General features: G+C 38.1%; 4 protein-coding genes across 4 annotated transcripts in view; 3 read left to right on the top strand and 1 right to left on the bottom strand.

The window, feature by feature from the left end:
- The first annotated feature begins 31,144 nt into the window (after window positions 1-31,144).
- On the top strand, window positions 31,145-33,694 carry LOC145156227 (glucan endo-1,3-beta-glucosidase 8-like). Its single transcript, XM_079075690.1, has 2 exons — window positions 31,145-31,893; window positions 32,464-33,694. Exons 1-2 carry the CDS (start codon window positions 31,559-31,561, stop codon window positions 33,566-33,568), a joined length of 1,440 nt encoding a protein of 479 aa, XP_078931816.1. The 5' UTR covers window positions 31,145-31,558; the 3' UTR covers window positions 33,569-33,694.
- Window positions 33,695-33,856: 162 nt separating this feature from the next.
- Window positions 33,857-36,089, top strand: LOC145156216 (glucan endo-1,3-beta-glucosidase 8-like). The gene is made up of 2 exons (XM_079075683.1): window positions 33,857-34,438; window positions 34,740-36,089. Exons 1-2 carry the CDS (start codon window positions 34,095-34,097, stop codon window positions 35,896-35,898), a joined length of 1,503 nt encoding a protein of 500 aa, XP_078931809.1. The 5' UTR covers window positions 33,857-34,094; the 3' UTR covers window positions 35,899-36,089.
- Window positions 36,090-50,314: 14,225 nt separating this feature from the next.
- Window positions 50,315-52,442, top strand: ING2 (PHD finger protein-like protein). The gene is made up of 7 exons (XM_079075694.1): window positions 50,315-50,462; window positions 50,557-50,628; window positions 50,962-51,152; window positions 51,243-51,306; window positions 51,391-51,662; window positions 51,807-51,845; window positions 52,206-52,442. The coding sequence occupies exons 1-7, from the start codon at window positions 50,417-50,419 to the stop codon at window positions 52,308-52,310; spliced, it is 789 nt and encodes a 262-aa protein (XP_078931820.1). The 5' UTR covers window positions 50,315-50,416; the 3' UTR covers window positions 52,311-52,442.
- Window positions 52,443-71,589: 19,147 nt separating this feature from the next.
- LOC145156256 (tolB protein-like protein) overlaps window positions 71,590-72,089 on the bottom strand; it is a 2,286-nt gene continuing 1,786 nt past the window's right edge. Inside the window, exon 1 of the mRNA XM_079075697.1 lies at window positions 71,590-72,089. This exon is cut by the window's right edge and continues 1,786 nt beyond it. Coding sequence (XP_078931823.1) covers window positions 71,823-72,089 — 267 coding nt within the window. The 3' untranslated portion in view covers window positions 71,590-71,822.

The raw sequence follows: 72,089 nt of genomic DNA on the forward strand, positions 1-72,089 counted from the left end.
CGAAACCACAAACCAAGGTGAGTTCATACCCCCTTGTTTTTGGTTTTTACTTGTTTTTGGGGGAGAACACAAGTACCATGTGTTGATCTATGTGTGTATGTTGTTATATGTGATTTCTTTGGTTTATGTTGTGAAAATATGATGTTATTTGCTAAATCTTGAAATCTATGGCTAAAGTGTGAAGCATACATAAAAAAGTACATAATAAACAATTTACTTCAAAGATCTAAGGATCTTTAGGCTTAAGAAGTGAAAACAAAGTCAAAGTCCTTTTAAGTGTCATTTTTGCAAAAATAATCAAAGTTTGGGTAAAATATGTAATTTTCGGTTTTATAAAGACAAAATGGTATTTATTACATAGAAATCTAACTTTTATGAAAATAACACTTTTCTAGGGGTCAAAAACATAAATTTTAGCTTATTGGGCTTTAATTTGGGCTCACGAATTTTTGGGCCCAAAGTTGCGAAAAAATTAAATGTTGAGGGGATGAATTGGAAAACTTATCAAACTATGAGTCTAAAACATGAATAAACTATTTTTAGGGGCTGAAAATGACTTTGATGCAAAAATTGGACTAAAAATGCAAAGTTTTTGATTTTGGGGTCAAAATTGTAAAACTTACTGAATTTGAGCCAAAAGTGTAAACTTTTTACAAAAAAGGGCTGGAAATGACAAATACAATATTTTTGGGCTGAAATTATTATTTAAATAAAGTTTGGGTCTAAAATGTCAAGAAAAACAGTTTAAGGACCAAAAATGTCAATTTTCATAAAAGGGGACTAAAAGTGTCATTTTTATAGATTAAGGAGTTGAATTGGTCAAACTAAATGTTTTTGTGCCAAGTAGACAAATATTAAATTATTGGGCTAAAAATATTAAGTTTATAACGCATGGTTTTAATATATATATATATATATATATATATATATATATATATATATATATATATATATATATATATATATATATATATATATATATATATATATATATATATATATATATATAACCAAGCTTCGTTATAAATCAAACGTCAAAACATTTTAACACTTCGAATGAACATCTCACTTACAACAAACAGCTACATTACGAACTTAAGATCAATAAATTATAAATGATTCAATGGTTGGGCGCAAATATCTTCTATTCGTGCTATTGGGCCTTCATGACCCAATATTCTGATTATTTGGCCCAATACAATCACACATGTTTATTGGGCTTCCGGTGACCCAATTACATACCGAGTGGGCCTTTATTAGCTTTAACATACTATTGGACCTTAATGGTCCACTTGTATTGCTAATAAGACCTTAAACCTTTATAATATGCTTAATGGGCTATAACGTGTCCGTAGAATACTCGACAGCCTGTAATAACATACAAAGTTAGTGGGCCTCCGTAGTCCTCTTCTCTTCGTCTGTTAGGCTTACCTTTATTCAAGTAAACATAAATCGGGTCGTGAAACAATGTTATACAATTTCTTTTGGATTAGTGAGAAATAACGGGCGACACCAATAAGTGACGGTCGTAGTTTGTAGTTATAATCAAAGTCTCCTGGAGGGAGAGCGAGAGTTTGTGTATAGATCTATACGGGGGTGACTCCCCCACACCTAAGTTGTTCGCTACAGTTAGACTCGGCCAGTCTAGGGTGACAAAATCTTAATTCAATACCGGCATTCACTAGAATGCCAAGACAGGCGAATTAGTCATTATTATGCATGGTTATAACGACTCACATAGAGATCCATTACCATCTAAGTAATCATTGGGAAATCATGTTCATGTGCTATGACGATACAATAATACAAAACTATTATACTATTTATATCGGAAAACATCGGGTTTTCCGGGGGAACAACATTATTCACTTTTACTACAACAACTATAATACAAGAAACTATTACAAAAAACATTTCACCTTTGCATGTTTCGAAATCATTTACACGTATACTTATGGATCATCACACCTTTTTCGTAAACAATTTCTGTTTCAGAAAATATCGGATTTTCTGGGTTTTACAAGCAATACAAAACATTTTCATATCAAAACCTGCTTATGAACTCACCAACATTATATATGTTGACCGTTTTCAAAATAACTTGTGTTCTCAGGTAACCGTTAGAATGAAGAATTATCAAGCATGTGTCTGAATGTCTTTTGTGTGATGTCATTTGATAAACAAATTATTTTTGGGATTATGTAATGTAAACAATGTACTGGATGTGAACAATGACGGTTGTAATGTATTAATGCATGGTGATGTTTATGTTATGTTTCATGTATATTCATTGTGATGATATTTCAATTTAAGTCACACGAGCCCTCGGACGTTTCCGACGTCTGGTTCGGGGGTGTGACAGCTATGAAGAATCTAGGAGAGGCTGCCTATATTCTCAAGATAATAATATTGAGAGATAGAAAGAAAAGACTAACTGGACTTAGTCAAAGTACATACTTGGACAAGATACTAAAACGGTTTTGTAACGACCCAATTCTCACGCCCAAAAATTTCATTTAAAATAAGTGGTTTGCGAAACATTTGTAGTAAAACATCATCCGATCATATCATTTCATAAAAACATATCTCGTGTCTGAAAACCAAATCATAAAAATAGTAATAATGTCAGAGTACAATCCCAGAACATCTCATAATGCGGAAAAACCAATGCGTGTGTGTATGATGTGTCGCTACCGCGCCAGCTCCGTCCCCTTCGCTGAAGAGGTACCTGAAACAAAACTGTAAACTGTAAGCACAAAGCTTAGTGAGTTCCCCCCATCGTCCACGTACCATACAATCATATAGCATACATACTGCCAGACATTTCTGGGGTGCCCGACCTACCCGGTACGACCATTCTGGGGTGCCGACCTGCCCGTACGGCCATTCTGGGGTGCCGACCTACCCGTGCGGCTATTCTGGGGTGTCGTCCTACCCGTGTCAAGCCATTCTGGGGTGCTGACCTACCCATGTCGAGCCATTCTGAGGTTCTGACTACCCTTCGGTCCTACAACCGAACCTCGGGGACTATTTCACCCCCTACTACTACTGTCACATATATCATAGCAATATCTACTGTCAGACATATCTGGGGTGCCGACCTACCCTTCGGTCCTAACAACCGAATCTCGGGGACCATTCCCCCCTCTACTACCTCTATCTCGTATAACATATCATGCTAGCAGCTAAACATATCATAACATACTGTTAGGCATATCTGGGGTGCCTAACCTACCCTTCGGTCCTAACAACCGAATCTCTATCACTATCACATATCATATCACGCTAGCATATAACATATCAGGTAGTAGCAACACATATGAATATCACAAAGACAAACATCTAACATACGATCCCTACTGGTGGGCCGGCATTGTGGCCGTAGACCCACCGCTACTGGAAGGTAACTCACCTCGTAGTAGCTGCTGATCTGTGCGGGAACTCTCTATCTGATGCTGCTGCTCCGGAAATCCTCCGGCTATAAATCCCACAAAACACACAATCAGAGTCTGATATCTACTCTTTGGGTAAAATGACCATTTTACCCCTGATCAAGTCAAGTCAAAGTCAAAGTCAACTTCCAGTTGACCTGACTCGCCGAGTTGGCTAGCCAACTCGCCGAGTCCCTAACCTTCCATTTGTCCTTATCCACGACTCTACTCGTCGAGTTGGGCCGTCAACTCGACGAGCTCTTCTCTCATATGAACGTCACATGAAAACTCATCCGACTCGCCGAGTTGATGAACAACTCGTCGAGTCCACCTTCATCTGATGAACAAGATCTGTCCTCGACTCGCCGAGTTGATGAACAACTCGTCGAGTTCTAAGAAGATTGCCTTGGACTCGCTGAGTCCAAGAACGGACTCGCCGAGTCCAGTCTTGACCAATTCCATACAGTTGATTTAAATGGGATCTAGCATACCAAAACCATAGATCTGGCCTCCTAATGTCCACTTTATACGTAAAGTTCCAAACTTGATGCACATGCATGGGGTTTTTAGCTCAAAAATCCACATAAAGTGTCCTACAATGTGCATGGGGCTCTCATGGCCCTAAAGTTGGCACCTTTATGCCATGAAACCCCTCTTAAGGCCCAGATCTGAAGTCAAAACCCACTCCACACTTCCAATACCAAAACATGACTTAGCAATCCAAAGAAATCCCAAGTTAAAGATGAATAACACATAGATGAGTCAAGACAGGGGCATTATACGTTGAAGCTGCTGAAAATGAAGTAAAATCTCTGGATCTACTGTCCCCAACTCAGGTTCCAAGCTCCTTTCTTCCTTCCAAGCTTTACAACCACACAAGAACACCAAAAATGGCCTCAACAATGCACAAACGGCTAGGGTTTCAATGAGAAGTGTTTTGGGAGCATAAGGGACAATATGGCCGTCATATCATTGCTTAAATAGGGTGCAAACCCTCGGATTAGGGTTTTTGGTCCGAACAGCACCTACTCGCCGAGTCCGGGACCCGACTCGCCGAGTTCATCACTTAAGTCTCGCATCCCTTCTCGCTTCTACTCGGCGAGTTGTTCCTTCAACTCGCCGAGTCCAAGGCCAAAATGCAAAATATTTAAGAATTAATAAAAAGAATACGTACCAAGAACCAGGTGCTACAAATCTCCCCCACTTATTTTAGACTTCGTCCTCGAAGTCTGTTGCTCGTTCCTGAAACAGCTCGGGGTAATATTCCATCATCTCGTCCACCGGCTCCCAAGTCCACTCCGACCCCTTCCGGTGCTGCCATTGCACCTTCACGAGTTCCACTCTCTTGTTCCTCAAATCCTTCGACTTCCGGTCGAGAATCGCCACAGGCCGCTCAATGTAGTTCAGGCTGTCATCAACCTGAATATCCTCTAGGGGCACCACTGCTGAGTCGTCCACCAGGCACTTCCGCAGCTGGGAGACGTGGAAAGTGTTATGGATCTGACTGAGTTCGGCTGACAGATCCAGCCTGTACGCCACCTTGCCCACCCGGGCTACAACCCTGAACGGTCCAATGTACCTTGGGCCCAACTTGCCCCGCTTCCTGAATCGGATGGCGCCTTTCCAAGGCGACACCTTCAGGAGAACCATATCCCCGACCTGGAACTCCAGGTCCGAACGACGCTTGTCGGCATAACTTTTCTGCCGACTCTAAGCAGTCTGAAGCTTGCTCCGGACCTGCTAAATCCTCTCCGTCGTCTTGAGCACCACTTCGGTGCTCCCCATGACTCTCTGGCCAACCTCGCCCCAACATATCGGGGTCCTGCACCTCCTCCCATACAACATCTCGAAGGGAGGACGGTCGATGCTCGCGTGGTAACTATTGTTGTAGGAGAACTCTGCCAATGGAAGGTAGGTATCCCAACTACCTCCGAAGTCTAAAACACATGCCCGCAGCATATCCTCCAGAGTCTGGATGGTCCGCTCGCTCTGGCCATCCGTCTGCGGGTGAAAGGCGGTGCTGAAATGGAGACGAGTACCTAACTCGTCGTGGAATTTCTTCCAAAACCTGGAAGTGAACCGCACATCCCTATCCGAAATCACCGAAACTGGCACTCCATGCCGCGCCACCACCTCTCTGATATAGATATCGGCCAATTTCTCGGCCGAGATGCTCTCCTGAATCGGGATAAAGTGGGCGCACTTGGTCAATCGATCGACGATGACCCAAATCGAATCCACTCCCCGCGCGGTCCTGGGAAGCTTGGTGATAAAATCCATCGTAATATCCTCCCATTTCCACAGCGGAATATCCAACGGCTGCATCTTGCCGTGTGGTCTCTGATGCTCGGCCTTGACCTTCCTGCAGGTCAAGCACCGCTCCACATACCATGCCACATCCCGCTTCATGCAGGGCCACCAATAGTCAAGACGAAGATCCCTACACATCTTCGTCGCCCCGGGATGAATGGAGAATCGGGATTTGTGCACCTCTTCCATCAAAACCTGGCGCACGCCTCCGTGGTATGGAACCCACACCCTGCGGTGTAGCGTCAATAATCCCCTGCTGTCATAGTCGAAGGAGGAAACCTGACCCACTATACGCTCACTCTTCCGATGTTCCTCCTTCATAGCCTCCTGTTGGGCCTCTTGGATCTGCTCCAATAACTGGGTCACTACTGTCATCCGCATGTAGATATCTCAGATCGGTGTCGCCTTGCGGCTAAGCGCATCGGCCACCACATTGGCCTTCCCCGGATGGTAAAGGATCTCACAATCGTAATCCTTCACCACGTCCAACCACCGACGCTGCCTCATGTTTAGATTCGGCTGATCCATGAGGTACCTCAAGCTCTTGTGGTCCGTGTAAATCGTACAACGAACCCCATAGAGGTAATGACGCCAAATCTTGAGGGCGAACACAACATCCCCCAGCTCCAAATCATGCGTCGGGTAGTTCGCCTCGTGAGGCTTCAGCTGCCTCGAAGCGTAAGCGATAACATGCCCTCTCTGCATCAATACTGCGCCCAAGCCTGAGATGGACACATCACAGTACACGACGAGATCCTCCATGCCCTCTGGCAGGGCTAAGATTGGCGCCTCGCACAATCTCTGTCTCAGTGTCTCGAATGCAGCCTGCTGCTCAGGCCCCCAACGAAAGACCACGGCCTTCCTCGTTAGCCTGGTCAGGGGTAAGGCTATCTTGGAGAAATCCTGGATGAATCTCCGATAGTAGCCAGCTAATCCCAGGAAACTCTGAATCTCAGATGGAGACTTCGGAACCTCCCATCTCATCACGGCCTCCACCTTGGCCGGATCTACCGAAATCCCGTTCTGGTTGACAAGGTGCCCAAGAAACTGCACCTCGCGCAACCAGAACTCACACTTGGAGAACTTGGCATACAAGTTCTCCCTCCTCAAAGTCTCTAGAACCTCTCGCAGATGCTCCTCGTGCTCCTCCTGTGTCTTGGAGTAAACCAAGATATCATCAATAAACACTATCACAGACCGGTCTAACATCGGTCTACACACGCGGTTCATGAGGTCCATGAACACGGCAGGAGCATTGGTGAGCCCGAAAGGCATCACCACGAACTCATAGTGGCCATAACGCGTCCGAAACGCCGTCTTCTGTACATCCTCCTCTCTGACCCTCATCTGATGATACCCTGAACGCAAATCAATCTTGGAGAACCAAGATGCCCCCTGTAGCTGGTCAAAGAGGTCGTCAATCCTCGGGAGTGGGTAACGGTTCTTCACCGTTACCTTATTCAGCTCCCTATAGTCTATACACATACGATGCGACCCGTCCTTCTTCTTCACAAACAGAATCGGGGCTCCCCAAGGCGAACTACTCGGCCTGATGAATCCCTTGTCTAGCAGCTCCTGCAGCTGCGTAGACAACTCCTGCATCTCGGGAGGAGCCAACCGATATGGTGCCTTGGCTATCGGAGCCGCACCAGGAACTAGGTCGATCCTGAACTCTACCTGTCGCTCCGGAGGTATCCCTGGCAACTCCTCGGGGAATAAATCCGCGAACTCTCGTACTACAGGCACATCGCCCACCGTCGCCCTACCCGCCTCCCGGGTATCCATAACATACGCGACATAACCTGCGCAACCCTGCTGAAGGTAACGCCTAACTCTCGCTGCTGAACACAAAGTTGGTCCTCGCTGTGGCCTTTCGCCCTGAATCACTAACTCTCCCCCACCTGGGGTCCTGACTCGCACTAGCTGCTGTGCGCAATCTATCACCGCCCCGTCTTGCCGCACTTATAGCAGCCCGACGACCCCAATCTACATGCCCCCTCATGTGGCCTGTCATATTTCCTGCAGCGGCCCGGTCCTGACTGGCCTTTCGGCCTACCATCTGATCCCTTGGGCTTCTTTCCCGAAGCCCCTATCGTCTGTCCCTCCTCTGCCTTCCTCTTCCGGATGTGCTCCAGATCTATCTCCCTCTCCCTTGCCCTGGCAATCATAGAATCCAGGGTAGGGCAAGCTGAAAAACTGACATGCTCCCGAATGTCGGCTCGCAACATGTCATGGTAGCGGGTCCTCCTCATATCCTCATCACCCGCATACTGGGGCACCAGTAACGCCCTCTCCCGGAACTTGGTGGTGATCTCCGCCACAGTCTCCGTCGTCTGCCTCATATCCAAAAACTCCCTGGCCAGCTGTTGAAGCTCTACAGCTGGCGCAAACTCTGCTCTGAACCGGGTCACAAAGTCCGGCCATGTCATAGCCTCAACAGCCGAGGCTCCCAATGAGTCACCAACAGACTCCCACCAATCTCTAGCTCTTTCTCTCAAACACCCTGCTGCATATCTCACCTTCGACCCCTCAGGGCAGAAGCTGGTCAGCTGCGCAGACTCAATGTCTGCAATCCATCGTCTGGCCACAATGGGGTCCTTCGCCCCATGGAAGTCCGTCGCACCACTGCTCCTAAAGTCCTTAAAGGACAGTGTGCGGGATCCTGACTAGCCAGATGCCATGTCACTCCTGAACGCCCTGAGGCGGTCCTCCATCAGCTCAACTATCCCTTCCTTGATCGACCCGAAAATGATGGGGGTCGACTCAAGGATGCCTCTGGTGATCTCTGACGCGATGAACTCGCGTATCCTCTCATCCACTGGTTCTGAACCTGAACCCGAACCCGATCCCTCTCCCGAACTGCCAACTGCTGGCCTCGAACGTAGTACCACCATTCTGCAATACATAACGACAACTGTCAGTGGTACTGATACATCTTAGAGGGATCACATCTACTGCAAGGTTCCTGGTCTCGCCTCAGCCTTCCTCAATTCAAGTACGGATCCTCTGCTTCCAGTAGTACGGGCCCATACTACCTTCTACATCTATCCGTACTTTCCTCAAGAACTGCCTTGACTCCACCAAGTCCCTTCTACTACTACTGTTGATCTCATGCTACTCTCATCCTAGGCTTGCCCTAGGTAACCACCAACCCACTCTCCGTCATCAGCTGCATAAGAAGTCCCTGCTTTCTTCCCCTAACTAGCTCACGAATACTATTACATATTACTCAGACTATATAATTCTTCGAATGAGAGATCCTACCCTACAACGGTTGGACTCACACAAGAGCTGCGAAATAGGGCTAGACCCAACCTTCTGGAATTATTTAGTCCTTGCAATATGTAACTTAACGTATTCGTTTACTAGTTAGTGAAAGACAGCTAGAACTCCTAAAATCACAAAGCAAGCAGCATTCAGACAAAGGAAACTACTCAAGCAAATCTATTTTCATAACAAGAAACTGTACTAGCATACAATGTTAAGCTCATACTATCAGGCATAACCTAAACAGGCTATCCTACTGCTGTCTACTCAATACTAGCATGCAATTCTCATAAAACTGAAGCACATAAAGCAGGCACATAAGGCATCATTCCTAGATCCTTAGTCCTATTCTAGCATGCAGTTCTACTGAAACTGGTAAATCATAACATGAACTTGTATGGGTATTCTGGGGAAAACTTACTTGAGCTCGGCCGGTCGCGCACATCACACACCTTGTTCTTTCTCAAAACTCTTTTACTTAGCCTTTAGAAAATCATTTCTTTATAAAAATCTTTTAATCCCTCGATTTGAGTCCAGACACCCCCGAAGGTGTGTCCGAATCCCTCAAACCAGGGCTCTGATACCAACTTGTAACGACCCAATTCTCACGCCCAAAAATTTCATTTAAAATAAGTGTTTTGCGAAACATTTGTAGTAAAACATCATCCGATCATATCATTTCATAAAAACATATCTCGTGTCTGAAAACCAAATCATAAAAATAATAATAATGTCAGAGTACAATCCCAGAACATCTCATAATGCGGAAAAACCAATGCGTGTGTGTATGATGTGCCGCTACCGCGCCAGCTCCTTCCCCTTCGCTGAAGAGGTACCTGAAACAAAACTGTAAATTGTAAGCACAAAGCTTAGTGAGTTCCCCCCATCGTCCACGTACCATACAATCATATAGCATACATACTGCCAGGCATTTCTGGGGTGCCCGACCTACCCGGTACGGCCATTCTGGGGTGCCGACCTGCCCGTACGGCCATTCTGGGGTGCCGACCTACCCGTGCGGCTATTTTGGGGTGCCGTCCTACCCGTGTCAAGCCATTATGGGGTGCTGACCTACCCATGTCGAGCCATTCTGGGGTGCTGACTACCCGTCGGTCCTACAACCGAACCTCGGGGACTATTTCACCCCCTACTACTACTGTCACATATATCATAGCAATATCTACTGTCAGACATATCTGGGGTGCCGACCTACCCTTCGGTCCTAACAACCGAATCTCGGGGACCATTCCCCCCTCTACTACCTCTATCTCGTATAACATATCATGCTAGCAGCTAAACATATCATAACATACTGTTAGGCATATCTGGGGTGCCTAACCTACCCTTCGGTCCTAACAACCGAATCTTTATCACTATCACATATCATATCACGCTAGCATATAACATATCAGGTAGTAGCAACACAGATGAATATCACAAAGACAAACATCTAACATACGATCCCTACTGGTGGGCCGGCATTGTGGCCGTAGACCCACCGCTACTGGAAGGTAACTCACCTCGTAGTAGCTGTTGATCTGTGCGGGAACTCTCTATCTGATGTTGCTGCTCCGGAAATCCTCCGGCTATAAATCCCACAAAACACACAATCAGAGTCTGATATCTACTCTTTGGGTAAAATGACCATTTTACCCCTGATCAAGTCAAGTAAAAGTCAAAGTCAACTTCCAGTTGACCTGACTCGCCGAGTTGGCTAGCCAACTCGCCGAGTCCCTAACCTTCCATTTTTCCTTATCCACGACTCTACTCGTCGAGTTGGGCCTGTTGGATTAGTGTCTAAGTCCATAACTATAATTGGTATGTACTTGACCTGACTCGGCATGGTCCATTTGGGTTGCATGGCATCGGAACATTTGGACATACCGTTTATGAGGAAAAGACATTTTCTGACATATTAATATATTATAAGTTCTAATATATTAATATGAAATCATGTTATTTAATTAGTATTGATCAAGAATTAATTTGGACTTAATTTAGTGATCAAAAAGAGACTAATTAAATATATGGGGATTGATTGTGTAAATCATTCATTCTTATATATGTGGGCTTATGATCCAAGATTCCTTTATGTTGGGTTTAACCCATGTGGTGATCCATGGATACTCCATGGAGGTTAAAACCCATGGAGCATAAGGAATGGGTAAAGTCATGAGTTACATGGTGTAACCCTAATAGCCACACTATATAAGAACCCCTTTAGTTCAAGAAATTGGCACTAGTGATACATATTTTGAGGGCTAGCCGATTTGAACATGTATGTCTTCTTCTCATGGTTATTCCAAGAGTTCATGATGTTGTGTGAACCATTTGAGGTGTCACACTTGGGGCACTAGGCTCTCAAGCTTCATGGAGTCAAGCAACAACAACAAGGTATGTATTCTATCTATTTTATTATCCTAGTATCAATGTTTTGGTATGCTAGTTAGGATAATACCTTGGATAATCATATTTGCATGTATAATAGAGAAAACATAGATCCAAGGTATTTAGAGTTGCATGTACACTTAGGAGTGTTAGAATGCTCAAAACCCAACAGTGGTATCAGAGCCTAGGCTTGTTTTCAATTATACTTGATGCAAATTGCTGAAAAATGCTGAAAAAGTCGAATTTCGGGCATTCTGGGCACTAGACTCGCCGAGTCCACTGATGAACTCGCCGAGTCCATGAAGAAAATCATCCTACTCGGCGAGTAGGTTGATACACTCGACGAGTAGGAGCCCCAGACAGCATATTTTCGAGTTTTTTGGCTAGAAATGGACTAGAAACATTACCCTAAGATGTTTTTGAACTTATAAACTTGTTTTTGATGTGGTAATGTTCATACTAATCCAATTTCAAAGATAATTGTCAATAGATTCATGTTTTGTATTAGTTTAGTGATTAGGCTAATTACATGAAAAAGTTTGATTTGAATTATCTTGTTCTTATGAGTTGCTTAGATTAATAGAAAAGTTAAATGATTATGTGTTTTCAATCCATTTTAATCTAAGATTTGATTCTAAAATGTGTTTTTGTAACTTGTCCTCAAGTTATATGAAAAGTCACATTTAAGTTTCATAAAACTCATAAAAGTTGGCAATGGTTACAAAAATGAAGAGTCTTGTCCTCAAGTTATGGAGGTTCAAGAGTCACTTCATTAAGCAATAAAATATGTAACCTTAATTAATTCCATAAGTTACAAAATAAAGAAAAATTACATTCTTTTATTAGTTTAAAGTCTTCCATAACTTGTCCTCAAGTTATGGAACTTGAAGAGTTTTTTAATTAAAACTAATTTAAACACATAAGTTATGGAATTAATTAGTTTTGAATAATTTCAAAACTTGCCCTCAAGTTTTGGAATTTGAAAAGTTTTCTCTTATGAATACTTTAATTCCAAGTTAAGCCCTTAGAATTTTAAAAGTTAAAATTCAACCCTTATACTTTATAATATTATAAGTTAATAATATATATATGTATAAGAGAAAGTCAGTCTTACCGTTAGTAGGCCTCATTCACGAAGCCGGTCTATAAGGGGGGTATAAGGTTACTGCCTATAAAATGGCAGTTTAATGGGTGTCCACTCTCACCCACCGCTTCCTTGACTGGTGGAGGGTCGTTAGCCGAACGGGTAGGACAAGGACTATAATTCTCCCTTCATTAAAGTATTAATGATAAATACTAAGTAACTAAACACTTATAAATTCTCAATCTTAGTTACTTAGGAAAATGTGAATAAGGTGCTAACCCATGAAATTACACTTTGCACTTTGCTTAAGTCGGTTAGTGGAGCGCGTGTGGTTTACCGGCACACTAGCTTGATTTAACAAGGTAGGCAAAGGGTAACTTAATGTTTATCATAGTATCGATGGAGCGTGTGTGGTTAACCGGCACATCGATTGAGGGGTAAACACTTAAGGGTACCAAGTATATTTGCATGGTTATTCACACCTTGTTTTGTGATCCTCGGCATCCCAGTCACAAAACCTGAAGGGCACACTCGAGATTGAAACATGCCATTGAACAGTTCAATGAATCTCAAAAGATCTAGGAGTTTCAAATCCAATTAAAACTTAATTATATTTCGTTTTTCATGGTGGAAATTGGTAAATCGTCATTTACCTACCTTCAACTATTTTATAACTTGGATTACGGCATCCCTCTTCCAGTTATAAATAGGTTGTTGGGTCCTAGCCTTAATATTTCATATTGGGTGTTATATTAAGGACTTTAAATCAACTCTCTTGAATATCTCCCAAAAGATGATCTTCCCAAATCTCTTGAAACAAACTTTCCCAAATGAAGATGATGTCCCATGGAAATCATACTTCTTTCACCTCCTCCAATTATTCTCCCTAACCCACAAGTTCCTGAAAAGTTTAAGGTCACTCAAGCCCTATTGGCAAGCAAAGGTCTATGTATGATCACATCTTGGAGATGTAGTCACATATTGACAAGCCGGGAGAGTTGGGTGTCAAAGTCTAGAGGAAGCTGATGATCAATCACTTTCTAAGTCACATAGTGAGTTCCTTTGGGACTCCTTTGAAACAGACTATGACAAGACCCTTAATGATCTTATCTATTTGCTAAGATCAACTTCCTAAAACTTTATGGACATTGACAATGATGACATTGGATATCCAGTAAAGCTCTCTCTTCCCAATGGAAAGGGATCGCCCATAGTCAACTCGGTTGACCAAATGGTAAAGAGAGAGGCTAAGTCTGAGATAGTCCCATTATCAAGGGTCCATTGCCAAAGAAAGGGGCATTAGTTGCGAAGCTGCCAAATTTACCTAAGGATGTTAAAGTCAATAAGTTTGACTCTACTTTAGGTAAAGTCCACTATCTAACTCTACTAAGTTTCTATTCTGAGATTCTTGATACATGATGTGACTGGGTCACATGTTGATGTTTTAAGAATCAAAGAAAAAAGTGAAGAAACTTAAAGAAAGATTATGCTGAATCTGATCGCGTAGATGGATTTCTATCGCATAGTTTGAAGATCGGATTCTTAAGCTACATCTTAGGAGTTATGATATATTGCTTAGGAATAGATAACAACAAGTTTTCATATGGATTGTAAGGATGAGTTTTTCCGCAAAGTTTTAAAATAAAAGGTAAATCTTTTGATTTTATTTATTTTAAAATATCCTTACAATGGCATTTGTGAAAAACTGTGTTGCTTATAAGATTCCATTAAGAGCAAGAGTGGAAATATGAATTTGATTCTTTCATTTGTGGTAGTGTCTAAATTTACCAAATAAGGAAATATTCTCATCACCCAAGTTTCAATTGGACCGAAACTTGGAATCATGCAATTTGTAGAGCATGATGAATGAGAACCTTCAAGCATTGGAAAAATTAAGACTAACTACTTGTTCACATGGATGTGTGAGTCAAGTAACGGACTAAGGGATCGAGTACACATTCTTGTGCACTGATTAAGTCCACCACAAAAGATCGATAAGACTATTCGTCATGATTTACTAAAGTTTAGTAAATATGGTTATACTTACAGGCTTAAGTATAATTCTGAAGCATTGGAAAAAATTTCAGTGTATGGCGGAACGAATGAGAAGAATCAAATTAGGCAGAAGGATAAAAGTTTCTCAAATCTGAAAAGATGGTAGAGTACTTGAGTATCATGTTATATAATCATCTTAATGATTAAGAGACCTTATCACAATTCATCCTCTAAGTGCATTCTGGTAGCTAAGAAGAGGAGTTATGAATTGTTGAAGTGGTTAAATCAAAAAGATGAGTCATATTTCATTCCAAAACAATTCTTAGAGTCATACTCCAAGATTGTAACTTGAGTGACATGTCTTAAAGAAGGTTTAAAAACACTTGTCAAATGTAAGAGTAGAAGGTTTCTACTCTTGTACATTTGAAATTGGTAAGTTGTGATGTTTTTGGATAAAACAAAGACCAACTAAGGCCAATTGTGTGAAGTGTTTGTCTTGATTAGAATCCACACTATCTCTTGAATATTTGACAAGAGAGTCTTATATGTCAAGAGGACAGTGGGAGTCTTAAAAGGTCTTGAAAGTCTCAAGAACTAATCAAGAGTAAAACCTAAAGTTCTTCACTAGCACACGACTTGAGGTTTATAACCTATCGTGTTGACTATTTATGTGTCCATTCCAATTATAGTTGGCTTTGCATATGAGTTCTTAGAGTTCTCAATTGGTTGCACAGCTACTTGGAAGCAATGGCAGGCCCTTGAGCTGCCAAATGGCAAGAATTTAAGATTGCACAAGTTTAATCCATATAAGTTTGGATTTGTCAGTAACCTTGTCTTGTGATTATGGTTTTGACAAAATTCATATGGATAGGAACTCATACACCATAAAATCTAAGTGTCATAAGGTTTCTCTCCGATTCATGAAAATGATGGTGAGGAAACACTTTCACTAAGTAGATTTTAGCTAGATAGCAATTGTGATATTTGCATTCTCAAAGTTGTTAGTGGAGCGTGTGTGGTTAACCAGCACACTAACATGGACTTGTGAGAAGTGGTAAAGGTCTAAACAATCGAGGCTATGATTACGGCATCCCTTTTCATAGTTCTTAAAATTGTTTAGACACACCTGTGAGCTATCTAAGATAAGGTGTATGATATTGATAAAGTTTTATCAAAGCAATCTAGTATCAGAAATCTGAACTTTGGTAAGAAAGTCAATAAAGTATTGATTTCTAGAAGTCCATCTGATTTCTGATTACATGTCAAAGCTAGTGGGAGCATAAGTGCTATGCTAATAATCATCATGTTAGTGGGAGGATGATAATTATGATAAAGGTTGCAAGTTAGCAATGTTAATTATAGAAAACAAAAGTTTCAATTCGTGAGGCTGCAGGGGTTGAAAAAGTTGTTTTGCTATAATTAAGGGAGAGGAAATTATACTTCATTTCAATTCTAAAAGCTTAGATTGAGGTTTTAAGTCGTATTTAGTCAAGGATATATATATGAATTTCATGTTGGAATTACTCAACATAAGGAAATTCTATATATGGGTCCATTATTTGCGTTCTAAAATTCGATTATGATTACGGCATCCCTTTTCATAATCTGAATTATGAGAACTTGGCAAATAGAAATGGAAATGTTATAGCAAAAGACTGGTTTAGTCTTTATGTGAGACATCATGACTCGTGTCCCATATGCTTCAGATATAGGATCGATTACATATGCTATATTTATCCTTTCTAAAAATTTTCCAAATGTCTGGGGCATTAAGAAGGGAAAAGGTCTAGAACTGGATATGACTAAAAGGATTAAGCAATTGTCGAGGACAATCTAAGGTTTACCAAAGATTGGTTGCTCAAGGACAGTTGGAAGTATAGTGTTAATTCTGGAAGGACCATATTGACATAATCTATAAGGAGGCAACTCTTGTTCAGAAGTGATAGTCAAAATGGAATATGGAAATGTTTCAAAGTTAGAAATTATTCAATCTGTGTAAGATTAGGAAACTTAATGCAAGAAGGATGTTTCCAAGGAGTTGATCTCCTTGGAATGCTCTGTAATGTTTGTTGTCAAGTCCTTGTGACTCTGTGCATAATCATTATAGGAGGATCAATGCATATAAGTTTAGAATCTAACAGATTTCAGTAAATGGCATGAATTTGGAATTCTTGCATTTGAAGTAAGGATTTGGGACTGTGAAAGATGATCATTGGAGTTATGTTCAATTGATCTAATTCACAAAGTGAAGATCATAGACAAACATAGTATGCATACTTGGTGTATGGCATGACTAGTGTTTAGAAAACATAGTGTACATGCTTGGAGCATGGGACAACTATTGTTTTAAATTCAAGAATAAAGTTGATAGCTGAAACAGTATACAATGAATTGTTGGATTAGGTGTCTAAGCCCATAACTATAATTGGTATGTACTTGAATTGATAGCAGCACAGTCCTTTTAGGTTGCCCTCAACCTAGCAACTGGACAAGGAAATTATGAAAGGAGAGATATTAATTTATAAGATTAATGAATTAATATAAATGATTTATTAATATGTTAAAAGATTAATATATTAATAAGAAATCATTATGTTTAATTAATTGTTAACCAGAAATTAATCAGAATTGATTTTGGGGTTAAAAGAATTAATTATAAGGTGCAGGGACTAGTTTGCAGTTATCTAATAGTTGAGTGGAAGGCTCTAGAACCCCCTTGGAAGAGGGTGGACGAAATCTTTAGGGGAAACCCTAATAATTTCGTCCATAGGGGCTTGGATAAGGCCCTTGGGTTTGCTTAGGCCCTAAGCAAAGGATAACTAGGGTTTCCCTTAAACCCTAAATCCCTCAGCTATATAAGGAGCCTCCTGGTTCATGTTTTTTGGTCACTCTTTCTTTTGAAGAAACCCTAAGGCCGAGATTTTGCATACTCCCTCTCCCCTCTCTCTTCTACTTTCCTTCTTGCTAGTTCTTGGGTGTGATTCCATTAGAGGCATTACATTTGTGGTGCTAAGCTTCCAAGAAGATCAAGATCAAGATCAAGAGGATTATCAATTGTTTGCTATAACAATTGAAAGGTATGTAACTCCTAAACCCTAGTTTGTTAATTTCGAAATTAGCCTCTCTCCTCTAGGGTTCTTGTTTAGCAATTCAAAGTTGTATGTTCAATAGTTAAAACATAGATCCAAAGTAGGTTGCATGTGAACTTAGGAATTGTTTTCTAGTTTATTTGTTATACCTAAAACCCATCAGTGGTATCAGAGACATTATTGTTTTAAATTGAATTGCTACAATTGTTGAATTGCAAATTAGGGTTTATAGCTATTAAACCCTAAAGGCCAAATTTTCGATTTCTAGGGTTTTGGATCAAAGGGTTTTTTCGAAAACCCTAGCCTCCAAAGAACCTTAATCGAAATTAGGGTTAGGGTTTTGAAAACCCTAGCCTCCTCCCTTGTAAATTTCGAAATATGCTAGAGGATAACTAGGGTTTCTTGTTTTGGATAATTGTTACTTAATTAGATTAATTGGATAATTATCCTTACCCTATTTTTCGAAATTTAGAGGGATAAGGATTAGGATTAAATTAATGGATTAATTTAATTAGATAATCCTTACAAGATTTAATAATTTGATTAATAGTTAATTAAAAGATAAATATTAAATCTAGTTAATTGGTTTATTTAAATTTAAATTTAATAGCTTAAATTTCGAAATTTATAAACCCTTGAAGTTTTAAAATGTTTTAAAACACACCTTATATATATATTATAATTAAAAGTTTAATATTATATATGTATAAGAATATGGTCAGTCAAATCGCTAGTATGCCTCATTCACGAAGCTAATCTATAAGGGGGGTATAAGGAAACTGCCTATAAAATGGTAGTTGAATGGGTGTCCACTCTCACCCACCGCTTCCTTGATTAGTGGAGGGTCGTTAGCAGAACGGATTTGATAGGACAACTACTTCTCATTAAAAGTATAATGATATTAAAGAAAGTACTAGAACATTATTTTCAAAATCCCAACTCTAGTTACTTTAGGAAAAATGTGAAAAGTATGCTAATCCATGAAATTGCACATTATGCTTTATTGGTCGTTAGTGGAGCGTGTGTGGTTAACCAGCACACTAAAAGGCACTAATAAAGAGTAGTAATGGGTATCTCATAATTGTCATTTTGATGGAGCGTGTGTGGTTTACCAGCACATCAATAGTTAATGATAAAGACAATGAGGTTACCAAGCACATTTGCATGGTTATTCACATCTTGTTTGTGATCCTCGGCATCCCAGTCACAAATAGAAGAGCATAATCTGAGATTAAAACATGTCATTGAATAGTTTCAATGTATCTCAAAAGAATTAGGAATTTCACTTCGTTTGTTTCGTCTAATGGTGGAATTGGTGAATCGTCATTCACCTACCTTTATGAAATTTGCACTTGGATCTCGGCATCCCATTTCTAAGTTGTGAATCTTCATAGTTGGATCCTAACCTTGATATTATATCTTTGGGTTATTCTATTAAGGTATCTTGAAATCTAACTAAAACTTTCTTTCTTTTCAGATGTCTACTCCTGGAAACACTTCTGCTTCGTCCTCCTCCAACCAAAACTTCTCTTTGCTCAATATATGCTCCAAAGTCGTTATGGATGGCTCAAACTATAACGATTGGATGCGCAACATCAAGATGGCTCTTCGTTTCGAGAACAAAGAATATGTTCTTGAAAAGGAGCTCAAAGAGCTTGATGAGAATGAAGCTACTCCTGAAGATCTTGCTGCCTACAAGAAACATTACGATGATGCTACCAAAGTGGCATGCATCATGGTGGCAACTATGTCCCCAGAACTGCAGAGGTACTATGAGGACTACTGGCCTTTCGAGATGAACAAGGACCTTATGGAAAAGTACCATAAGCGAGCTCGTCAAGAAAAGTTCGAAGTAGTCAAGTCACTCATGGCTTGCAAGATGAAGGATGGGGAGTCGGTAGTGTCACATGTGCAAAGAATGCAACGCTACATAGAGCGTTTGGTCAAGCTCAATATTCACTTTGATGAGGAATTGGCCATTGACATGGTCTTGAACTCACTTCCTGAATGTTATGGTCAGTTTATTCTAACTTACCATTTGAACAATACTGAGCAGACCTTGGCCCAATTGCACAACTTGTTGCAGACAGCTGAGGCAGGGATGAAGGGTAAAAGTATACCCTCCACACCTACGAGTGCCCCTGTTTTGGCTATTGGACAGGGAAAGGGGAAAAAGAGGAAAGGTCCTCCCAAGCAAAACTGGAAGAGCAAGGCTCAAGCTGGGTCATCTAGTAATGGCCCAAAGGCTAAGCCCAATGGTTCCACTCCCCATGTTTCTGATCCAAAAGAGGCAGTTTGCTTTTACTGCAACCAAAAGGGGCATTGGAAGAGATCTTGCCCACAATATCTGCAAGATATCAAGGATGGCAAAGTGAAGCCATCTTCGGCAGGTATTTACACTATTTCTGCTAATAACTCATTATCTTCTCGTTCATGGGTCCTTGATACAGGATGTGGTTTTCATATCTGTTCTGATTTGCAGGGTCTAAAGGAAAGTGAGGAGATAGAGCGAGGAAGGATAAACCTGATCATGGGAAACAGAAAGTCTTCACCAGTAACCAAGATCGGAGTTTATCAGCTTCTGCTTAGTAATGATGTTAGATTAGATTTAATAAATTGTTGCTATTCGTCTGAGATGACGAGAAACATTATTTCATTTCATGCATTGTTCAGACAAGGTTTTACATATTTTTTTAATGATTTGAATGGTTCAATTTCTGTTTATAAGAATGGTGTTTTTATGTTTGAAGCTTTGCCTTGTAATGGTGTGTATGAAACAGTGACTTGTGTTGATAGCCTAGGAAATAGTGTACTTAATATTGACTTGTCTAATAGTGTAGACAAGGCATGCTTGTGGCATTGTCGTCTTGGACACATTAACAAGAAACGCATAGCCCAACTCCAAAAGGATGGAGTGTTGGAATCATTTGACCTAAAGTCAGATGATATGTGTGAATCTTGTCTTTTGGGAAAGATGACAAAATCACCATTCACAGGGTCTTGTGAAAGAGGTGAAGGTCTGTTGGATCTCATACACACGGATGTGTGTGGGCCCTTCAGATCAACTACAAGAGATGCTAATCGATTCTATGTGACTTTCACTGACGATTATAGCAGATATGGATATATCTACTTGATCAAGCATAAGTCAGAAACTTTTGAAAAGTTCAAAGAGTTTAAGCATGAAGTCGAAAATCAATTGGGCAGAAAGATAAAGATACTTAGATCCGATAGAGGCGGGGAGTATCTTAGTATCGAGTTTAACGACTATCTGAAAGAATGTGGGATAGTCTCACAATTGACTCCTCCTAGGACACCACAGTTAAATGGTGTAGCTGAGAGGCGCAATCGAACCTTGTTAGACATGGTTCGTTCTATGATGAGTCGGGCTTCGCTTCCTATTCACTTCTGGGGGTATGCCTTAGAGACAGCCGCCCACATCCTCAATCTTGTCCCTACAAAGAAGGTTGCCAAAACACCTCACGAAATGTGGACGGGGAAAGTTCCCTCGTTGGCACATATTAAAGTTTGGGGTTGTGAAGCTTTCGTAAGACGAGAGACTCACGACAAGCTAGCAGCTAGAAGTGAGAAATGTGTTTTCATTGGTTACCCAAAGCAGTCTTTTGGATATTTGTTCTACAGGCCTAGTGAGAACGTGGTCTTTGTAGCACGAAGAGGAGTCTTTCTTGAAAGAGAGCTCATATTCAAAGTGGACAGTGGGAGCACTATTGACCTTGAAGAAATTCAAGATTCAGCCAATGAAGGAACCTTAGATGACACTAGCACTCAACCAGAGGAAACAGTTCCTATTGAACCAATTGATAACTCATTACCTCTTAGAAGATCCACTAGGGTGAGTGTGCCACCTGAGTTGTATGGTTTTCATATTACTTCAGATGGTGACACATTCATAAGTGACAGAACACTGGTAAACTTAGATGAACCAGTCACTTATAAGGAAGCAATGGCAGGCCCAGAGGCTTCCAAGTGGAAAGAGGCAATGGACAACGAGATTAAGTCCATGTATGACAACCAAGTTTGGAATTTGGTTGATAGTGCACCAGGTCGCAAGACAGTTGGGTGCAAATGGATCTTCAAGAAGAAGACAGACATGGATGGGAATGTGCATACATTCAAGGCTCGACTGGTTGCAAAAGGTTTTACTCAAACCCCAGGGGTTGACTATGATGAGACTTTTTCGCCAGTGGCTAAGATTAAATCTATTAGAATATTGCTCGCCATAGCTGCCTTTCATGATTATGAAATCTGGCAGATGGATGTCAAAACTGCTTTCCTTAATGGGAAGTTGGCTGAAGATGTTTACATGAGTCAGCCAGAGGGTTTTGTTGATGCAAAGTTTCCCAATAGAGTGTGCAAGCTTGAGAAATCCATTTATGGATTGAAACAAGCATCTCGCAGTTGGAATCTTTGCTTCCATGAGAAAGTCAAAGAGTTTGGTTTCTCTAGAAGTGAAGATGAGTTTTGTGTGTATATCAAGGCTAGTGGGAGTATAGTAACTTTTCTGGTGTTATATGTCGATGACATATTACTCATTGGTAACGACGTTCCAACCTTGAAAGAGGTTAAGTCTTGGCTTGGAAAGTGTTTTGCAATGAAAGACCTTGGAGAAGCTGCCTATATTCTTGGGATTAGAATATTGAGAGATAGAAAAAAGAGACTAATTGGACTTAGTCAGAGCACATACTTGGATAAGGTACTAAAGAGGTTTAGTATGGAAAATTCCAAGAAGGGAGAGCTACCTATCCAGAGCAATACCAAATTGAGTAAGACTCAATGCCCGAGTACAGATGTTGAAATAGATGACATGAGTCGTGTACCTTATGCTTCCGCTGTCGGATCGATCATGTACGCTATGACATGTACTCGCCCTGATGTGGCATTTGCTTTGAGCATGGTCAGTCGCTATCAGGGAAACCCAGGTAGAGCTCATTGGATAGCAGTTAAGAATATACTCAAGTATTTGCGAAGGACAAAGGACTGGGTCCTTGTGCTTGGTGGCAGTGATACTTTGAGAGTAGATGGTTACAGTGATGCCAGCTTTCAGACGGATAGAGATAACTTCTGTTCTCAGTCAGGCTGGGTGTTTTTACTGAATGGAGGAGCAATTACTTGGAAGAGTTCCAAGCAAAATACGGTGGCTGATTCTACTTGTGAATCAGAGTACATAGCAGCAAGTGAAGCGTCGAAAGAAGCAGCTTGGTTGAGGAACTTCATCGGGGATCTCGGAGTTGTTCCAACCATCCAGGAGCCTATGGAACTGTTCTGCGATAATGAAGGAGCGGTTGCCTTGACAAAGGAACCGAGAGATCATGGTAAGACCAGACATATCGACAGAAAGTACCATTTCATCAGACATAGAGTTGAAGAAGGCCATCTTATAGTAAAGAGGGTGTCATCTGAAGATAACCCAGCAGATCCCCTCACAAAGGGTCTGAGTAGGGCTAAGCATATTCAGCATGCTCGGAGCATAGGACTGAAAGATGATATTAGTTTTAGTAGTTAGATTAGGTTTTGAAACTTGTAACAAAGTAAATGTAATTGACCTTTGGTGATTAAATAATAAAGTATTATTTATAAGTTTGGCTACTACCTTTTGTCGATTGTTTATTATTGTGTTTCATTTTTGCATGTTTTACTTCCTGAATAATGAGATTATTCAAACTCCACAGTCGCTCGTACTCTTGGAAGTAAGTGGTGAATTAAGACTGTCATGAATTGGATTGCAGATTGTCTAAGGATAGACATGGCAATAGAATTGCTGCAACGTTCATGAGTACTCAGAAATTGAGATTTGAGTATTGGATAAACCCTCGCTCAGAGTATTACTTCATGGAATTCATCACGAGTAATACTGAGACGATAATATCTTATAATCTTGAAACGAAGATATATGAGTTGTAATTTACAAGTCGGTTGTGCATTGGTGATACGAAAACGCATCAGTAACTTGGTGTTATAAAACGTATTGTCATGCATAATTTGATGAGTAAAAGATACAAGCATATGAGTCAACGTTTATTCGTTCCTTTTGCCCTAACAAGAAAAGCGATATCTGTAGGCCCCTCGATGATTTGGTGTTGACTTATGTGCTGGGCCCAGCCAGGACTAAATTGATGTGTTCGATTAGAAGTCCTACATCATCACAAATCAGGAATCGGGAAACATAGATTCTGGACAAACAGATTGATTACATTCCATGTCTTTTGTCTGGGGATATCAAGCAGAACGAAGGGTTATATGATCACTTATCTTAGGACACGTAACTGACTGGGTCAGAGTTCGGCAGCAGCTTTTTGGAAGCTACAATTTGCTGGTCAAATTTAGAAGGCATACTAGCAATTATAGTTACAGACTTATCCAAGTGGGAGACTGTTGGATTAGGTGTCTAAGCCCATAACTATAATTGGTATGTACTTGAATTGATAGCAGCACAGTCCTTTTGGGTTGCCCTCAACCTAGCAACTGGACAAGGAAATTATGAAAGGAGAGATATTAATTTATAAGATTAATGAATTAATATAAATGATTTATTAATATGTTAAAAGATTAATATATTAATAAGAAATCATTATGTTTAATTAATTGTTAACCAGAAATTAATCAGAATTGATTTTGGGGTTAAAAGAATTAATTATAAGGTGCAGGGACTAGTTTGCAATTATCTAATAGTTGAGTGGAAGGCTCTAGAACCCCCTTGGAAGAGGGTGGACGAAATCTTTAAGGGAAACCCTAATAATTTCGTCCATAGGGGCTTGGATAAGGCCCTTGGGTTTGCTTAGGCCCTAAGCAAAGGATAACTAGGGTTTCCCTTAAACCCTAAATCCCTCAGCTATATAAGGAGCCTCCTGGTTCATGTTTTTTGGTCACTCTTTCTTTTGAAGAAACCCTAAGGCCGAGATTTTGCATACTCCCTCTCCCCTCTCTCTTCTACTTTCCTTCTTGCTAGTTCTTGGGTGTGATTCCATTAGAGGCATTACATTTGTGGTGCTAAGCTTCCAAGAAGATCAAGATCAAGATCAAGAGGATTATCAATTGTTTGCTATAACAATTGAAAGGTATGTAACTCCTAAACCCTAGTTTGTTAATTTCGAAATTAGCCTCTCTCCTCTAGGGTTCTTGTTTAGCAATTCAAAGTTGTATGTTCAATAGTTAAAACATAGATCCAAAGTAGGTTGCATGTGAACTTAGGAATTGTTTTCTAGTTTATTTGTTATACCTAAAACCCATCATGAATAATGTGTAATCATATGGTGATAAATAAAAGGTGTTTTATTTATGTTCATAGGTTTTGATACCATATTAGATTCTATTATTATTGTGTTTCATTTTGCATGTTTTGACTTCCAGAATAACTAGGTCGTTCTTCCTGATTGACTAAGTTATTCAAACTATCCACAGTCGGTCATATGTTGGAAGTAGATATGAATCAAGACTGTCATGGGTTGGCTTGTAGAGCTCTAAGATGTTGGACAAGGGGCTACAACACTCATGAGTGCTCATAAGTTCTGAGTATTGGATTCAACCCGCGCTCATTGGAATCACTTCATGGATTTTATCACGAGTGATCATGAGACGATAATATCTTATATTCTTCAAACCTAGAGATATGAGTTGTTACTATGAGTTGGTTGTACATTGATTGCACGAAAACGCATTCGGTAACTTGGTGTTATAAAACGTGCATTTGTGTATGATTCAACAAGTAGTAGAACAAGCCATATGAGTCGAAGTTTATCCATACCTTTTACCTTCGGGATAAAAGCGATATCTGTGGGCCCCTCGATGATTTGGTGATGACAAATGTAAGTGCTCGGCCGGGCCTGGACTGATTTGATTTGTTCAAATTAGTCAATCGTCATAAATCGGAAATCGGGAAACAACAAATGGACAGAGAGAATGATTATAATCCATGTCTCAGTCCATATGATATCTAGAATGGAGGAATATATGATCCCTTATCTAATGGACAAGTCATTGACAAAGGTCAGAGTTCATCTACAAGGTCAAAGTTCGACAGCGGCTTTTGAGAGCTATGATTGCCAGTTGGTTCCTGAAGTCATACGCAATAATAGTTTTAGACTTATCCAAGTGGGAGACTGTTGGATTAGTGTCTAAGTCCATAACTATAATTGGTATGTACTTGACCCGACTCGGCATGGTCCATTTGGGTTGCATGGCATCGGAACATTTAGACAGACCGTTTATGAGGAAAAGACATTTTCTGACATATTAATATATTATAAGTTCTAATATATTAATATGAAATCATGTTATTTAATTAGTATTGATCAAGAATTAATTTGGACTTAATTTAGTGATCAAAAAGAGACTAATTAAATATATGGGGATTGATTGTGTAAATCATTCATTCTTATATATGTGGGCTTATGATCCAAGATTCCTTTATGTCGGGTTTAACCCATGTGGTGATCCATGGATACTCCATGGAGGTTAAAACCCATGGATCATAAGGAATGGGTAAAGTCATGAGTTACATGGTGTAACCCTAATAGCCACACTATATAAGAACCCATTTAGTTCAAGAAATTGGCACTAGTGATACATATTTTGAGGGCTAGCCGATTTGAACATGTATGTCTTCTTCTCATGGTTATTCCAAGAGTTCATGATGTTGTGTGAACCATTTGAGGTGTCACACTTGGGGCACTAGGCTCTCAAGCTTCATGGAGTCAAGCAACAACAACAATGTATGTATTATATCTATTTTATTATCCTAGTATCAATGTTTTGGTATGCTAGTTAGGATAATACCTTGGATAATCATATTTGCATGTATAATAGAGAAAACATAGATCCAAGGTATTTAGAGTTGCATGTACACTTAGGAGTGTTAGAATGCTCAAAACCCAACAGGGCCGTCAACTCGACAAGCTCTTCTCTCATATGAACGTCACATGAAAACTCATCCGACTCGCCGAGTTGATGAACAACTCGTCGAGTCCACCTTCATCTAATGAACAAGATCTGTCCTCGACTCGCCGAGTTGATGAACAACTCGTCGAGTTCTAAGAAGATTGCCTTGGACTCGCCGAGTCCAAGAACGGACTCGTCGAGTCCAGTCTTGACCAATTCCATACAGTTGATTTAAATGGGATCTAGCACACCAAAACCATAGATCTGGCCTCCTAATGTCCACTTTATACGTAAAGTTCCAAACTTGATGCACATGCATGGGGTTTTTAGCTCAAAAATCCACATAAAGTGTCCTACAATGTGCATGGGGCTCTCATGGCCCTAAAGTTGGCACCTTTATGCCATGAAACCCCTCTTAAGGCCCAGATCTGAAGTCAAAACCCACTCCACACTTCCAATACCAAAACATGACTTAGCAATCCAAAGAAATCCCAAGTTAAAGATGAATAACACATAGATGAGTCAAGACAGGGATTTATACCTTGAAGCTGCTGAAAATGAAGTAAAATCTCTGGATCTACTGTCCCCAACTCAGGTTCCAAGCTCCTTTCTTCCTTCCAAGCTTTACAACCACACAAGAACACCAAAAATGGCCTCAACAATGCACAAACGGCTAGGGTTTCAATGAGAAGTGTTTTGGGAGCATAAGGGACAATATGGCCGTCATATCATTGCTTAAATAGGGTGCAAACCCTCGGATTAGGGTTTTTGGTCCGAACAGCACCTACTCGCCGAGTCCGGGACCCGACTCGCCGAGTTCATCACTTAAGTCCCGCGTCCCTTCTCGCTTCTACTCGGCGAGTTGGTCCTTCAACTCGCCGAGTCCAAGGCCAAAATGCAAAATATTTAAGAATTAATAAAAAGAATACGTACCAAGAACCAGGTGCTACAGGTTTAGTATGGAAAATTACAAGAAAGAAGAGCTACCTATTCAGAGCAATTCCAAATTGAGTAAGACTCAAAGCCCCAGTACGGATGAAGAGATAATTGATATAAGTCGATTCCCTTATGCTTCGATTGTAGGTTCGATCATGTATGCTATGACATGTACTCACCCTGATGTGTCATTTGCTTTAAGCATGGTCAGTCGCTATCAGGGAAATCCCGGCAGAGCTCACTAGACAACAGTAAAGAACATTCTCAAGTATCTACGAAGGACAAAGGATATGATTCTAGTCTTTGGATACAGTAATACGGTGAGAGTGACCGGGTATAGTGACGCAAGCTTTCAGACAGATAGAGACAACTTTCGTTCTGAATCTGGCTCGGTGTTAACATTAAATGGTGGAGCAGTTACTTGGAAAGGTTCCAAGAAAGACACAGTGGCTGATTCTACATGTGAATCAGAGTACATAGCGGCAAGTGAAACATCAAAGGAAGCGGCTTGACTGAAAAACTTAATCGGAGATCTTGGAGTAATTCCAACCATTCAGGAGCCTATGAAACTTTTCTGTGATAATGAAGGTGTGGTTGCTTTGACTAAAGAACAGAGAGATTATGGTAAGTTAAGACATATCGACAGAAAGTATCATTATATCAGACATAGAGTAGAAGAAGGTCATCTCGTAGTAAAGAGAATTTCATCGGAAGAGAATCCTGCAGATCCTCTCAAAAAGGCACTGAGTAGGATACACATGCATCTCCACGATCTCTCTTTTTCTTCTTGAATAAACCCCCAGAAAAAATCAAAGTTCGATCCCCCTCTTTTCGACCCTTCTCAACCGCCATTTTTTTCCCTTACAAGTTATATCTTCACTATCTCTATTCAATCGATTCTAGTTTTGTCCCCAAAATAATTATTATAAAAAATATCTAAGTAACTTATTATACAAAAATGCTATAAATCAAATGAACATTAACAAATATATTTTAGATAAAATTTCATAAATGATCCTAATGGTTTTGATTTTGTCCCTAAAATAATCCTTATGAAATCTTTTTTGCATTAATTGTCTCTTTGGATAAAACCTTGTGCTTTGATAGTCCTTATGATGGATGTTCGTTAGATGGATCCATTAAGATGAGGAAATTTTGGATAAGGCCATTTCTGACATTTTGTGAAACTTTGCTTAAAAACCATTTCTAAAACTTTGCCTAAAGACCGTCTGTGAAACTTCACTTGAGGACCATTTTTTCAACTTTTTTATATGTTTAATATTTCAGGTTTTTACCTTTTTTATCTGATTTATTAAATATTACAAATATATTTTATTTAATATAGAAATAATTTTTGTTGTCTAAAATTTATCTAAAATATTTAAACTAAAATACATCATTACATATTTTCATTTTTTTTATATTTAAAAATACTTAAAGTATAAAACACCATTTTATCTACTTTTAATTTTGATGTGATATTGGTTTTGAGATTTATCTTTATTTCAAAATTTGATAAAAAAAAATAACAACATACTATTATTTGTAAAACCACATAAATTTGATAAAAAAATATGATGAGTTATTTCATAAAAAAATATGTTATTATACAAATAATAGTATGCTTTTACTTTGTTTTAAAAATATAAGTATGTGGTTTTTACTTAAAGGTAAAAGTATGTTTACGTTTTGGTTTGATAATATATATATATATATATATATATATATATATATATATATATATATATATATATATATATATATATATATATATATATATATATTGTCTTCAAGTAAATTCAAGTAAAAATAAAGCAGACAATCAATTAATTATTTGGACTTTAAAAGTATTAACTAGAACCAAATAAAAATCAATTTAATTGGTTTAATTTGTTTGGATAAAAGCTAAATATGAATAAAATACGTTAAAATTTATATTAGTTTGATATAAATTTTGATATTCAATTTATTAAAATTATTTAGTTTTATCAAATCTTGAATATATTCTTTAATAAATACATAAACATTTCAAAGAAAAATTAAAAATCATCTATTAATTAATAATAATATGATTAAATCTATATAACCACTTTATTTTTTTTTACCTAAGCCCTATACATATTAAAATAATTAACCATATGAGTAATATGACATTAATTTCATTAAGTTCATTTTCTTTAAAGGAAAATAAAATAGTTTACATGTTTAAAATATTTGTGTTTCAGAAATAATAATGTATCATGTTTTTTATAATAATAAATATATTTAAATAAAAAATAAAGATAAATATTGAAAATAATATTACATAAAAATTAGTAGATAAAATGATTTTCGTATATTAAATATTATTAGATAAAAAATAGAAAACGAAAATATTTAATGATGTATTATAGTTTAAATAAAATTTTGATAACCAAATCTATTTATATAGTAAATAAAGTATATTTGTAATATTTAATAAATAATAAAAAGGTAAAAAAAACTAACATATAAAAAATATAAAAAAAATTAAAAAATCAAATGGTCGTTAGGTGAAGTTTCATACATGGTCTTTAGGTGAAATTTTACAAATGATCTTTAGACGGTTTAATAAATGGTTCTTAAGTGAAGTTTTATAAAATATCTTAAATGACATTTATCCATAATTTCATGCACAAAAAATGTTTCATAAAAACTGTTTTGAGGACAAAATCAAAACAATAAGCATCATTATGAAGTTTTGTGTATATTTTATTACTAGGTTAAAACCTACGGAAATCACAGGTTAGAAAGAAACAACTATTTATAAATTTAAATGTAAATGAAAAATAAAAGATTAAATAAAAATTTAAAAAGTATAGTGATATACGTCTTTGTGTATAAGTCTTTGTGTATAAGTTTGTAATGATTGGTTCAATTGAATATATAAACTTTTGTGGATATCTGATATACGTTTCGTATGTGTAGAGATTTATTAAGCTTATAAATTTATACAATGCATTAAAAAATTTATACAATGCATTAAACATATAATTGCGTATATGTAAAAATATAATCTTTAAGAAACAACCAAACATTCATAAAGAATGGTTCTGACTCATGTTAATTGTCATTATAAAACGTACAACTAATAAAAAATGTCTTGTTTGAAACTAATTTAATTTTGAAACTAATTTAACGTATTTACTAATAGCTATACACAAAACTAATTTTGAAACTAATTTAATATAACGCACTAAACTAATAGCTATACACAAAAAGTTTCTCACCAAAATGTATCTATCATAATCGATCTTAACGTATTTACTTACCAAAAAAAATAAAAAAAAGTTACTTTTATTTTTTCGAATCAATAACCTAACGATCAAAATCTTAGTTTTCAATAAGAACTCCTTTATACTGGGACATGTTCGGTTGTTATTTTATTTTTCTAACCAATAAATTTATAAGCACATAAAAATTGAAAACAAAATATTTTTTTATAAGTCTTTAATTATAAATTTATAACATATATACATAACCATAAGTTTAAAACATATAATATTAATTTTTTCACTAAATCATACTTTGTTGGAGCTTTGTAGATAAGTCACAACAAAGGTGCCCAAATAAAGAAGGAACTTAATTAAATTTAAAACTCTAAAACAACCGTTTTAATTACCTTTTTAAACCAATTAAATACACAAAAATATCTCCAATTTTAATATTTATTTATTTTTTCAAAATTTATGCTGCAGATAATAAAACAAAAATCCAATAACGTTCTTCTAATCGATTTCAAATTCTTTTTCCCTTTTAAATTCTCTACTTTCCTCTCTCCTTCAGGTTGAGAATCACTTGTTCTTCTCTATCACACACACCGACTTCATAGGAGAGATTTGCCGACTTTTATCCATTCAATACATACACACGCATCTCCACGATCTCTCTTTTTCTTCTTGAAGAAACCCCCAGAAAAAATCGCAGTTCGATCCCCCTCTTTTCGCCTCTTCTCAACCGCCATTTTTGCCCCTTACAACTTATATCTTCACTATCTCTATTCAATCGATTCTAGTTATCCCTGAAGAAAAAACCCCACATCTAGATTTATATTCTGAAACAAACAACACCCATAAGATCTGATTTGTGTTCAATCGAGATTGGATACTCCCGGCTGTTTTCTCACTCGCTTTGAAAATCAAATAATGTCAGGGGTGAGAACTGCCGTTTGGGTATTGTTCACGGGCCTGATTTTTATTAGGGCTGAAGTTGAAGGTCTGGGTGTGAACTGGGGGACGATGGCGACGCATAAGATGGATCCGAAAACGGTGGTTCAGATGATGAAAGACAACGGGATTACTAAAGTGAAGCTGTTTGACGCCGAGCAATCGACGATGAGTGCACTCGCCGGCTCCGGCATCGAAGTTATGATTGCTATTCCGAACGATCAGCTCCTCGCCATGAATGATTACAGCCGAGCTAAGAAATTCGTGCAGCGTAACGTCACGCGTTATAACTTCAACGGCGGTGTTAATATCAAGTAAGTTCCGATTCCATTCCATGTTGTACTCTGTGCTTTACTTGTTGTACTGAATGCATTCTATACTGTTCTTTCTTTGAGCATATAAAAACGTAAAATCTTGTTTTCCAATACTAAAATTACTAAATCTAGACCAAGGAAGCTGTTTCAGCTTGTACGTTATGCATATGAAGCTGTACATTGTATCCGTTGTAGAAAAACTCGTGCTTTGGATAGTTGTACTCTGTTTTGGTTTTTGTATAATCCTAAACCGCGTGACCTTTACAGTAGTGAGCGTGTGCTTTTTAGATGCTATACAGTATGCATTATTTGTTGTACTGTATGCATCGGGAGTTGTACGTTGTAGGCCATTGAGATATTTTATGTGTGCAACATGTGGTTGTTTTTTGTTGTCGAAGTAATTTCCAAAAATTATGGATCTTTACTTGTACTATAATTTTATTATTTTCATATATTTAATTTTATTAAAATTTATTTGCAATAATTCAGAAATCATAAATTCAAATTATTTTAATAAGTTTGATAGGGTTTTAGGGTTTGACAAAATGTTTTCTTCATCGTTAATGGCAGATACGTCGCCGTCGGCAACGAGCCGTTTTTGACGGCATACAACGGTTCGAATCTGAAAACAACGTTCCCGGCGTTGCAGAATATCCAAAACGCCCTGAACGAAGCCGGCCATGGCGACACCGTAAAAGCCACCGTACCCTCAAACGCCGATGTCTACGGTTCTCCGACCGACAACCCAGTCCCTTCCGCCGGTAGGTTCCGACCAGACATCAACGACCAAATGGTCCAACTCGTCCAATTTCTCGCCAAAAACAACGCTCCTTTCACCGTCAACATCTACCCTTTCCTCAGCCTCTACGGCAACGACGATTTTCCGGTGGACTACGCGTTCTTCGACGGCGCAAGCAAGCCAATCGTCGACAACGGGATTCAGTACACCAACGTGTTTGACGCAAACTACGACACCTTAGTTTCCGCTTTAAAAGCTGCAGGCTTTGGTGACATGCCGATCATCGTCGGAGAAGTAGGGTGGCCCACCGACGGCGACAAAAACGCGAACATAAACATGGCGTATCGTTTCTACAACGGTCTTCTCCCCCGTCTCGCCTCCAACAAAGGTACTCCACTCCGTCCCGGCGGAATAGAAGTTTACCTTTTTGGGCTCATCGACGAGGACGCTAAAAGCATAGCTCCGGGAAGCTTCGAACGACACTGGGGGATTTTCCGGTACGACGGTCAACCGAAGTTCGCCATGGACATCTCCGGCAGAGGTCAGAACTCGTTTCTAGTTCCGGCGCAAAACGTGAGGTATCAAGAGAAGCGATGGTGTCAATTCAACCCAGATGCTAAGGATTTGAGCAAATTGGGGGAGAATATCAATTACGCTTGTACTTTTGCTGATTGTACTCCACTTGGGTATGGATCATCGTGTAATGGGTTGGATGCAAATGCGAATGCTTCGTATGCATTTAATGCGTATTTTCAGGTGCAAAATCAAGATGAAATGGCGTGTAATTTTCAAGGTTTGGCTATGGTGACGACGCTTAATATATCCACAGAGACTTGCAGGTTTAATATTCAGATAGTGGGGACTTATTCTGATGCTTCTCGATCTTCAGTTTATCTTTTTGTTTACTCGATTGTTTTTGTGTTATTGTTGTTGTAGTTTTGATTTTTGATGTAGATACATAAATTATTGTCATTTTGAGAGTGATTTTACGAATTGATGATACATTTATGGATTCTTATAGTTTTTAGTTTTTACATCTATTAATAGTGTTTGATTGTGTCATCATGTTGTATTTGATGATTCAAGTAATAATATGTTACGAAGAGACGTGTGGAAACTTTTCAAATATTGATTTTGACATCGTCTTCTCTTTGAGAGCAAACTTTCCTAAAATAGGTTTTTATGGGGCTATTTTTGAAGGCATAATTTGTGGATCTTTGTCCCAAATTTTGAGGGCAAGTGTTGGTGACGAAGGGAAGTAGAAGTTTTTATATGAAGAGTCACTTGACAAGTTACATACATAACTCGAGGACACTTTTTGGCCCTTCATTCAATGACCTATTTTGCTAATTTCTATTGTTATTGTTGATTTGTTTCAATCCCAAATTCTAGATACGTAAGTTTCTTATATTCTTATAGAGTCTTGCTAGCTAAAAAGATTGTTTTGTGTGGAGAGGAAGGAATGGAAAGATTTTGGAATATGGTGAATGTTTTGTTCGTAGGTGCGATTGTGTTGAGCCTTTTTGGTTCACATGTTGAAGGGTGGTTGGGTGTGAATTGGGGTACAAAAGCTTACCACCAATTACCACCAGAAAAAGTGGTTCAAATGTTGAAAGATAATGAAATTGAGAAGGTGAAGTTGTTCGATGCTGATGAAAACGTACTAAACGCCTTCGCAGAAACAAATATCGAGGTCATGGTGGCCGTCAAGAATTCCGAACTCGAGGAATTGACCAATAAGACCAAAGCCAAGCATTGGGTCAAGGACAATGTTGTCAAACATATCGATCATAATGTCAAAATAACGTATGCTTTTATTTCTTAAACATGTTTACTATTCGGTATATGAAAATATATTATCTTGAATCCGTGTTTATAAGATCAAATCCTAGGTTTTTATGTTCCAGCGATAGAGGATCGCAAGATATATGTGGGTTCTTGTATGAGCCCTTATGGAGAATTATAGACTCCAACATACATAGACATTTATAGAATCGTACCACATCGATGTTGGATACACTAACAAGGACAAGAGTTTTGTCCCTCGAATGAATATCTGGATTTCAAGCATTGTAAAAATAATAATTTCTTATTTATAATAATGTAGGATGGTAGCGGTTGGTAACGAGCCATTTCGAGAGGACTATGAGAATATGTATATCAACTCAACACTTTTGGCCCTAGAGAATATTCAAAGAGCCCTTGATAAGTTGAGCTTAGGAGACAGGATCAAGGCCTCAGTTCCATTCAATGAGGATATTTATATGACCCCACCATGGAAGCCATTTCCATCTGCAGGGATTTTCCGTCCTGATATTTCCGACCAAGTTGAAGATATAGCCGATTTCCTAGCTAAGCATAATGCTCCATTTATTGTCAATATTTACCCGTTTATGAGCGTTGCCTTGACAGATGACAGTTTTCCAAGCGATTTTGCTTTTTTTGACGGTAACGTTGGTATCACAGATGATAACATCGACTACACTAATGTGTTCGATGCGAGTTATGACACTTGTGTGTCAGCTCTAAAACAAGCCGGTCATGAGAACATGACTATTATAGTTGGGGAGATAGGTTGGCCCACAGATGGAAACATATTGGCCAACAAAACCCTAGCTTCAAGATTTTATAAAGGGCTTTTACCACGATTAGCAGCCAAAGAAGGGACGCCTTTGCGTCCTGGGCACATTGAAGTGTACCTTTTCGAACTGCTTGATGAAGATGCAAAAAGCATACTTCCCGGGAACTTCGAGCGACATTGGGGTATCTTTGACTATGCAGGTCAACCGAAGTTCAATATGAGCTTAAATGGAAAAGATGAAAACAACACGTTGGTAGGAGTCAAAGACGTCGAATATCAATCTAAGAAGTGGTGTGTTTTGAAGGCACAAAAGTCTTTGGACAAACACAAACTCCATGAGAGCTTGTTGTATGCTTGTGACAATGCTGATTGTAGTGCCTTTGCTGAAGGTGGATCTTGTAGTGGTCTTAGTAGTCCTGATAAAACATCTTACGCCTTGAATGCTTATTTTCAAGCATCAAACCAAACAAAAGATAGTTGTGATTTTGGAGGGTTGGCTACTGAAGTTGAGACTGATCCCTCTAAGGGTTATTGCAAGTTCAATATTCAGATTGTGCCTTATGATCCTAAAGATTCATGGACAAGATTCAAATCATGGTTCTCATCGTCACACATCACCCGTGCACCACCGGTTGCTTTCACAAGTTTGGCCCTTTTGGCCATGGTTTCCTTGTTTTTCTTTTAGAGTTTGAAACGATTTACTTATTGATTTATTACACGAGCAAAATAAACAAGATAATAATTGTAATGTTTTCCGGCTTGATTAATCTTTAGGTCCTTATATTTATTATTTCATAAAATAATGTAGACAAGTTTAATCGATGTCTATGTAATTTTGTTTCTTTTGCATAAAATAATGTAGACAAGTTTAATCAATGTCTATGTAATTTTGTTTCTTTAGGGATGATTTTATTATAGTGTGATTTATTTTCGAGAGATTGTGTGCACATGTCTATATTTTTTTTTCATATTTGTTTGCGTCATAAATCATATTAGTTAATATTAAATCGGCTACAAGTTAAATTAAAACACAGCTCCTCCTTAAACACTAGACCTGTCTCTATTCATTCTATATGGTGGCGTTTGGATTGTTGGGTTATTTTTGTAGGATTTGGAAATTATCAATAAAATTGGAAATTGAAAGATTTAAAATATCTAATGTGCTTAACATAACACATCTTCTCCTAATAAAAGAGTAAAATTTTGTCCACGTGTAAATTTCTCATAATTTATAATTATTTTTCACAAACATTCTAAAAATTACACGTGTGCTCCTATTCTCACTTTCCCGTTCACTGTATATCGCTCCATTATCTCTCAATCTCCAGTCTCAGCGCATTTCTTACTCAATCACAAGTTACGATCCCGAAATCATCGTGTTGTTCAAAATTGAAATCCCTACTTCTCCTCCTTAGGATTTAATTCAATATATCATCTTCTCATCACCTCCACCGTAATTGTGTAATGAAAATTACAATGCCTAACATCTTCTTTATTTCCTACTCAAGATGATATACGGTTTGATTTGGTTTTCCCATCAAAACCCTAGCCCCTTCTTACCTTATCACATCCACTAAATAGTAGGATATTAGTTTTTGAATTCGAATTCCGTTTACCTCTTTTGAATCACATGGAACACTTTTTCTCTCAATCGTTCTCTTCCCGGCCACCATTCAAAACCCTAAATAGGGTCTTGATGAAGGCTATAAATGGAGTTTTTTTATCAGGATAAAGGCCTCACAATCCATGAATATTTGGATGAAGACGAAGAATTCTTGATCTGGGTTAACTTTCTTCAGGTTTCGTTTATTTTTGTTTATATGTTTTTGGTTAGCTTAGATATGATGTCCATGTTTCGATTTTGTTGCTTCCATTTAATTCCCTAGATCACCATTTTATTCCAATTTTCAAGTCTTCAAATAAGGTTTTGGTCTTGATATTGATGTGTGAAGCAGAACATGGCTAAAAGAACAAGAGAAACGAATCAGACCTGGGTCGATTCGTCTCTATTAGCAACAAACTTGCCCCATAAAAATGAGATTTTAGAATGATGTTTCTCTACAGTTTCTTATGCTTCCTCTTCTAATTGATATTGATATTGATGATCTTAATAGTGATATGTTGGTCTGATTATGCAAGATATTGGATGACCATTTGAGAGACCAACAAAATCATGAAAAAGCAGAGCCTTGTGTCATTAATTTATATTTTTGTTATTCACCCTTCTAATTTCTAAAGATGTTGAAGTCTTAACAATATTTTTTTTCTGTTTTGATTGCAGCTGTTACATGAACTAAGGCTTAATAATTCAACATTACTATTGATTTCTCTCTGTCACAATCATGGGTGTTTTGTCACAATCATGGGTGTTTTGTAACTGGTAATCAATACAATATATTACTTGGAATGATCTTGTGGAGGATAATATAGATATTGGTGCGAACGAACCCATATTACAAGTTATACTTTTTTCTATGATTAGATATAAGATATAATATAAATTTTTATGTTTAATCTATAATAAAAGAATATAAGTTCCACCAGAATTTTCCATGTGTAACTTCTCATTCTGTTTCAGCTCCATTTTCTCGCCCATGTATAACGGTATTGTTGGCAATTCCTACTAGAAAATGAATCTAAATAGCTTTGCTCCTTCTCATTCAATTTCATATTCCATTTTATATGCATGAATCTCGCTGCTGCTGCAACTGATTTAGTTTGCAGATCAGTTTTTATTAATATGAATCTCATAAATCTCGGTAAATTCACATCTCAAAATTTGAATTCTTTCTATAAGTTACCAATATGAAATCATTGCATGTGTCTTCCATATTTTTGTATGCTTGAAAAAATGGCAATTTCGACTATACATGTCACATTTTGATGAATAAATACCTGGTCTTATTATCATTAATATTCTTTTATACAACTGTTGATTCAAATCTTTTTCCAAATGGGTGTACAGCTAAGAGAATAAATTGTGTAAGTTCCTTTTGCCTTTCCTTTCATGGTTATGTCTGGTTTACTATATTCTATGATGCAAAAGAATAGCAAATTAAATTTTTGGGGTTATCTTATTGAAGATGTAATTAAGTGTACAGGTGCTAACAAAATGACATTTTTGTGATGTCTATTTATCTTAAAGTACAATGCTTTTACGAGATAGATTGTTTTTAACATACAAATGCATTATGTTAGATGTGTAACATCCCAAAAATACAGTCTGAAAATTTCGTTTTAAATTAGTAATGAAACCATATTCATCAAACGTCAAATAAGAATCATAAACAATGTATCTCAAAACATCATAACAACTGTCAAATATATCAGAGTATAAACATCCCAGGCTGAACAAATGGTGTGTGCACTACAATCTTCCCGAGCTCCTCTTTTGAAAACTGAGTACCTGAAACCAAAACTGAAAACTGTAAGCACGAAGCTTAGTGAGCTCCCCCAAACTACCACATACCATACAATAACATATAAAGCACATACTGGGCCTTGCCCACTGCATCGGACCGAAGTCCGGACTAACTGGGGCCTTGCCCCCTGCATCGGACCGAAATCCGGACTAACTGGGGCCTTGCCCCCTGCATCGGACCGAAGTCCGGACTAACTGGGGCCTTGCCCCCTGCATCGGACCGAAGTCCGGACTAACTGAACATAGCATAGCATAATCATAACTACTAGCATAAACACATATACTGCATACTGCATCGGACCGAAGTCCGGAACACATAACACAATAACATGCTTCAATCACAAAGACATCAAGCACACTAAACTACTACATCGGACCGAAGTCCGGAACTACTGCTAACTAAACGGGCCGGCATTGTGGTCGTAGACCCGTTCCTACTGGAAGGAAACTCACCTCACACTGTTGAAGTCCCGTAGACACAATCGCACACTGCTGAAGTCCCGCGGACTCAACCCCAGCTGTTGGATGACAGATTCCCGAACTGTCAACACCAAAATAACACCCAATTAATAATTGGGTTCCACTACATAACTATAAATACATACTTTGGATAATTACTACATTACCCCTGGCTTGGCTTACCCAAGCCCAAGGCCCAATCCATAGGCCCAAGGTAAACTAGGGATCAAAGCCCAACATTTGGCCCAACTTTCCAAATTGGGCCCAAACCTCTACATGGACTTCCCTTAAGGCCCAATTGTTCAGTCCAATCCAACATGTCTCATTCTAAGGGCCCAATATCATACAACCATCTAGGCCCAAACTATGGCCCAATTTTCCAAATTGGGCCCAATCCTTCATATGGGCCTTACTCTAAAGCCCAACTAATTACTCTAGTCCATTTGATTATTCTTGGATGGCCCATTAGTAAACCAATTACCAAAACCCACTCGAAAGGCCCAACTCAAGGCCCAAGTGAAACTAGGGTTTCCACATAAAATGATGATTAGGGTTAAGTGTTTCTTACTTAACCCATTAAGGACTTAATCCAATAAGTCCTTTACTCTACTAGATAAGTGCTATGAAGTGATTGGGCTTAATACACAATCCAATCTCAATGGCCCAAGAGTGGGTCCAATAAGTCTAAGGCCCAATTACTCACAATTAGGGTTTTCTAAACCCTAATTAGGGTTTCCACTCAAACATGGCCCACTAGGCCCATAATTAATCTTTAAGCCCATTAGGGTTTTGGCTAGATCCATTAGGGTTTTGCTTGTGGGGCACCACCTACTACCACCTCGGGTAGTGGTGGTCAATGGCGGCTCACGGCGGCGGCCACCACCTTATGGTGGTGGTTATCATTATTTTTATTATTAACCAAAGCTAATTACAATTACAATGTTTAATCCAAACATAAACACACACACACTAACACACACTAACTAACACACACACGGCCACACCATGGTGGCCGACGGCGATGCTTGGCGGCAGTCACCACCTCACGGTGGTGGCGGTGGCCCTTTCTCAATTTTCCGGCCAAACTATCCCAATCATACATCACTGAAATAACACACACCCACCCCTATGCTCGGAAAAGTAACACAACCACCACCTGGTGGCGCTTGGCGACGGTAGAACCCCGGAGAAGCGGCAGTGGTGGTTTGGCGATGACAGCGGCGTTTACTCTTGATTCTCAAACAAGAAAACCTATGTGCACACTCGAAAACATGATCTAAAGGCTGATACATCTCCAACTCGGCCACTACGGGTGGCAGGCGACGAACGGAATCCTAGAGGTTGCGACCAACAGCGGCGGCGACCCAAATGGCGACCATAGGGCTGCTGGCGGCAGCACCTGACGCACACAACACCAAGTCACAGAAAGAACGAAGAAGAAATGATAGATGGGTGGTTTGCAGCGGACTAACCTAGAGTTTCAAGTCGTTCACACTCAACAGCGGCGTTCACCGCCTCCTTCGTGGGTCTCGGTGGCTCCTCCGACTTCCTAGCGTCTCCGGTGGCAGCTATGTGGTGGTACTCGCCGGTGAGGCAGGTGGCAACGCTCTTGACTGGTCGGAAGAACAAGAAGAAGAGGGAGATGGCGGCTGATGAAAGCGTTCCATGGGTAGTGGCGGCTGCATCCGATTCTCTCTTAGGGTTGAAGATGCGACGTGGGGAAGGGATACGGGTATATCCCGTGTCTCTTTCAAACTTATGCCAAATATACACTTCTAGTCCCTCCCCACCCATTCCTTTCTAAATGAGCTCCAATAGTTACCATATAACCCCTCATGACAAATTTCTTTCCAAACTAGTCCATATTTTACACTTTTAACCCTGCCTTCAGAAATCTTTACAACCGAATCCAAAACTTACCTTTTAAGCCCTGATCCCATAAATTTCTTTCAAGCTAGATCCCTAAATTACCAATAAACCCTTAAGCCTTCAAATATCTTCAATTTAAGTCCATTAATTACCAAACGCACCCTGACTTCTGTAATTATGACTTTTAACTCCTCGGAACTATCGCCTCGCTCAATTATTATTCATTTTAGGGCTTCTATACATTTATTTATTTATTTTATAAACGGGGTGTTACAACTCTCCCCACTTAAATTAGATTTCGTCCTCGAAATCACTCCTTATCATACCTTACACGCTAACCACTCAAGTAACATGGTCACCATCCTGGGCGCACCCTAACCTTCTCAGGGTAGCTGTGACCAATCATCACAAAGCCCTAACATCTGCAGGCGAACTAATCCCTCGCAACAAGATCACATCTACTTCCTCTGGATTATGATGTCTCGAGATGGTCTGAATCCATGACAGACCACTCATACTAGGTCATTATTGCCGAATCCGGTCCTCTTATCTCTCAGCTGCCTACCCATCTCCTGATAACTCAAGGCTCCCACTAGAAAACAGAATCACAACTCCATTATCCCATTGATTCACTTATACTTGGCCAATGCTCAGCTATTTCCACTGTGAGTGACTTATCACTATCTATTTCAACCAACTATTCTGCCCGTACTTGCAACCTAAACACAATTACTAACACTGCCCAAACACTGAAACTGTACGAACACTGAACTGCCTGAAACAGTATGTTGCCACATGGCTACTTCCCGAAATCTGTCTAGGCCTTCCTGGTCTCAACTGATTCGCCAATCATCTGAAGTACCGGGTTCCGGCCCGGTTGCGGAGCCAAAGGACTCCCACTTAGTCGCCTCACACGACTTCTGAACAAATTCCTTCTCTAGAACTAGTTGCCACTAGTTACCATGCCACTGAGGCTCTAATAACTTTCTGATCTAACTGATCGAGTCCATACGTCGAATCCTGACGTCACCAAACCCAAGGCTAAAAGTGATTGCTACATGACCATTGGTAGCCTCATGTCATAAATGACCTTAAGCAGTCCACTGCTTCCTTGCTCTCATCTTTGTAGTGGCGCTTCTACAATCTTATCACTGGCTTAACCAGGTCTAATCCATCTGGGAAATTCCGAAATCCAATCTGTGGATTTCCATTTCCTCACTGCTACACCCGAACTGGTGGGTACTACTGTTCTTTCCGAGTCCTAACAACGCACTCACGCTATCTACCAACCTAGTGAATGTTACGGGTACACCCGCAGACTTACAACACTGTAACACTATCTGGATGCTAGTGAATGCTACGGCTACACCCGCAGACTTACAACACTCTAACACTATCTGACTGCTAGTGAATGTTACGGCTACACCCGCAGACTGCTGAACTCATGTCCTGACTGGAATCCCCAACCGGATTCCCTAAGGCTTGCTAGCAAACATTCTGAGAACGCGATCTCATCATTGGCAAGTTTTTCTAAACTTCCACATCATACTCTCCTCGAACCATACAGCCACATGGGTCGTCTTCCTTTCAGACAAGGATTCAAAACTTATCCTAGTCTCAAAACTGCTCCCGCTTCTGAATCCTTGGGCGATTCTCCCCCACTTTGATTCAGCTAATGCCTTACAGCACACAAAACTGGAAGAATTCCCAATCCTTCTCACCACCCATGACCAATCTGCTAGAAACCACGCTTACCATTGCTAGTGTTTCAATACTAGCCAGTCCAAAAGGTCACACAACTTCTAAAAAAATCCGAATAAATCTCCGGTAATAACCCGCTAGACCCAGGAAGCTCCGAATCTCAATTGGAGACCTCGGAATCTCCCACTGCATCACGGCCTCTATCTTGGCCGGATCAACTAGAATATCCTTCCGATTGACAAGGTGCCCAAGAAATTGCACCCCGCGCAACCAGAAGTCACAATTGGAGAACCTTGCGAAAATTCTCTCCCTCCTTAAAGTCTCTAGAACCTCCCTGAGGTGCTTCTCGTGCTGCTCCTCAGTCTTGGAATAAACCAAGATGACGCTGTACTTTCCCAATCCCGTAATCTGGGGAATTGCTCTATCACTATTCGCTAATGCTTCTCGGCATGCAATTGGCAAACGACATCTCTTGAAAATATAATTTAGACACAAACCGAGGATAACTCAGGGTTACACTTACTCAAACCCTTGAAACGAAAGGCTCCCTTGTGCAGTTTCCCGCAAGTGCTGCACCGAATCTGACCCCGCTGGCCTCTCAGAAGCTGATATGAAATCTACGGTCCCCTCCCGAGACCCCTCATTATAAGCAACTGATCTGGTTCCCTCTTACCAATGTGCTCCAAGTCCATATCTCATTCTCAGGCTCAAGAAGTCATATCATTCAGGGTCTTGCACCCCGAGATACTCATGATCTCCCTGCTATCATTCTACAGTATGTTCTGATAACTTACCTTCTTCATTTCCTCATCTGCTGCATACTGTGGTACCATATAAGCTCTTCCCCGAGACTTGGCAGTGATCTCTGCCACAGTCTCAGTCTCCTGGTGGAGATCTAATAACTCTTGCGCCAACTGCTGCGCCTCAATCGCCTGGGCACACTCTGCTCAGAATCTGGTCTAAAAGTCATCCCATGACATAGCATCAACCGCATCATCACTCAACTTACTACCAACTTCTTCCTATCAATCTCGTGCTCTATCCCTCAGGAGACAGGAAGTAAGCCAGATCTTGTCTCCTTTCGAGATAATGTCTGGTACAAAAGTGTTGGCGACATCTGCCAACCATCTGCTGCTAACAATGGGGTCCCTAACCCCCATGACAATCTGAAGCCTCACAAACTCTGAATTCCCGAAACATCAACGTACGGGTCTCTATCATGGCTGTTATCTTAGTGCAGAATGCACTCGGACTCTCATCACAAATCTCTATAATGCCCTCCTTGATCACACTGAGGATCACAGGAGTCTGGTCAATGATACTGCGCGTAATTCTCAGATGGAATGAACTCCCTCATCTGATCATCAATCTGCCCGACCCCAGAGTCCGAGCCTGATCCCTCGTCGACACCAAAACTACCATCTGGTCTACCACGTAGCGCCACTATACTCGGCAACATACGCTCACTAACATCACAATACTCATCCAAACTCGAGGGATCTCACACACTACAAGTTCCCTGGTATTATCTCAGCCTTCCTTGATTCGAGTACGGATCCTCTGCTTTCAGTAGTACGGGCCCATACTACCTTCCACATCTATCCGTACTTTCCTCAAGAACTGCCTTGACTCCACCAAGTCCCTTTTACTGCTACTGCTCTCTGCTACTCTCATCCTAGGCTTACCCTAGGGAAATCTCCGACCCAAACCAGTCCTCAGCTGCTGAAGGCCTCCTTGTAATGCCAATTAGCCATCACCTGAATACCATCACTTGTGACGAGGCTCAGATAATCCTTCGAGTAAAAGACTCGCCCCCACAACGGTTAGATTCAGACAAGAGCTGCGCAATAGGGCCAAATCCAGCACCCTGAGATTATTCAACCCTGATCACATGTGACGTGACGTATTCACCTAATGGCTAACTCCCATCACTCAGAGTCCTACAAAGCACAAAGCAAGCAACATTCGGACACAGGAAACTACTCAAGCAAATCTATTCTCATAACGAGAAACTGTACTAGCATACAATGCTAAGCTCATACTATCAGACATAACCTAAACAGGCTATCCTACTACTGTCTACTCAATACTAGCATGCAATTCTCATTAAGCTAAAACACATATAGCAGGCACATAAGGCATCCTCCTAGATCCTTAGTCCTATTCTAGCATGCTGTTCTACTGAAACTAAAACTGATAATCATAACGTAAACTTGTATGGGTAATTTGGGAGTACTTACTTGAGCTCGGCTGATTGCATGCACCACACCCTTTTTTCTTTTCAAAATTCTTTTCGCTTTTTCTAAAACTCTTTTCTTTATACTTTTTCTAAAATTGTTTTCTTTTCTCAAAATTCTTTTGTAACCATGGTTTTTCTCTTGAAAACTTTATACCACTTCCTTAGTTTGAGTTCAGACACACTCGGGAGTGCGCCCGAATCCCTCAAACCAAGGCTCTGATACCAACTTGTAACATCCCAAAAATACAGTCTGAAAATTTCGTTTTAAATTAGTAATGAAACCATATTCATCAAACGTCAAATAAGAATCATAAACAATGTATCTCAAAACATCATAACAACTGTCAAATATATCAGAGTATAAACATCCCAGGCTGAACAAATGGTGTGTGCACTACAATCTTCCCGAGCTCCTCTTTTGAAAACTGAGTACCTGAAACCAAAACTGAAAACTGTAAGCACGAAGCTTAGTGAGCTCCCCCAAACTACCACATACCATACAATAACATATAAAGCACATACTGGGCCTTGCCCACTGCATCGGACCGAAGTCCGGACTAACTGGGGCCTTGCCCCCTGCATCGGACCGAAATCCGGACTAACTGGGGCCTTGCCCCCTGCATCGGACCGAAGTCCGGACTAACTGGGGCCTTGCCCCCTGCATCGGACCGAAGTCCGGACTAACTGAACATAGCATAGCATAATCATAACTACTAGCATAAACACATATACTGCATACTGCATCGGACCGAAGTCCGGAACACATAACACAATAACATGCTTCAATCACAAAGACATCAAGCACACTAAACTACTACATCGGACCGAAGTCCGGAACTACTGCTAACTAAACGGGCCGGCATTGTGGTCGTAGACCCGTTCCTACTGGAAGGAAACTCACCTCACACTGTTGAAGTCCCGTAGACACAATCGCACACTGCTGAAGTCCCGCGGACTCAACCCCAGCTGTTGGATGACAGATTCCCGAACTGTCAACACCAAAATAACACCCAATTAATAATTGGGTTCCACTACATAACTATAAATACATACTTTGGATAATTACTACATTACCCCTGGCTTGGCTTACCCAAGCCCAAGGCCCAATCCATAGGCCCAAGGTAAACTAGGGATCAAAGCCCAACATTTGGCCCAACTTTCCAAATTGGGCCCAAACCTCTACATGGACTTCCCTTAAGGCCCAATTGTTCAGTCCAATCCAACATGTCTCATTCTAAGGGCCCAATATCATACAACCATCTAGGCCCAAACTATGGCCCAATTTTCCAAATTGGGCCCAATCCTTCATATGGGCCTTACTCTAAAGCCCAACTAATTACTCTAGTCCATTTGATTATTCTTGGATGGCCCATTAGTAAACCAATTACCAAAACCCACTCGAAAGGCCCAACTCAAGGCCCAAGTGAAACTAGGGTTTCCACATAAAATGATGATTAGGGTTAAGTGTTTCTTACTTAACCCATTAAGGACTTAATCCAATAAGTCCTTTACTCTACTAGATAAGTGCTATGAAGTGATTGGGCTTAATACACAATCCAATCTCAATGGCCCAAGAGTGGGTCCAATAAGTCTAAGGCCCAATTACTCACAATTAGGGTTTTCTAAACCCTAATTAGGGTTTCCACTCAAACATGGCCCAATAGGCCCATAATTAATCTTTAAGCCCATTAGGGTTTTGGCTAGGCCCATTAGGGTTTTGCTTGTGGGGCACCACCCACTACCACCTCGGGTAGTGGTGGTCAATGGCGGCTCACGGCGGCGGCCACCACCTTACGGTGGTGGTTATCATTATTTTATTATTAACCAAAGCTAATTACAATTACAATGTTTAATCCAAACATAAACGCACACACTAACACACACTAACTAACACACACACACAGCCACACCATGGTAGCCGGCAGCGATGCTTGGCGGCAGCCACCACCTCACGGTGGTGGCGGTGGCCCTTTCTCAATTTTCCGGCCAAACAATCCCAATCATACATCACTGAAATAACACACACCCACCCCTATGCTCGGAAAAGTAACACAACCACCACCTGGTGGCGCTTGGCGACGGTAGAACCCCGGAGAAGCGGCAGTGGTGGTTTGGCGATGACAGCGACGTTTACTCTTGATTCTCAAACAAGAAAACCTATGTGCACACTCGAAAACATGATCTAAAGGCTGATACATCTCCAACTCGGCCACTACGGGTGGCAGGCGACGAACGGAATCCTAGAGGTTGCGACCAACAGCGGCGGCGACCCAAACGGCGACCATAGGGCTGCTGGCGGCAGCACCTGACGCACACAACACCAAGTCACAGAAAGAACGAAGAAGAAATGATAGATGGGTGGTTTGCAGCGGACTAACCTAGAGTTTCAAGTCGTTCACACTCAACAACGACGTTCACCGCCTCCTTGGTGGGTCTCGGTGGCTCCTCCGACTTCCTAGCGTCTCCGGTGGCAGCTATGTGATGGTACTCGCCGGTGAGGCAGCTGGCAACGCTCTTGACTGGTCGGAAGAACAAGAAGAAGAGGGAGATGGCGGCTGATGAAAGCGTTCCATGGGTAGTGGCGGCTGCATCCGATTCTCTCTTAGGGTTGAAGATGCGACGTGGGGAAGGGATACGGGTATATCCCGTGTCTCTTTCAAACTTATGCCAAATATACACTTCTAGTCCCTCCCCACCCATTCCTTTCTAAATGAGCTCCAATAGTTACCATATAACCCCTCATGACAAATTTCTTTCCAAACTAGTCCATATTTTACACTTTTAACCCTGCCTTCAGAAATCTTTACAACCGAATCCAAAACTTACCTTTTAAGCCCTGATCCCATAAATTTCTTTCAAGCTAGATCCCTAAATTACCAATAAACCCTTAAGCCTTCAAATATCTTCAATTTAAGTCCATTAATTACCAAACGCACCCTGACTTCTGTAATTATGACTTTTAACTCCTCGGAACTATCGCCTCGCTCAATTATTATTCATTTTAGGGCTTCTATACATTTATTTATTTATTTTATAAACGGGGTGTTACAAGATGTCTGTTTTTTGGATTTGAATGATAAAAATCTCCACTAAAATTACTATAAATTCTCTTATGTCATATTTTGTATTTGCTCCTTTTTATTTGTTAAATGCATGGAAGATGGTGATTGGTTTTCATGTGAATTTGTACAAATAATCATTGAAGGACACATATAACTGTGTGTTTATTTTGGGTTTGATCACATAGGTGTCAATAAATAAGAATGGTGAAAAAATATAAAATTAGAAAAGTAGAAGCATGATGAAAAAAATAGTCAATTCTGTTTACTCATGGATAATACTAAAGGCTTTTTGGACGAGTTTACCCTCAAGGAGGAAGTACCTGATATTCAATTGGTGATAAAGTACACCGGAAAAACTCAATAATTTGGTCTAGGTTTTGGCTGGTAATTCCCTTTAAGAAATTTTATGTTGTTCTTAAAAAGTTGTTATTGCTTTTGAGAGGAGAGTACAAAATGCTCACTAAAAGAGATTAAATGGTTATTGCTTTTCTAACCATTTTAAATCTTCTTTTTAGTTAACGATTATAAACTTAACGTTGACATTGTATTATTAAATGAAACTTGTTTGTTATAATAGTTTGTTTTATTTAAACCGTGTGTTACACGGGTTATAACCTAGTAATGATATAAATCAATCACTTCTAAATTCTATTAAGATCCCTTTTGGGCTTTACTACTTTGATTCAATATGCAAATTTAAAAAGTAATCATCCTGATTGGAAAGTTAACGAAGGTTAAATGATAACTATGTTAAACCCTAAATCTCCAGGAAGCTAGTGTAGTTTTATAGTGGTACATACCATTGAATTCAATTTAAAAAAAAAAAAAGTGGAAATGTAGTCGATCGTTAGTAAGCCATGAGAAATAAACACAACACAATCTTTGATCCCATTGTTGTCAAAGAAACCATAAAAAATAAATAAATAAAAATAAAAACCGATGCCACCATTATAATAGTTAAATAAATGAACCATAACAGACACCACCAAACTATTGCCTAAAACACAAATTCATGTGTTGGTGATACCATATCTATCGACAACGATATACAGTGAAAACCATTGTATCACCAAACACATGTATAAAACCTTAGGAAAAGAATGTGGTTTGTTAATATGCCAAAATAATGTCACATTAACAATTATTGAATGGTTTATGGTTGATCTTTTGAAACGTGTCGTCTAGGTCTTTTTTTTTGTCATCAACCAGTCGTCTTGAAATTTCTTTAAAACAAATATCGAGAATGTGTTATTTTTACAAAAATTATAAAAATGGTAATCGAAAGCTTAAGAGTGCGTTTAGTTGCGGAAAAATAGGCCGTTTTCCGGAAAAATTTTCCAAGAAAAATGAGAATTTTGAAAACGCGTTTAGTTCGTCTATTTTTCTAAATTTTTCACGGAAAATAAAAATTTTCCGTTTTCTAAAATTACAAAGAAGTTTGAAATTTTTGGAAAACCGATAATCATTGTTTTCCATATTTTTCTAATTTCAAAATTTTTCTAAAATATAAACACTCACTCCCACCCCATCCACCTCTACCTACCCTCACCTTAATACCCCCAACCCACCACACCCCTACCTACCTACACTCACTCCCAAGCCCACCCCCCCCCCCCCCCCACACCAACCCCCACAAACACACACACCCATCCACATCCCACAAACACACACCCACACCCACCCCCCCCCCCCACACACACACACACCCACCCACCCAACACCACTACCACAATCACCGACCTACCATCACCATCACCACCATCACTATACCCATCACCACCACCACTACCCCATCACCAGCACCACCTCCGCCGCCATCACCACCACCACCATCACTGTTTGATTTTATGTCCTAACATCGTATATAGTTTTCATTATTATGTTTGTTTTAATTTTTGTTGGATTTTAGTAAAAACAAAATTTTTTCGTAAAAATTCAAGAATTTTTCAACAGATTTTGGACATGTCCTTGAAATTTCTGAGTTTTTTTATTCGAACTCCGAAATATTAATTTGGTATCTAAAATATTTGTTTGAAATGTATTTTTTTGTCAAAAAAAAAATATTTTGTTCGGTCTAGAATACCCCATATCGGAATTGATGGTTATTTTGCCCCGAAAAAAATATAAATATGTTCTTTGAAAATATACATTGTGGTTAGTTTAATGAATTTCCTTAAACATAAATCATGATTCTCGTCTAAAAAGTTTGTTGGGGGACCAGCAAAAAATTTAAACACTACGACTGAAACTTCATGATTTCACCTTCAGCATATGTAAAATGCTTAACAACTCCTTAAAGTTTTAAGTATATACAAAATTCACCCAATTGAAACGACAACGTCTAATTTGTTTCCCCTAATTTTTCTTTTTGCCTCCCTCCTCGCGAAATCACTCCTAATTTCAAACTCTGTAAACCCTAGCGAAAAATTACGCGCGCTCAGATCTTGAAACTATGGCGATCGCAAGGACTGGAGTTTTCGTCGACGATTACTTGGAGTGTAAGCTTTATTTTTCTATGGTTTATTTATTGAATTCAAATTGTAAACTTTTGTTCTGATTTCGCTGGTTTTTTTATGCTGAATTTTGTAATAGACGCAAGCACATTGCCAGCAGAGTTACAGAGGCTTCTCAACACCATAAGAGAACTCGATGAACGTTCTCAATGTACATTTCTGTCTTCTGATCCAATGATACACACTAACACAACGCTAATTATGCACCATATACATGTGTTTGTGATACGAAAGGATATGAGGACATGTTTAAAGTCTAGCAATTGACATAACACCGATTTGAAAAACTTAATCTTATGAAAAATTCAAGAAAACATAGATCAATTGATATTTGTGATGCGGATATGGTTATAGTCTGCGTATTTTAACATGGTTCTCAATTTCAGAAACAATCTGAAAAGCCTATCTTCTTTGAAACAGCAAAGAGAATAGCAAATAGCAATTGTGAATGTAGTTAATCAAGGGTGTCTTACTTGTGTTATAGCCATGATAAATCAAACAAGACAACAGACAAAAAACTGCTTGGACATGGCTTCTCAAAACACCCACAAAAGCCTTCATGAAGACACTGACATGGCTTTTGAGAAGATGAAGAAAGAAATTGAAGCAAATCAAGATAATGCTTTAAGCCTATGTACTGAAAAGGTTCTTCTTGCAAGACAAGCTTATGATCTTGTAAGTTTCACTTTCTTTTCTTTCCTTCTTCCATTCAACATCTCACATTCCAACATTTCCATATTCAAGATTCTTCTTATTAACATTCAGATAGACAGTCATGTAAAACGTCTTGATGAAGATCTACACAACTTTGCTGAGGATTTAAAACAAGGTGTGATTATGATCAAATCCAATCTACTTTCAGTTAAAAAAACTGCAATGTTTGAGTTGACTGTTTGACTTTGATTGTTTGTAGAGGGAAAATTACCAGCAGATGAACCAGCAATACTTCCTCCATTACCTTTAGTTCCTAAAATTGAGAAGAGAAAATTACCATATATTGTTCCTCAATCTAAGAAGCTTGATTATAGAGATAGGGAATGGGATCATAGAGATAGAGATTTTGAGCTGATGCCTCCGCCAGGTGGCTTCAAAAGGGATTATTCCACTGCCACTGCAACTGCCACCTCATTGGATATTGATCAACCAATTGATCCAAATGAACCCACATACTGTGTCTGTCATCAGGTAAAAAAAAATTACATAAACCATTTTATCTATTAAATAGTGAAAGTATGTTGTGCTTTTCTGTATTTTGCTTTTTTTTTTTTTTACTTTATCAAGTAAAAATGATTTCAATAGCATGATCTTTCCTTTTTTTTTCTTCTTCAGGTTTCCTTTGGTGATATGATTGCATGTGATAATGAAAATGTAAGTTGCTATTACTTTCTTCTTTATATGATTGCATTCATCAATTAAGATATTATTCTTAAGGCCAAATAAGTAATCCCATATGGGTAAAGAATGTCTGTTTGGAATTTGGATATACTGAATGAGACTAAATGACCATTTTACCCTTACATTCCAAAAAGACAAATTTTATAGATCATGATATTCATCAATTTAAATGAGTGGAGTTGGGAGGAAAAAAGAAGAAAGAAAAATAGGTAATGGGTTTGTCACATTATATTATTGTTTTTTTATCTTTATTCATTTTTTATTTTCTGGGTCTTATTTTTATTGAATAAAAATAAATAAAAAATAAAGATTTATTTTTTTTGGTTTTTACAGTGTCAAGGTGGAGAGTGGTTTCATTACTCGTGTGTTGGGTTGACTCCTGAGACAAGGTTCAAGGGGAAGTGGTATTGTCCAACTTGCAGACAACTTCCTCTGTAAATAAGTTGTTTTTAAAAAAGAAGAAGATTGTTTGGAAGGAAATTCTAGTTTTGGAACCCTTGAGGTTTATATATTTATGTTTGATTTTTGAATTATGTTATTTGTATTATCAATAAATCTCGTATTTGGATTTTTTGTTACAAATGCAAAACTATTTTTCGTGCAAAATTACATAAAATCACTACACTTCACAAAAAAAAGGAAATGGGGGTTTGTTATAGAAACTTCAAACCAAAGTAGTGCTCCATGAGTTGTTTCGTTTTGCAAAATATAGTATTTTTGAAATGTTATTTGAAGTAATTTTTGGATTAGTAGGTTGTTGTTTTAAATAAATAAATAAAAAATTTAATCGTACTTCCAAAGAGAGTAATTTCTTTAATCGAGATTAAAAAACTAAAAGACAAAACTGCACAAATGGTCTCTGTGGTATGTCGAAAAATGTCACTTTGGTCCAAAAAAGTTTGCATTAGCGTCAGTGGTCCAAAACTTTCATTTTGTTACGTCTTTGGTCCAATCTGTTCTGATTATTTTCAAAATGACGGATCTACCCCTACCCCTGTTAATATGATTTTCTTTTTTTTTCTTATTTGTTTTTCTGATTTTCCGATTTAAAAAAAAAACAAAAAAATAAAAAACTCTCTCTCTCCCTCTCATTGCGGCCATAAAGCACCGTTCCTTCACCATTGTTGGAAAAAAACTTCACCATCTCGCCTCCTTTTCCCTCCCTCTCATTGAATTACTGTCAAGGATCGAAGAGGGAATCAAGGGCAGTCAAGGGCTACCGCCCACTGCCACCGTGACCCACCACCATCCAACATCCCCTGACCTCTAATCTATTTCCCCATCCTTCTTCGTTTTTTTTTTCTGAATTGAGAAAACCACCAATGAAGGTGGAGACTTTCCGGCAAGGAAGACAACCTGCAGCCACATATTTCGGCCACCACCGGCCCCTCTCCACACCCATTCACTTTCTCCGCCGATTCCGACCAGATACAGAGTAACCGGAGCCGCTGGAACGGACTCCGACCACCACAGTAGATCGTCGCCGCCGCCTTGCTACTCATCGCCGATTCCGACCAGATACAGAGGGGGGTAGGGCTGAGTTGTGAACAAAAGATTCGCTCAGGTCCGATGACTCCCCAAATCACAAAAGCATCAAATGTAACTTTGAATTTGGGGGATGTCGATGGAATTTCGGGATGAAGCCCCGCGAGATTCATCATCCCTACAACTAGGGTTCCGACGAGCTGAGTTGTGAGCATGCATCGAGGTGGGATCTTCATGTGGTGTCAAGAAGTTGGTGGTGTCCGATGGGATTCCACAGCAGGGGCGACGGATTCCACAGCAGCGGCGACGGAGGGCGGCGATGGTAGCCCTGCTGCTTTTGCTTTCCTGTTCCGACGGGTTTGACGAGAGGGAAGGAGAAGGAAAGGGTTGTGGGTGGTGGGTTGATCGGCGATGGCAGGAGGGTAGATGGGTGGTGGAAGCGGTATGTTTCGGTGGTCCCTGGTGGTTTTCCGGTGGCCTCACTATCGGTGGTTTTTAGCCGCCCTCAGTGGTGGTGTTTTTCGTCGGCAGTGGGTGGCAGCCCATTGCTGGTTTTTATTGCTTTAGTCAACAGAAAACCAGAGAGATATAATTTTTTATTTTTATTTTCTTGTTTTAGAGAGAGAGATTTATTATTATTTTTATTTGTTTGTTTGTTTTTTAAATTAGAAAATCAGAAAAACAAATAAGAAAAAAGAGAAGATGGGTAGATCTATCATTTTGAAAATAATCAGAACAGATTTGACCAAAGACGCAACAAAATGAAAGTTTTTGACCACTGGTGCTAGTCCATACTTTTTTGGACCAAAGTTGCATTTTTCGACATACCACAGGGACCAATTGTGCAGTTTTGTCAAACTAAAAACTAAAAGTTTTTAGACGAAACTGCAACATTGGTCCCTGTGGTATTAAATGAACTTTGGACAGGGTCCAAAAAATTTACTACTTACAAGAAAGGTCCAAAATCAAAACATTTATGTGATTTTGGTCCAAATAAACTTGAAAATACGATTATGCCCTTTTATTTTATTTTTTGTATTTTCTTAAATCTATATTAATACATTTACAATTCAAAAAAATATATATTAATTTACCCCTCCCCCTCTCTAATTGGCTCTCTCTCTCTCTCTCTCTCTCTCTCTCTCTCTCTCTCTCTCTCTCTCTCTCTCTCTCTCTCTCTCTCTCTCTCTCTCTGCCATTGCTGTCTTCATCCCTTCCTGCACTTCAACCTATATAAAACTCACATTCGTTTCAGATGTGTGATGATGAGAGACAATTCAAACTGAAACCAAAATCAAACTAACAAAAAAAACCAGAATCATGTTCTTTATTTGTATCACACCCCCGAACCAGACGGCGGAAACGTCCCGAGGGCTCGTGTGACTAACAATTGAATAATCATTACAATGAATATACATGAAACATAACACATTCATCACCAACATTGCATAATACAACCAGCATTGTTCACATCACGTACATTGTTAAAATACATAAGTTCTAATTGTTCAAAGTACGATAAGTGATGTTACATAAACAAAACCATACACACTTGCATATCTTCCAGCTTAACGATTACCTGAGAATACAAGTTATTTTGAAAACGGTCAACATATATAATGTTGGTGAGTTCCTAAGTATATTTGAGTAAAAGTCTTTGTATCTTTCATAAAACCCCAGAAAATCTGATATTTTCTGTAAAATGTTTTGAAAATGATGTGAAAATCGAATATAAATGCATGTGTGAATTTAATAGTTAAAAACTTGTATGAGTGTAGTTTAGGTTCACTGTATTTTGAATAAATGATAACTGTATATGAATAATCTCCCCAGAAAATCCGATATTTTCTGTTTTACAACATCGTTTAGATTTTTGTATCGTTAGTTAAGTCGTTTTGCATTGACACAATTAAATAATTTATCTTCAAAAGGTTATCTTTTGGTATTGAATCCCTATATGAGCCGTTATAACCATACATGATAATAACTAGGTCGCCCGTCTTGGTATTTTTCCAAATGCCGGTCTTGCTAAGGATGTTGTCGCCCTAGACTGACCTAGTCTAGCTGTAGCGAACAGCTAAGACGTGGGGGGTCACCCCGTATAGATCTATACACAAACTCCCGCTTTCCTACCAGGAAACTCTGATTATAACTACAGGCTACGATTGTACACTCAGAGGTGTCAATCGACATGTCTCACTAGATTCTTAACCCTTTTCTACTATGTTTAATGTTTATGTATTTGTAGTATGTTTTTGTATTCACAAGGTACATATATAAGTATACGACGTTTAATGATTTCGCAAAGGTATAGTTCCGGTCATATTAACATGTGAAATTTCCATTCCAAGCCCTATTAGCATGTAGTTAGACCACAAAGGCTCAATAACATGCAAGAGGGTAATTTAGGCCCAATAGGCATGTAAATGGGCCACAAAAGCCCAATAACATGTAATCCGATACTTAGGCCCAAATTAACATGTAATTGGGTCGCAAGACCCAATAAACACATCATGGAAAACATTGGGCTCAATATACACTTAATTGGGCCCTTAGGGTCCAATGGCCAAGTAACGTGTATATTAGGCCCAATAAATAGTTATTGCTGTATTTCGTTCATTTTGTTTTATTCCGTTGTTTGTTTTGACTTGAAGTTCAATAGATTAGTGATAAAAATCAGGTTAATGTCGTAAAAGCCCTTAAGTATTCAAAAAATTGTGGGTTTTACCCTTTGATGTTTTTTGGGTTCATTAAAACCGAATATTTAGACTAATTGTGTCAAAATCGCCATTTAACAGGTAAGCAACCGGTTACCCGGTTATACTTACCCCACCCATCGTCATCTTCAAACCATACATCCTTCTTTTGTTCACCCTTCTTCTTCTTCTCTTCTGGTGCAATGAAACAACCTATGTTGGTCTCCATTCATCTTCCTTCTGAATCGAACCCTAACGGCCTAACCCCCCCCCTCCCCCTAATATTTCCTCCAGCCACCATAAAACCTAGGAAAAGAGTGATGGAGATCCTCTAAAACCGCCTCCTTAAAGTCGCCATCGACATCATCCACAATCAGAGCTGGTCCACAGGCGTAGCTCCACCCCCTCACGTCCTCGCATCTTCATTATAAGCACAAACCTCACATCCCTTTCTTCTGTTTACCGAACTCCATTAAAATCAGCCACAATTTTGAAGATTAGGGCTTATGGCTGATCAAAGTTTTCTTCCTCGACCGGCAGATGGATCTCATCCACCATCTTTCCCTTCCAATTCTCCAGATTGATATAAGGATCTTCCCCGCCGCCGCCATGCTCAAACTTATCAGATTCCATCATTGAAATGAGTAAATCCTAAAAACCTCAAGTGACCGGAACAATAAAATATGAATCAGAGCAAAGGGGTTCATCATCTTCTCATCACCTAGTTCATATCTTGAAATCAAGGCGACACTTATCGTCGATTCCAAGGATAACACACCCAATTTTGGCTGCACCAATATCTGATCTGTGATTAAAATTCACACACAACACACACTGAGTATGATTTGCTATTGATTTGTATGTTATGCGTGGATTTTTATGTTCATTTGTATCTCCAAGATGACCATGGTGAACGGGGTGAATGAGGATGAAAGTATCACAGGAGTTGAGTTTAGATATGGGCACGAATGAGAGGTGGTGGTGGGCCATGTCAATGTAGATATGGTCGTGATGGTGGTTTTCAGTAATGGTAGCAGTGGTGGATTTCAAGTGTGTGATGTTTTTGAAAAAAGTTATGAACAGGGATGAAGAAGACGATGAATAGGTGGTGATGGGTTGTTGTGTGCATCTTTAGTTATGGAGAATAAAGATTGTGATTTACCTTTTAAGTCTATATTTGCAGGTCTGAATCAAGAAGAAAACTTTCTGGATTTGTAGATTTGAATCAAGAAGAAAACTGGATGTTTGATTCAATGGTTTCAATTTCAATGAGTTAAATGAGTTATGTGTGTTACCGGCAGTTGACTGGGAAACCCTCTAAAAGGGCATAAATGCAAAAATTAAATCAAATATCTGGCTTTAATGAACCAAAAAGACATCAAAGGGTAAAACATACAATTTCTTAAAAATTTAAGGGCTTTTATGCCATTAGCCCATAAAAATCCTCTTTTTGTAAAAACGACGTTTTTGGCCAACAATTCTCAAAATTTTAAATTAGGCCCAAAGTTTTGTAAAAATGACACTTTAATCCATAATTTATAAAAGTTTGCAATTTTGTCCCAAATGTTTATAAATTTACGGTTTTAACCCAAGATGTTATATTTTCACATTTAGAACCCTGTTTTGCAGAAAAATACATTTTCAGCCCCTTATTTGTAAAATTTTACACTTTCGGCCCCATTTTTGGAAAACTTTACATTTTTGGTCCAATTTGAAAATAAATGATATTTTCACCTCTAAATTTGGTTTATTTACATTTATGACTCAAACTTTGGTAAAATGACATTTTTAATCCCCAAACTCATTTTTTCGCAAATTGGGCCCAAGCCGTGAGGCCCAAAAGTTTTGGCCCATTAAGCTAAAATTTGCATTTTTGGCCCTTTTAAAAGTATGTTTAGCATAAAAATACCTTTTATACATGTAGAACCTGTTTGGCCCCTTTAAAAACACAATTTTCACTTTTTACCCTTATCTTTTGTTTTCTTGACATTTTTGACCTTTAACAAGGTTTTTGTTGAATTCTTTTACATCTTAAACATGTATTCACTTTTGGCTTGTTATTGTAATGTGTATCATGTCATAGTTTATAGATCTTTGTTTAAAGTTTCGAGATTTGCTAAGATCTAACCCATTATTACTAAACAAACTAAGAATTCACACAAAACATGCATATAACACATAGATCTACACATTTTACTTGCATTCTCCCCCAAAAATCATATGAAAACCGAAAACAAGGGGGTATGAACTCACCTTTGCTTTGATGTTTCGGTTTTGAAGAAGAAATGAAGAGATTTTTGGTCCTAGCAACACCTTGAAGTAGTTTTCGGACTTGGATGGTTTCTAGGGTGTTAGATCACGAAATGAAGCTTCATAAGAGAGTGTTCTTAGCTTAAGGATGAAATCAAAGACTTAAGTACGATAACAACTTACCAAAGAGTGATGATCTAGAAGAGAACCTCTTGATGACACACACCAAATCTCGAAATTTTTGTGGAAGAAGAGGGATATTCTTGAGAGTGTTAGAGAGTGTGTTTTGAAAATATGTGTGTGTGTGTGTTCTTGATCTTGCTCTCGGCCGATGGGAAGAAAAAGAGAGAGAAGTGGAGTGCATGGAAACATGAGAGTGCTTGGTTATATGATGATTAATTGCCTAGTTATCCTCTAAACAAAAATGAGGTGGCACCTCCCAAAGTAAACCCCCCCTTAATCTCTTCTTTTCTTTTCTTTTTTTTTGTTTTATACATGGGCCGAGATTTTGGGCCAAGAAGAAAGAGTGGAGTAGATTGGGCCCATTAACTTTAGCTAGGATATTTGGATCCTAAACATAAAAATTTTCGGCCCATTGGGCTCTTGGAAGCATTCACGACCCAATTAGAATAAAAGAATGAGCTTATGGCTGACTAAGGTTAAATAGGATTAGTTATGGCCCAATAAGGCCCATTAGGGTTAGAATGAATCATTCTAGACCCAAGTGGTCCAAAATGTTTTAGATTTATGAATTGGGTCCAATTAGGATCCAATTAGGGCTTCTAAGTCCAATAAAGTTGAATTGGATGCTTATTGGTCCAATAGGCCCAATAAGAAAATACTAGTCCAATATGGACTCAAACCATGGTTCTTATGGCTTCAGACTCTTTGAGGAACATAATTGATGAATCTATATGAGCATTGAGTGAGATTTACTAAGAGTATAAGATTTACAATAGTTGAATGGTTACACAAGAATATAATTTCCTAGCTAAAATGCTAGTTGTGACAATTTGTGATGCAGTTCTGGGTCTTGAAATACAAAAAGGAATAAAGAATTTTACTACCCCGACAATAAATATAATAGAAACAAAATACATTCAAAATACAATCAAACCAAAAATATCTTGAAGATATAGTTTATGAATAAGGAAACTATACATACAATCCGTGAAATCAAATCTAATGATCCTGAAATCATGAAGAAAGAAACCAGAAAAAATATTTTTGTTCTTGAGACATAGAAATACATACCCTTAAATCAAATCAGATGAAATTGGAATCATAGACAAGGAAACCAGAAATATTACTTTGTTCCTGAGGCATGTATTCGAAACAAACCTTGGACCTGAACCGAAATCAAACACTTGGACCTGATGAATCTGAATCGAAATTCTCTGAAATCAAAATACAGTGAGCATATTAAGAAAAAAACGACACCAACATTTATCGATACATCTGCAAAATGATGAATGTCATCGATTGTTATCCATTGAACCCTAATTTCGATTTTGTTTTCTATTTTGCAGATGGATGTCGATTTCCAATCGATAGGCTATTAGACCAAATTTCTTGTTCATTGTCGAACCATTGTTTACAAATCTTGTGGAATCTATAAAACTCAAGGATGAAATTTTCTTGGTAGACTATATTTCCAATCAATCGACTGGTATATAAGTTCTGAAGATGAGTCTAGATTTCTAATATTCGATTTTGTTGATGGTTTTCAATTTATGATGAGGATGGGGAAATTTTAATGATGCATTGGCTGGTGGAGAGGGACGAAGAAGATGATGCAGGTCCATGGTTAAGATGTAGTACAAAGGAGATGCACTCGATGATGAAGATGGAGGATGGAGGAGAAGCAATCGACGGTGAAGTCGATGTTGTGAAATTGAAGATGAAAGATTAATATAAGGGGTAGGGTAGTGTGGTGGTTGCCTGATTTTTTTTTAACTTCAAATAAGAATTTTATTAAAATAAATATAAAAAAAGAAAAAAAGAAATTAAAAGGACAAAATGGTCATTTCAAGTCTTCTGATGACCAAAACCAAAGGAAATTCCTAATTTTGGACCTTCCATGCAAGTAAAAAACTTTTTGGACCATATCCAAAGTTTTTTGAATACCACATGGACCAATTTTATAGTTTTGTCAAGTTTTTAAAAATTTGTTGCTAAACACACTTATAGTGAGTTGCCTAATTGGTGACCGCTAAAGGAAATCAGATTAACTAAATGTATTTAGAATTTTAGTCTTATTAGTTTGTAAGTATTAATGTTGGTTCAGTTATCTATAAGGTTGGAGGGAGTGGTGCATGGCATATCATGTCACATCAGTTTTTTAACAACCATCTCATTGTCACACCACTTTTGTCGCAAAAGATGCATGACATGTCATTTTTAAAGGTGAGTCATTTTGGTAAAAAAAAAAAGAAAAACAAAAGAAATAATCTCTCTCTCTCTCTCTCTCTCTCTCTCTCTCTCTCTCTCTCTCTCTCTCTCTCTCTCTCTCTCTCTCTCTCTCTCTCTCTCTCTCCCCCCCCCCCCACAAACATGTCATTTGAAGTATTTTTGCCATGCCACCATGAGGGGTGGTGTATCCATGACATGACATTCAAATGTCGAGCATAATGTCATGCCACTCCCTCATGCCTAAACACGGACATATGTCAATTTATTAAGAAAAAATTAAAAAACTTAAACAAACCCACCAACTTAATCATTTGATTCTAAAGTAGAACACAAATTAAAAAATAGTTTTTATTTTCTTTATATGAATATACATAATCTCTCTATTCTAATAAAAGAATGGTTTGATTCTCCTTTTGCCATGTGTCATCATTTTAGGTCTCCTAATTAATATCATGACACTTGTCAACCTATTATTCTCCATTTTAAATTTTAAATTTTAAATTTTAAATTTTCCACTTTATTTACATTAAATTAATAACATTAAAATAAAATTAATATAGATTATAAAGTTGCGTATTTATTTAAATCAACGATTATAATTTTATATAAGTAAAAAATATCTCTTAATTAATAATTTATTTAAAATAATTTATATAAAATAATTGATTAATAATTTTGAGTTTTTACTATGAAAATTTTTAATTTTATAACCGTGGTTCCCACGTGTTATAAACTAGTTATTAAATAAATAAATAAATAAACAACAGCCAACAAGTTTGTGTACCGACTACAAGTTGGTATTGATTGTGGAACACGTGGCAACACATGATTGGTGGTGTGGAATTTTTTAAAATGGTTTTATATGGTTATTAATTATAGTTTATAATCATAAAGAAAATAAAAGAAAAATACACTGAAAATTCAATTTTTTTCTCTATATATCAAGGTTCTAAATAACGTAAGGCGTGGCTTGGCGGCAAGGTCAAAGTTAAGTCATGACAAGCCTTGGCGAGCCATGGCGTTTTTCAAGGTGTGTCTATTATATATATATATATATTAAAAGAGATAAATCATATAATTATTGAATTTTATCAAGTATATCAAGTTTTTAGAAGTGATATATTAGTATTTAATATAAAAAGTTAACAAAAACTCAATTATTATAGGCCCGATAAATAAAACAAAAAAACAAAAAACAAAAAAACCCAAGCCTTGAAAAAAACTCGCGCCATAACGCGATAAGGCACTTCTTGACACGTTATTTGGACGCCACGTTTAACAAACCCGCCTTGGACGTTTTCGTAACGGTTACACCACGCCTCGCGGCATGACACGCCATGAGGCGCGCCATGGCGCGTTTTTTAGAACCATGCTATATATTGATATGTTTTTTTAATTATTTTATATTGTTTCATAATAACAAAAGTTAGATTTAATATGAATTTTAGTGAAATTGATTATTAATTGATTTGATTGAATTGTTTATGTAGTTTTAAAAAATACTTTTTCTTTTCTTCATATATATATATATATATATATATATATATATATATATATATATATATATATATATATATATATATATATATATATATATGAAGAAAAGAAAAAGTATTTTTTAAAACTACATAAACAATTTATAAATAGAAGTTTAAAAAAATTACATTAAAAAACCTATATTACAAATTAAAAATGGGGTAATTACTAATCTAGCCTAATTAAGTAAGTGATTATTAATTTTTAGCCAAAAATTAGTAAATGTCCAAAAATAGCCCACGAAACCGTAGGTTTCTTAAATCGTCTACTGTTTCACCATATTGTCTACTGTTTCGTGCTTTGTATAAAAAAATATATATTTTTTTTCATTTGTAAACTACAAAACCGTAGGTTTTGGGAAACCTACGGTTTCCTCTCGATTAAGCTACGGTATCCCAAACCGTAGCCTACGGTTTTGGGGGTTTCGTCTACGGGTTTTTTTTTTTTTTTTTAAGTCTACTGTTTTTTGGGTTTCGTCTACTGTTTTGTGAAAAAACCTACGGTTTTATTTTTTTTATTTTTATTTTTAATTTTTTTTTTTTTTATAAGATGTAGAATTTTTTTAACAATTATTTTGTTAAAATTTTTTAAGAATTCAAAACATTAGACTTTAAAAAAAACCGTATTCTTTTTGTGATATAGAGTATTTGTTTATAAGATGTAGAATTATTTTAATAATTATATTGTTTATAAAATGTAGAGTTGTTTTTCGACAATTATTTTGTTAAAAAATATTTTTTGTAAAATATAAAAACTAGTTTTGCTAAACTTGACTACTTTTTTGTCATAGTGGACTACTGTTTTGTAAAACTTGACTACTTTTTTGTCAGAGTGGACTACTGTTTTGTTAAACTTGACTATTTTTTTGTCAGAGTGGACTACTATTTTGAACCTACCCTATATATATTAAGTATTTCATATTTTTGAAATTATTTTGTATTTTGAAAACTGCACTTCTCTCTAGCTTCTTTATTCTCAAAATTAGCATAATGAGTTGTAATGAGTATTTCATATTGCTCATTACGGATGGAAGATGGGAGTTGTAATGAGTATTTCGTATTTTCTATACTACTAGTATACCAAATTTAGCATTGTACTTTGAAAATGGCATGACAATAACATATTTTATAACAAACCCGAAAGTACCAAAACACAATGTTATTTTATCAATACAGTATACTTCAAAGTATATACACATTATAAACATAAAAACATTTTCAAATCGATAGTACATTGCTATTGTATGCTATAATTGAGACATCAGTGGCGGAACCAAAAACTTTTTTAAGGGGTAGCACAAAAAAGGTCTCGATAAAATATAATAAGATAACTTTTTTTTTTAATTACGATCCTCGTCTGCTAATATAGCAAATATATCCTTACCAATTACTTCACAAATGACCTTGATTATCTCTTGGAAAAGCATTAAACAATTTCTTTCTTAATCTTCGAAAATGTCAAATTTTCATTTTTAGAAGCATTTTTTGAAATAACATTATAAAGTTTTGGTTATGTTTCCAAAGGAAAGATAATTCTTCAAATGTAAAGGCCTCTACAAACACGAATTAAAGATTTAAAAATCATAATTTAAGATTTAAACCTAAATTCACCGACAACATAACAAGTGAAGAAGTAATTAGCTAATTTTAGGTTTTTAATATGAACAACTAAATAAAATAAAAACAGTAAAACATTAAAAATTAAAATAAATAACTAATACTTTTTTCATTCTTGCTATTGAAAAAGAACTAAAGAAGTCGAACTTAGTGGAAGTATGGAAGAACCAGAAGAAGTGGCACCAAGTTGCAGTTTGTATTATCGGAGTTTGTTGTGCTGTGAAATAGGGGTATAGGGACAGAGAAAGAAAAATATAAAACTCAATTCATTTCCTTCTACTTTCATTTAGTGGGTCATTTTCTTCATTCAATGGGCTACTTGTTTTTTAATTGGGCTTTTAATTTAGTATATATAATCATAATATATTTTATCAGGTGCACTGTCCAATATATATAAAACATATATATCTAAAAAATTCAAAATTTTATTATGTGTGGGTAGAAAATGAGGGGTAGCACGTGCTACCCCTACCAACTAGTTAGTTCCGCCATTGTGAGACATATAAAAAAAATCATTTTTAACAACATGCAAACATTGAATCATAACATACATACAAGGAGATACAATCCTTAAAAATACGTTTAAACAATTTTTTTTTGAACAAAAATGAAAATATATATATATATATATAACCATAGGTTTTACGAAACCTACGATTTTTTTTTCCCAACAAAAAATCATAACATACATACAAGTACAAGGGGATACAAATGTTTATTAGTTATAAGTTTTTTTTTATTAAAAAAAAAAAAAAAAAATAGGAAACCGTAGGTTTTTTGGAAACCTACGGTGTACAAGTGTTTACTGCACAAACTGTGCAGTAAACACTTGTACACCGTAGGTTTTCAAATAACCTACGGTTTCCTTTTTTTAAAAAAAAAAATTATACGAATACAACATAAATACAGATCCGATGCTATTGAATCGATTTAAAAAAAACGAAAAAAAACAATTTCCGTACGGTTCATACGAAACCGTAGGTGTACAAGTCGACATTGCACAATCTGTGCATTGGGCACTTGTACACCGTAGGTTTCGTATTAAACCTACGGTTTTATATTTTTTTTTTTCAATTTTTTTCAAAAAAAATTTAAACACATATACAAAACCTACTTCTAATCACAAACACAGTAAAATTTTGATGAAAACTAGACAAACCTGGTTGTTCTTCGGGTGCTACATTGAGAGAAAAAAGTAGCCAAACCAAAGAAAACAATAGAAAAAATGACACTCGGAATTACAAGGTAGGAAATAGCATCATACCTTTTTTACTCGACACCCTAGAGCTTGGACATCCTTATCAAAAAAGACACTCAGAATTACGATAGATGTAAAAAAATATGCAACCTTGTGTGCAATAGTGGTGATATACTTTGGTTTTCTGCAGGTTAGCTTCTCAACTATAATTTATTGGGTCTCCTACATAACAAATTCATTCAAGTCAAAAAGAATCTCAAATTCATTATCATTATTCAAACATAAATATATAAACTTGATAAAGAATTTTATTCCATTTAGTACCTTCTTTTTGAAGCAATTGATATCAAATCTTGACTTTTATATATATATATATATATATATATATATATATATATATATATATATATATATATATATATATATATATATATATATATATCAGTGTTGCAGAAATCGGCCTTAGCGGCCGATTAATCGCTTGTCGGCCTTGAACAGATTACGATTAGGGTGCTTGGCGGAAATTAGTCAAAATTGGTCAAACTCGGGCTTGGCGGTCTCGGCGGTCATAGGCGAGAAATATTTAAAAAATTCAAAAATTTTATTTTTCAAATATTAGACCAAAACTTTAAATTTTCAAAATTACAAAATTTTAAAATTTAAAATTTTCAAATACTTAATTTTTTAGGAAATATTAATTTTTTAAATAATTTTTTAATAATTTAGGGTCCCCGATTAATCTTCGATTAATCCACGCCTAGTCCTATTAATCGCTTATCGCTAGTAGACCGCCGAGCTACCGTCGAGCGATTTTTACAACCTTGATATGTGTATATATATATATATATATATATATATATATATATATATATATATATATATATATATATATATATATATATATATATATATATATATATATATTGTAACGCCCGTAGATCCGGGCTAGTCAATGTAGAGATAATAGGGGTCGAAAACGACTTTTTGACAAAAGATTATTTATTCTAAATAATCTTAACCAAGTTGTAGAATATGTCTCAAGATTTCCGTACATATAAAGAACGCCGAAATCCGAGTTATAACGAAGAAGTTATGACCCGTCGAAGTTTTACGGCAAAACCGGCACGGCACCGGGAGACTTAAATAGTGAATTTACGACAGAGCGACTTTTAGCCTTAGCAATCTAAACGCAAGTCATAGAAAACGTTAAACCGAGAGCGTCCATAAAAAAGAACGCCCAAATCTAACTTCGTATGAGGAAGTTATGATTTTTCGAAGTTTCGGCTTAGCAGTGTACAGCCCGAAGTTCGAATATTAGATCTCATTAATAGTAGCGTAACGATAAAAAGACAGACGAAAACGGACGTCGTATGAAGAAGTTATGGATTTTTAACGGACCAATCCTGTCCCGGCCTGTTAAAAATATAAAATTTAAAATAAAGTCAAAATTAGCCGACGGAATCTAAACGAAAGTTGTAGAGTACGTTCCCGCCTACGCGTGGATATAAAGAGCGTCGAAAACGAAGCTCGTATGCGAAAGTTATGATTTTTAGAAGTCGGAAAGGAAAAATTGCGAAGCTGTTGCTAGATCGATGACGTGGCGCGATCTCAACCGTCCCTTGATGTTCACAGGCCTCGCTTCGGATGGAGACACCTGGGCTTTCTACGCAGCGCGTAGAAGGAACGCTCCGCGTTCGGATTGCTTGGTCTCGGAGCAGGCCACGTCGCACCATCAGGCTTCGGACACGTCTCGTATGAACGCACCGTGTTGGAAGTCTACGCCCTGCGTCCAAGGAACGCCCAACGTAGGTCCGAGGAGCGCAGCGCGTTCCCAGCAGCTCCGGCCCTATAAATACCATGCGAAATGTTCCGGATTTCTCACTCATTTCTTCATTCCTTTCTCTCTCTACTTTCTCTCACTACCCCTCTAACCCCCCTAAACCCTAGGAAAAACCCCTAGCACCCAAAGGAAGCCCCGAGGCTCCCGGAGTCCCGAGAAAAAGGGTCTTTCGGTTCGGCTCCAAGCAAGCCCGGTTTTCTTTAAAATCCGTTCTAAGTCAGCTACGCCTACGCAATTTTTAATATAACTTTTAAATAATTATAGTAATGTTATTAGGTCCTTAAAATAATTATTTGGGCTATTATTATGAGTTATATTGAGTGTTATTTAACGCTTATATAATAATAATAATAGCTAGACTATTAATTAGTCGCGGTTAACGTTAAAACTAAACCCTAGTGGTATTTATACTAGGTTTTGGTCGAGGAAAAATTGTTTTGAGATAACGAAGCGCTGTTCAAGTACCGAGTCACCACCTAATCAAGTGAGTGCATAGTTACTTTCATCTTACACATATATATGAAGTATTTTATATAAATTACGTGTTATGTGTGCATATTATCTGAATACTTGCTGTCTATGTTGGATGAACGATTTTCATACACGTTTTTCATGATTTAAACTGTATATGTATTTTATATCTACAAAAATGTTGGGGTATAACATGGGTAGATGTAATAAGACGGTGTGTGATAAAATGATGAGAGGTCTCGATGTTGTTGGTGATCCAGTCATCTAGCGGAGTATAGATGACGACCACGGACTCTTCTAGACAATCTAGTGGAACGCTAGCAGGCTCGCAACCTGTAGGTGTTTGTGAACGATGTGTTCACCGGTGTACTCCATCCCCCTCATGGTTGCCTTTAGGACATTTATTGCTGAGGAACCCCCTTAGCAGTAGTGTCCATCCCGATGATGATCCTTAGGCTAGGTCCCTTATGATAGGTGTTTAGGGACGTAAAGTGAGGATAACGGGAACGGGTAATCGGGTTATTGTTGATTGATGAAATTAATAAACTTATTTATTGTGGGTTGAAAACCCTATGTGCTCACCAGGCTCCCAAGCCTGACCCACTCAGTTTATTTATATCACAGGTGTTGATATGAAGTCACATTACACTGAGAGATTAAGGAGATATAAATCACTAGTGATAATGAATGTAAGTTCTGTTTATGCTTATGTTTCTGTATTGACGATGACATCCCAAATGTTTTAAAATGAATAAAAATATTTTTCTTCGGAAATGCTTTGATAACGTATTTATCATGTTTTACTGGGAACAAATTCCGCAACATTTTTATTAAAAGAGGTACTCTGATTTTTATAAAGCATAAACAAAATCGGTCTTTTCTGGCCGTGAAAATGGGGATGTCACAGTTGGTATCAGAGCATTAGTTTAAGCGAACTAGGAATTTGTAGGATTTCTAGACTTAAACTTAGAATGCTAAGCGATGATTGTGAGGTGTGAGCACTAGCTTATTTTAGGAATTATGCCTAAAATGTTTTTATGTGCTAAATGTTTTGTGCCTGATATGCTGTTATTTGTTCGGATCTATGGTCTGTTGCCGACCGGATCTGGAAACCTTATGTGTTTAGGATTCTAAATGTACGACTACGATATTAGAACTAACATGTAAACGTTTCGGAGAGATAAGGATGATTTAAACGTCTATCCTAAATAAGGATCTAAATTCACCGTATTCGGTGTATAGATCAAGATGGCAAGAACCCGCAGTGGAGCTGGGAATGCGAATGGGAATATGAATCAACCCCCAGTGATTCAACAAATACCTGTTGTAGTAGAAGTTGCACCCGAGCCAATCACCATGGCTGGAGTACAAGCCATGATTTGGGCTATGTTAGCCGAACAAAGGGAAGAAATGAGACAAATGTTGAATAGGGACGAACCTACCGTGCCCGTTGAGCAACCCGAGCTGAGTCTCGAGCAATCGGAGGAAGGGAACTATAGCCGCCATGTGAGTCAAGCTGGGACTCAAGGAGAACGAAGGAATGACCCGGAGAGGGGAAACGACAAGGATGGGCGGATGTATAAGAATTTCTTGGGTGCCAAGCCACCAAGTCTTTCCGGAAGCCCGAAGCCGGTTGAGATTATGGACTGGATCTCCGAAATGGAGATGGTGTTTGAGAGCTGTGACTGTAGCGACAAGCAAAAGACTGTCTTTACAGTCAGACAACTAAAGACTGGAGTGCTAAGTTGGTGGAAGTTGTTGGCAGATACAATTCCACGAGGAGAAGCCATGTGAATGTCTTGGGAAGCATTCGTGGAGCAGTTGAAAATGCAGTACTGCTCAGAGATAGATCTGATAGACCTAAACAACATATTTCAGAACCTGAAGAAAGGAAAGATGAGCGTGGATGAGTATGCCACCGCATTCACCGAGAGGATGAAGCTATTCCCCTACTTGGTGCCTACTGAACTCTCCAAGATCGATAGGTTTGCTAACGGTCTGCCCACAGACTTTGGCCCAACAGTCAAAATGGCAACTACCTTGAAAACAGCCGTTAGAGCAGCTAGGAATGTTGAGACCCAGATTAGGGAAAAAGGTCTGGAGAGAGCTGAAGTTGGCGAGAAAAGGAAGTACGAAGGATCTTCGAAATCCAACAAAGAAAGGAAATTCTCGAAGACTGAAGGAGGAGGAGGAGGTGAAGCTAAGTGGTGCGAGAAATGTAAAAAGAAACACTTCGGGAAATGTAGCGAGGAGGTGACTTGCTACAAATATGGAAAGACAGGGCATTACGCCAGCAAGTGTACATCCAACAAAAGGGTGTGCTACAGATGTAACAAAGAAGGGCATGTTTCTAAAGACTGCCCGAAGAAAAACGAGGCAGCAAGGCCAGAAACGCCACCAAGGCCAAGGGCATTCCACATGATCCTCGATGAAGCAGACAACAACGCGAGAAATCGAGGATGAGGAGTTCATATCCGAAGACCGAGTTATGCAATAGCCATAGTATCATATGATGTAGCCTATTAGAGGCATTGTCTAGGGTGAACTTGAACGCCTATGTAATCTTTTTAAGGAATAATATAAAACTTTCATTTTGTTATGTAGATAAAAATTAACGGTTTACCTCCATGAGTTTGGGCTTGTGGGTTTGTGCGTCCATATTAGTTGAAATAGCAGTTTACTCATCTTTCACTATTTATAGGCTCTATTGCACCCGTAACATTAACTTGCAGTTGATTGACTGTGAATAAAATATCATTGCTTGAGCAAATGGAAATCAATCAACAAACTAAAAAAAACCCTCTGAATGGTACAAAGAAAAAAAAATGGTCAGATGGTTCAACCTGTAATAAAACAACTTAGGGGGCTAGGTGAAGAACAAATACAAAATCAATGAAGAAAATTAGAGTTTTTGTATGTACTCATGATTGATGAGCAAAATGCCCTCGATAGCAGCCTCAATTATAAAGCGTTTACCTATTCAAGAATCAAGATGAAATTGTTTTAACTTACCTTTTCCATGAATTCCCAAAATCAATCCCACTCGAAGCTTGATTAAGAATTTTTTTTACCTGTGTGTATGTTTGCATCCCCCCCCCCCACACACACACACAAACACACATATATATACACACACATAAAGGGGATAAAACACTAACTCACATCAACTCTGGTGGTGTTTATGCAAGTATCAAACATGAATCATCCTTCAAGTCACTTGTACGGTCATGTTTTGCATTCTCCAATTCAAACAATTCCTACATTGGGATAAAAACAATACATTTTTGTATAATACAATTATAAAAAAAAAAAGATAAAACAACAATTTGAAAGAAACAATCAAAATCATTTACACTCATAACCATTTACTTTTAAGACAAAACAATCAGGTTTAGAAGAAATGTGTTACCTTTTTCAGTGAGGACCGTAGCAGGGATGTCGTCAATGCTTGGGCACCAATTGATGGCGGAAGTGGGGCAGCGGTGATGACGGTGTCTTTAACGATGAGTGGTGGTCGCATTAGAGAGTGAGTTTATATATATAGAGAGGTGCAGATGGATCATCGTGGGGATTCGTTGCCGAAAAGTGGTGCGAAGGAAGAGAGATTGTGGAGACGTCAGATACGGTGGGTGGTGGAGGTTGCGGAGTGGATTGTGGTTCACTATTGGTGCGATGGTAGTGTGGGAGAAAAGAAGGGTAAGTATCAAGATAAGCATAACCGTTACTTGGATGGATGAGGGCGGTGACTTTGGTGGATGAGGGCAATGACGACAGGTATCCGATTAGGGTTATTGGGTATTTGATTGTGAGAAAATCTGAGTTTAACGAGAAATATGAGAAATAAAATTAGTGTTTATCTTTATCTTTACTTCTTTATAAAGCATATTGCATATTTCTTGAATTTTAAGAGGTACACCACATAATACGTCATGTACAATTATGTTATGTTTGTCATTCAATACTCATCATATAAGGTATCCGTTTCAAGAATTAAATTAGGAAAAGTATATATATATATATATATATATATATATATATATATAATTTTATAAGAAATCTATATAAATTCTATTAAAATAAAAAACAAATAAAATTGGTATATAATAATAATAGTAATAATAAATTGTTGAAAAATGGTTGGTTAGTCATTTTTATATAAAGTAAGGACCAAAAATGCAATATTAATATTCATAAACCACAGATACAAATCCCATGCGACCAAAAATGCAATATTAATATTCATAAAACAGAGATACAAATCCCATACAACCTATCAATTTTTAAATTTAAGAATCAAAACTACGACTCTCACCAAAACAAGGAACCATTGCTATTTTATTTTTATTTTTGCATTAATTACAAATCCCATGCGACCAAACAGATCTAGTTTCCATCGGAATTTTATTTATTGTTTATTGTTGTCTTGTTGAGTCGAGTGTGGTGTGATTAGAAATCACATTTGATCCATAGTGGTTCATCAAATCGACCCAACAACTTATCCCCGGAATTCACCAACTCAGGAACAGGAACAGGATGCCACGTGGGAGTCCCGTTTTCGTATCCATTCCAAGTGAGCCTCCGCAGACCGCCGGTACCATCCAGACGGGTGACATAAAGCTCTCCATAAGGCTGGAACTGATTAGGTAGGGAGACCGGGTCCGACGTCACTCCGCCTATATTGGAGGTGAACAACAACCACTCCCCATCAGCACT

The sequence above is a fragment of the Lactuca virosa genome, chromosome 1 (genome assembly GCF_052849685.1).
Source record: "Lactuca virosa cultivar CGN04683 chromosome 1, Lactuca_virosa_CGN04683_v6, whole genome shotgun sequence".
NCBI lineage: Eukaryota > Viridiplantae > Streptophyta > Magnoliopsida > Asterales > Asteraceae > Lactuca > Lactuca virosa.

Coding starts and splice junctions, on each gene's coding strand:
- LOC145156227 (XM_079075690.1), top strand. CDS start 31,559: ATGTCAGGGGTGAGAACTGCCGTTTGGGTATTGTTCACGGGCCTGATT. Junction 31,894..32,463: donor AACGGCGGTGTTAATATCAA/GTAAGTTCCGAT, acceptor CGTTAATGGCAG/ATACGTCGCCGTCGGCAACG.
- LOC145156216 (XM_079075683.1), top strand. CDS start 34,095: ATGGAAAGATTTTGGAATATGGTGAATGTTTTGTTCGTAGGTGCGATT. Junction 34,439..34,739: donor GATCATAATGTCAAAATAAC/GTATGCTTTTAT, acceptor ATAATAATGTAG/GATGGTAGCGGTTGGTAACG.
- ING2 (XM_079075694.1), top strand. CDS start 50,417: ATGGCGATCGCAAGGACTGGAGTTTTCGTCGACGATTACTTGGAGT. Junction 50,629..50,961: donor ACTCGATGAACGTTCTCAAT/GTACATTTCTGT, acceptor CTTGTGTTATAG/CCATGATAAATCAAACAAGA. Junction 51,663..51,806: donor CATACTGTGTCTGTCATCAG/GTAAAAAAAAAT, acceptor TTTCTTCTTCAG/GTTTCCTTTGGTGATATGAT.